Genomic DNA, 72,089 nt, shown 5'->3' on the forward strand with positions numbered 1-72,089 from the left:
CCCATCCTAGTTATCCTTATCAATTGTGATGAGAATTATTTATTGCTCCCACTTAGTTAATCCTTACTAAATAAAGGAAAGTCAAGTGGATTAATCAATTGGATTCCTCAAGTCCTAGTCAACTCCTATGGAAAGACTAGCTTTAGAGGGATCCAAATCAATCAGCAAATTCCAATTTTCAATCAACAAGGAGTTTGATAACTCAAGTGTCACCAATTACTCAACCAAAGCCAAAAGGGGAGAAATCTAAATTAAATTGAAAGCATCAATAATATAAATTGAAGAAAATAATCATAAATCTGAAATACCTCAAATTGTATTAAATAGAAAGTCAAATTAAACATGAGAATTCATAAACCAAATTAGGAAAATAAACAAACTAAAGTCGTAGAATAAATAAAAGTAGAAGAGAAGATAAATTAAAGGAACATTGAACCTGGAATTAAGAAGAAATAGAAATCCTAATCCTAAAACCTAAGAGAGAGGAGAGAGTCTCTCTCCCTCTAGAAAACTACATCTCAAACCTAAAATTGTGAATAATGAGAAGTATGATGAATGGATTGATTCTCCAACTATGTAGCCTCTAATCTGTGTTTTCTGGGTCAAAAACTGGGTCAAAAACAGCCCAGAAATTGCCTCCAGCAATTTCTGATACGTCCAGCACACCGCAAAGTCACGTGTATGCGTCGTCCACGCGTATGCGTGGATTGAACTTTTGCCAGGTCACACGTACGCGTAATCTACGCGTGCGCGTCACCTATCTTCGGGACAAATATAGTAAATTATATATCGTTGCGAAGCCCCAGATGTTAGCTTTCCAACGCAACTGAAACCGTCTCATTTGGACCTCTGTAGCTCAAGTTATGGTCGATTTAGTACCAAGAGGTCAGGCTGGACAGCTTTAGCAGTTCCTTCAGTTTCTTGTATTCCTTCCAGTTTTGCATGCTTCCTTTCCATCCTCTAAGCCATTCCTGCCCTGTAAAGGCTGAAAACACTGAACACATAGATCACGACATCGAATGGTAATAAGAGAGAATTAAACATTGCAAAATTAAGGCCAAAGAAGCATGTTTTCAATCATAGTACAAAGTTAGGAAGGAAAATGTAAAACATGCAATTTCTATGAATAAGTGTGAGAATAGTGGATAAAATCCACTCAATTAAGCACAAGATATACCACGAAATAGTGGTGCATCAAATCTCCTCACACTTAAACATTAGCATGTCCTCATGCTAAGCTCAATAGAAACTATAAGAGTGAAGAGGAATGGTAGGATGTATGAAATGCAACCTATCTATATGAATGCAACTAAATGCAAAATGCTTTTACCTACTTGGTTAAAAGTAAAAAAATATTTAATGAATAAATATGAACTGGATTTCACTAATTCAAATCATAAAAATGAAGTACAAATAGACTTGCAAGAAGAAGATAGCTCATGAAAGCCGGGAACAAGGAATCGAGCATCGAACCCTCACTGGAAGTGTATACACTCTAATCGCTCAGGTGTTTGAGGTTCGATTCTCTCAATTCTCTACTAATCTTGCTTTCTAAGGCTTGCTCTTCTTCTACCAATCAACAAAAATTTAATGCACAAATACACATATCAAGAGGTCTTTTAAGGGTTGTAATGGGGTTAGGGTCAAGGTAGGATTGTATTTGGTTAAGTGGAGTAAAATCTGAATCCTTAATTAACCTAAACTTCTCACCTAACTTAGGATAATCCATGTAATCATAATATAAAGCCTAACTACCCATTAATTATGTTTTTCACATATTCATGCATCCGAATTTGAGTACAACTCATATGCATTTCTTTCACCATTTACTTTGGGGCATTTTGTCCCCTTTTATTATTTGCTCTTTTTCTTTTCTTTTTCTCTCTTTTTTTTTTCTATTTTTAATAGTTTTTTTTCAATGCATATGATTAAGGTATTGAATGCATAAACATGTTCTTAACATTCTTGTTCATATTTTCTCAAGAATACATAACACCCAATTCTCAAACCAAATGTTTTCAATCCCAATTTCCCCACACTTAATTCGTGAGCATTCTCACTAGTCCAAGCTAACCAAGGATTCAAATTAAGGACATTATTATTTTCTGCTTAGAGTTAATGATGTGCTAAAGTAATGAACAAAGGGGTAAAATAGGCTCAAAATTGGTTTGCAAGGGATAATGAAAGGTAAGGCCATATGGGTATGTAAGCTCAGTGAAATAAGGCCTCAATCATATAAGTATATGTATACATTAAACCATGGAAATATAGAATTAAGCAAGACAAAGATCACAATTTTAGAGAGAACAACACACGCCAAAAATAAAATATTGGTTGATAAGATGCAACCAATCAATTAGGCTCAAAATCTCACTGGTTTTGTGTGTTCGAGCTCTAAACCATGTTCCGAAATAAAATTTCTTCAAACAAATTTAACAAAAAATTTTATTCAACTTAGTGAAATACTCTAAAAAGTTTCTTGAAAAAAAGTAAATATTACTTCAACCAAGTAGTTGGTAAAATATGCACAAAATGTAACAAACATGCAATCAAACATGCAAATGCAATAACTAACTACAAAGAAAATTTAAACATTGGTGTTGAGACAGGAAGGTACTAACCCACGGAGATCGGTATCGACCTCCCCACACTTAAAGATTGCACCGTCCTCGGTGCATGCAAAGAAGTGCAAGTGGACGGGCTGCTACAACTGATGCTTTTCTCCTAAGATTGTGCAAATGGACTTGTCTGTTGCTCTATATAGAAGTTCTTCCTTTCCCTTCTTCGGTGGCCATCCTGAAAGAAGGTGAAAGGGAAGAAAAGTAACCCAGAAATAAAGATAAGAAAACAAATAAAGTATGGGTGAGTTAATGCCAAATAATGAGGGTCTCAATTACATGGTAGCTACAACATGCAAGTGAGAAAACAGTAGAAGCAAATGGCATATCAATAGTGCAAAAAGTGCAATAATAGGGGAGAGAGTGTGGGTAGTGAAAGATAATATAGGTGCATGTCAATGCAAATAGAATACAAGTATCATAAAAATTAGTATTTACCTATAAATAATATTACCCAACAATGGAAACAAGTCACGAAGCACCAAAAGAAAGCAAGAGAAATGCAATAGTGGAATAAGGACATTTAACACCAATAAAAAAAATAATAAACATAGAAAAGAAAATAAAAACATGTATATTAAAATGCAATGAATGAAAGAATCTAAATGTAATGAGGAAAAAAAATGAGAACGAAGAGGGAGAAGATGAAAGTAGGAAAGGAGGAGGAAAGAATGAGAAAGGAGAGAGAAAAGGAGAAGAATAGAATCTGCGAAGCGACGCGTAAGCATCGCCCACGTGCACACGTGGGTGTGCAAAAAAAGAGGCGACGCGTAAGCGTCATCCACGCTTACGCGTGGGTGAGCAAAAATCTTGGTGACGTGTAAGCATCGGTCACGCGTACGTGTGGGACTGGTTGTGCTAAATGCACAATACCAGCACCAAGGCAGGACAACTCTCGGCCAAATCACCCATTGACGCTGATCTGGCGATCGACGCATACGCGTCGCTGACACTAACGCGTTGGGTGAATAAAATATCGGTGACGCGCACGCGTCGCCCACGCGTACGCATGGGTTGGCTCGTGCGCAAGGCACCCTTCCTGCACAGATCCCACGTAACTTTCTGTAAGGTTTAGCGGCACATGTGACACGTGCGTGTGGTTCACGCGCATGTGTGGGACACGCTTTTCTTTCTCTCTTTTTTTATATATATATGAAGAATGCAGGATGCAAAATGCAGATGATGATGTAGAATTTACGAATTAACACTGATAAAATTAAAATAAAATAAAACTAAGAATAAAAAGAGAGGATCATACCATGTTGGGTTGTCTCCCACCTAGCACTTTTAGTTAAAGTCCTTGAGTTGGACATTTGGTGAGCTCCTTATCATGGTGGCTTGTGCTTGTACTGATCCTTGAATCCCCACCATTGTTTGTAATTCCAATGGCCTCCGGGATCCCAAACTAGGCGCATACAGCCGTCAAGCAATCTAAAGTAAGTGACAAGGCCCTAAAAGTGTTGATTGTTGGAATGAATTCCGGGGTCCCAAACCTTGCTTTTGCACCCGTCTTCATGGTGATCATCATTGTTCCAACCGAGTGGCAAGCAATCTGAATTCTCACTGAGGCAGCAAAACAACTTCCTAGACCCATTCAATCGAGCTCTACACCAACCTTCGCATTTCAACTTGGAGCATACAACCATATTGAACCATACATGACAATTTCTACCACTAACCATCTCCCGCTTGCTCTTATAGCCACAAAGAGCTCTAAGTTTCCCATCCGTCTCAAGCAAAGCATATTCAAGTGAGCTAATTAGGCTTAGAGATGAAAGATTTACCCACTTGAATGAAGGAATGGATGGTGATGGCTTCGGGGAAGAGGTCTCCAACAACTTGGGCAAGGTGATTTCCAGCTCCATTCTCCTGAGCTCTTCCTTGACAACTTCCACCTCTTTGCAAGCCTCTTCAACTTCAACTGCTTCCTCTTGGTAGCTTTCTCCCAATTCAATCTCTTCTGCATTGCCTACCAAGAGCATGGGAGGCTGTGCTTCTTCTTCTTTAATCTCCATATCTTGATCAACCTCTGCAAAGTCTTCAACCATGATCTGCCTTGGAGGTTGTACGCCCTCCTCAATATCAACATCAAACACCTTGGAAGGAGGCTCTATGACTGGACTTTCCAATGGAGGTTCAGCATCTCCTAAGTCTGCAACCACTTCTTCCTTTTCAATAATTGCTGCCTTGTCCAGTGGTTTTAGTATAAGATCGTACTCCTCCTTAATGATTTCCTTTCTATGACAACTCCTTTCAACTATTCTTTCATCTTCAAGGGTCTCTCCTACCGCTACCCTTAGGGCCTCCTCTAGCTTCTTATGAAGTATGGATTCGCAAAGATGATTCCTTCTTTCTTGTTCCATATCAATAGCATAATTGGGATCATCTTGCTCTTGGATTGATGGATGTGGGTGCTCTTTCATGGAAGGTGGTGATGGGATGGAAAGATCATTATGTGGTTGAAAAGGAAGTGCACTAGAGCTTGAGGGTTGAATATTGGAGGTAGAGGGTTGGTTCATGTGGGATATAAGATTTTGGAGTGTAGAGGTGAGACCAATGATGTTATAGATGAGTGTGTTGTTATCCAATGGAGGTTAGGGTGGATAGGAGGGTTCATTTGTTAGGAGAGAGGGCTCATAATACGGAGGTGGTTCTTCTTGATAAGGATATGGAGATGGTGACTATTGAGGTGGTGGTTCTGGGTGTGGTTCATATGGTGGTTGGTATGGTGGATATGGGTTAGGGTCATATGGGGGTGTTTGGTGGTAAGGGGCTTGTGAGTATGGTGGTCCAAAGTCACGTTGAGGAGGGGGTTCATAGGTATGGTGTGGTGGGTGTTGATTGTCACGAAAAGGTCCACCATAACCGTTGTCTTGGTAGGCATCATAGAATGGTTGTTGATAATACCTTGGAGGTCGTTGTTGCCAAAAGGGTTGATCAAATCCTTGTGGCTCCTTCCATCTGTGATTGTTCCAACCTTGATGCCTGTTCTTATTATAGCTTCCATTTCTTACAACAACATTGGAACCAAACTTGAAACCAGAGGGGTGAGAATTCATAGTAGCTAATGAAAATAAAAACTAATAAAAATTAATGAAAATAAACTCCTAAAACTAGAAACACTAACAAAGAAATGAAAAAGCAAATATTTACAATAACCAATAATAAGGCACATGGTGCACGAAATCGTGATCGTTCATTCCTTGGTAACGGCGCTGAAAACTCAATATGTGCGTTCTTAATTCTTTGTCACAACTTCGCACAACTAACCAGCAAGTGCACTGGGTCGTCCAAGTAATAAACCATACGTGAGTAAGGGTTGATCCCACGGAGATTGTCGGTATGAAGCAAGCTATGGTCATCTTGTAAATCTCAGTCAGGCGGATTCAATTGGTTATGGAGATTTAATAATTAAAATATAAATAAAACGTAAAATAAAGATAGAGATACTTATGTAATTCATTGGTGAGAATTTCAGATAAGCTTTTGGAGATGCTGTGTTCCTTCTGGATCTCTGCTTTCCTACTGTCTTCATCCAATCCTTCTTACTCCTTTCCATGGCAAGCTGTATGTTGGGCATCACCGTTGTCAATGGCTACATCCCGTCCTTTCAGTGAAAATGGTCCAAATGCTCTGTCACAGCACGGCTAATCATCTGTCAGTTCTCGATCATGCTGGAATAGGATTCAGTCATCCTTTTGCGTCTGTCACTACGCCCAGCACTCGCGAGTTTGAAGCTCGTCACAGTCATCCCTTCCCAGATCCTACTCGGAATACCACAGACAAGGTTTAGACTTTCCGAATATCGGGAATGGCCGTCCATGGGTTCTAACTTATACCACGAAGACTCTGATCTTACGGTCAGGAGGCTAAGAGATACACATTCAAGCTTGTTTGCATGTAGAATGGAAGTGGTTGTCAGGCACGCGTTCATAGGTGAGAATGGTGATGAGCGTCACATAATCATCACATTCATCATTTTCTTGGGTGCGAATGAATATCTTAGAATAGGAATAAGCTAAATTGAATGGAAAATAGTAGTAGATGCATTAATACTCGAGGTACAGCAGAGCTCCACACCTTAATCTATGGTGTGTAGAAACTCTACCATTGAAAATACATAAGAATAAGGTCTAGGCATGGCCGAGAGGCCAGCCCCCATGAGGGTCTAAGATAGCATAAAACTAATCAAAGATCGCCTGCTAACATGATAGTAAAAAGTTCTATTTATACTAAACTAGTTACTAGGGTTTACAGGAATGAGGAAATGATGCAGAAATTTACTTCCGGGGCACACTTGGTGTGTTCTTGGGCTGAGTATTGAAGCTTTCACGTGTAGAGGTCTTTCTTGGAGTTGAACGCCAGTTTGTAACGTGTTTCTGGCGTTTAACTCTGCTTTGCAACCTGTTTCTGGCGTTTAACTCCAGAATTGGGCAGAGAGCTGGCGTTCAATGCCAGTTTGCATCATCTAAACTCAGAAAAAGTATGGACTATTATATATTACGGGAAAGCCCTGGATGTCTACTTTCCAACGCATTTGAGATCGTGCCATTTGGAGTTCTGTAGCTCCAGAAAATTCATTTCGAGTGCAGGGAGGTCAGAATCCAACAGCATTAGCAGTCCTTTGTTAGCCTCTGAATTAGATTTTTGCTCAGGTCCCTCAATTTCAGCCAGAAATTACCTGAAATCACAGAAAAACACACAAACTCATAGTAAAGTCCAGAAATGTGATTTTTAATTAAAAACTAATAAAAATATAATAAAAACTAACTAAATCATACTAAAAACAATGCCAAAAAGCGTATAAATTATCCGCTCATCACAACACCAAACTTAAATTGTTGCTTGTCCCCAAGCAACTGAAAATCAAACAGGATAAAAAGAAGAGAATATACTATAAACTCCAAACTATCAATGAAACTTAGCTCCAATCAGATGAGCGGGACTAGTAGCTTTTTGCCTCTTGAATAGTTTTGGCATTTCACTTTATCCTTTGAAGTTCAGAATGATTGGCATCTATAGGAACTTAGAATTTAGATAGTGTTATTGATTCTCCTAGTTCAGTATGTTGATTCTTGAACACAACTACTTTATGAGTCTTGGCCGTGGCCCAAAGCACTCTGTTTTTCAGTATTACCACCGGATACATACATGCCACAGACACATAACTGGGTGAACCTTTTCAGATTGTGACTCAGCTTTGCTAAAGTCTCCAATTAGAGGTGTCCAGGGTTCTTAAGCACACTCTTTTTGCTTTGGATCACGACTTTAACCGCTCAGTCTCAAGCTTTTCACTTGACACCTTCACGCCACAAGCACATGGTTAGGGACAGCTTGGTTTAGCCGCTTAGGCCAGGATTTTATTCCTTTAGGCCCTCCTATCCACTGATGCTCAAAGCCTTGGATCCTTTTTATTACCCTTGCCTTTTGGTTTTAAGGGCTATTGGCTTTTTGCGCTTGCCTTTTGCTTTAAAGAGCTTTTGGCTTTTTCTGCTTGCTTTTTCTTTTTCTTTCATTTTTTTATTTTTTCGCCATTTTTCTTTTCTCTTTTTTTTCGCAAGATTTCGTATTCACTACTTTTTTCTTGCTTCAAGAATCAATTTTATGATTTTTCAGATCATCAAATAACATTTCTCCTTTTTCATCATTCTTCAAGAGCCAACATATTTAACATTCATAAACATCAAATTCAAAAGACATATGCACTGTTCAAGCATTCATTCAGAAAACAAAAGTATTGTCACCACATCAAAATAATTAAACTAATTTCAAGGATGAATTTGAAATTCATGTACTTCTTGTTCTTTTGTAATTAAAAAATTTTTCATTTAAGAAAGGTGATGGATTCATAAGACATTCATAGCTTTAAGACATAGACACTTAGACGCTGATGATCATATAGTAAAGACACAAACATAAATAAAACATAAAGCTCAAAAACCGAAAAATAGGAAAATAAGAACAAGGAGATTAAGGAACGGGTCTACCTTAGTGAGGGTGGTGTCTTCTTCCTCTTGAAGAACCAATGGTGTTCTTGAGCTCCTCTATGTCTCTTCCTTGTCTTTGTTGTTCCTCCCTCATAGCTCTTTGATCTTCTCTAATCTCATGGAGGATGATGGAATGCTCTTGGTGCTCCATCCTTAGTTGTCCCATGTTGGAACTTAATTCTCCTAGGGAGGTCTTGATTTGCTCCCAATAGTTTTGTGGAGGGAAGTGCATCCCTTGAGGCATTAGTGGTTATGAAAAAACAAAAAGCACTGATTTTTACCACACCAAACTTAAAAGGTTTGCTCATCCTCGAGCAAAAGAAGAAGAGAAATAGTAGAAGAAGAAGAAAATGGAGGAGAGGGGTTGTAATGTGTGAAGATGAAGAAGGAGTGAGGGGTTTATATAGTGGAGGGAGAGGGGTTTAGGTTCGGTCATTAGAGTTGGGTGTGGAGGAAAAAGAATTTGAATTTTGGAGGTAGGTGGGGTTTATGGGGAAGAGTGGATGGATTTGAGTGGTTAAAGGTTTTTGGGAAAGAGGTATGGAGGTGATTGGTGAAGGGTATTTGGGGAAGAGGTTTATGAAAAGGTGTGAAAAGGAGAGAAGAAGAGGTAAGGTAGGTGGGGATCCTGTGAGGTCCACAGATCCTGAGGTGATCCTGTGGGGTCACAGATCCTGAGGGGCCAAGGACTTAACATCCCTGCTCCAATTAGGCGTGTAAAATGCCCTTAGCATGCATGTCTGGCGTTAAATGCAAGCTTGCTGCTTGGTTTTAGCGTTAAACGCCCAAAGGTAGCTTGTTTCTGGCGTTTAACGCCAGCTTTTTGCCCATTCTTGGCGTTAAACGCCACTTCCTTGCTTGGTTCTGGCGTTAAACGCCAGTCTGGTGCTTGTTTCTGGCGTTAAACGCCCAGAATGGTGCCAGACTGGGCGTTTAATGCCCATTCTGCTAGCCTTACTGGCGTTTAAACGGCAGTAAGCTCTTCCTCCAGGGTGTGCAGTTTTTCATTCTGTTTTTCATTTAGTTTTTGATTTTTCAGTAATTTTTGTGACTTCACATGATCATCAACCTACAGAAAACATAAAATAGCAATGAAAAATAAATAAACATAATTAAATAACATTGGGTTGCCTCCCAACAAGCACTTCTTTAATGTCAATAGCTTGATAGTGAGCTCTCATGGAGCCTCACAGATGTTCAGAGCATTGTTGGGACCTCCCAACACCAAACTTAGAGTTTGAATGTGGGGGTTCAACACCAAACTTAGATTTTGGTTGTGGCCTCCTAACACCAAACTTAGAGTTTGATTGTGGGGGCTTTGGTTGACTCTGCAGTGAGAGAAGCTTTTCATGCTTCCGCTCCATGGTTACAGAAGGAGATCCTTGAGTCTTAAACACAAGGTTGTCCTCATTCAGTTGAAGGATCAACTCTCCTCTGTCCACATCAATCACAGCTTTTGCTGTGGCTAGGAAGGGTCTTCCAAGGATGATGGATTCATCCTCATCCTTCCCAATGTCTAGGATTATGAAATTAGCAGGGATGTAAAGGCCTTTAACCTTTACTAACACGTCCTCTACTAGTCCATAAGCCTGTTTCATGGATTTGTCTGCCATCTCTAATGAGAATCTGGCAGCCTGTACCTCAAAGATCCCAAGTTTCTCCATTACAGATAGTGGCATTAAGTTTATTCCTGACCCCAGGTCACACAGAGCCTTCTCAAAGGTCATGGTGCCTATGTTACAGGAAATTAGGAATTTACTAGGATCCTGTTTCTTTTGAGGTAGAGTTTGCTGAACCAAGGCATTTAGTTCCTTGATGAGCAATGGAGGTTCATCCTCCCAAGTCTCATTACCAAATAATTTGGCATTCAGCTTCATGATTACTCCTAAATATTGAGCAACTTGCTCTTCAATAATGTCTTCATCTTCTTCAGAAGATGAATATTTATCAGAGCTCTTGAATGGTAAAAAGAGGTTCAATGGAATCTCTATGGTCTCTAGATGAGCCTCAGATTCCTCTGGTTCCTCAAAGGGAAACTCCTTATTGGTCATTGAACGTCTCAGAAGGTCTTCCTCACTAGGATTCACATCCTCCTCCTCCTCTATGGATTCGGCCACACCAAGCAAGGTTATGGCCTTGCACTCTCCTTTTGGATTTTCTTCTGTATTGCTTGGGAGAGTACTAGGAGGAGTTTCAATGACTCTTTTACTCAGCTGGCCCACTTGTGCCTCCAAATTTCTAATGGAGGACCTTGTTTCATTCATGAAACTTAAAGTGGCCTTAGATAGATCAGAGACTATATTTGCTAAGCTAGATGGATTTTGCTCAGAATTCTCTGTCTGTTGCTGAGTGGATGATGAAAAAGGCTTGCTATTGCAAACCTTGTTTCTTCCACCATTATTAAAGCCTTGTTGAGGTTTTTGTTGATCATTCCATGAGAAATTTGGATGATTTCTCCATGAGGAATTATAGGTGTTTCCATAGGGTTCACCCATGTAATTCACCTCTGCTATTGTAGGGTTCTCAGGATCATAAGCTTCTTCTTCAGAAGATGCCTCTTGAGTACTGTTGGATGTAGCTTGCAATCCATTCAGACTCTGAGAAATCATATTGACTTGCTGAGTCAATATTTTGTTCTGAGCCAATATGGCATTCAGAGCATCAATTTCAAGAACTCCCTTCCTTTGAGGCGTCCCATTACTCACAGGATTCCTTTCAGAAGTGTACATAAACTGGTTATTTGTAACCATGTCTATGAGTTCCTGAGCTTCTGCAGGCATTTTTTTTAGGTGAATGGATCCACCTGCAGAGTGGTCCAGTGACATGTTTGATAACTCAGACAGACCATCATAGAATATGTCTAGGATGGTCCTTTCTGAAAGCATGTCAGATGGACACTTTTTGGTCAGTTGCTTATATCTCTCCCAAGCTTCATAGAAGGATTCACCTTCTTTTTGTCTGAAGGGTTGAACATCCACTCTAAGCTTACTAAGCTTTTGAGGAGGAAAGAACTTGGCTAAGAAAGTCGTGACCAGCTTATCCCAAGATTCAGGCTATCCTTAGGTTGAGAGTCCAACCATATTCTAGCTCTGTCTCTTACAGCAAATGGGAAAAGCATGAGCCTGTAGACCTCGGGGTCAACCCCATTGGTCTTAACAGTATCACAGATCTGCAAGAATTCAGTTAAGAACTGAAAAGGATCTTCTGATGGAAGTCCATGAAACTTGCTGTTCTGTTGCATCAGAGAAACCAATTGAGGTTTAAGCTCAAAATTGTTTGCTCCAATGGCAGGGATTGAGATGCTTCTTCCATGTAAGTTGGAATTTGGTGCAGTGAAGTCACCAAGCATCTTCCTTGCATTGTTATTATTTTCGGCCATGTCTCCTTCTTTTTCGAAAAATTCTGTCAGATTTTCTCCAGAGAGTTGTGCTTTAGCTTCCCTTAGCTTCCTCTTCAGAGTTCTTTCAGGTTCAGGATCAGCTTTAACAAGAATGTTCTTATTCTTGTTCCTGCTCATATGAAAAAGAAGAGAACACAAAAGAAAATATGGAATCCTCTATGTCACAGTATAGAGATTCCTTATGTAAGTATAAAAAGAGAAGAATAGAAGAAGAAAAAGAGAAAAATTCGAACATAGAGAAGAAGGGTGGGTTCGAATTTTTGAGTGAAGAGAAGTGTTAGTAGATGAATACTTAAATAGAAGGAGATGAAGAAGAGAAGAATTCGAAAATTAAATAAAATAAAAATAAAAATTTAAACTAAATTCAAAAATTAAAAATGAAATTAAATTAAAATTTAAAATGCTTACTTAATTAAAAAGGGATTTTTAAAAAGAGGTTAGTGATTTTCGAAAATTAGATTGAGAGAAAGTTAGTTAGGTAGTTTTGAAGAAGATAAGAATCAAACAAAAAGATAAGATTAATTGAAAAAGATTTGAAAATCAATTTTTAAAAGATAAGAAGTTAAAAAGATTTTGAAATTGTTTTTGAAAAAGATGTGATTGAAATTTATTTTGAAAAAGATTTGAAAAATTAAAGTTGATTACTTGACTAACAAGAAACAAAAAGATATGATTTTAAAATTTAAAGATTGAATCTTTCTTACTAGGCAAGTAACAAACTTAAAAATTTTGAATCAATCACATTAATTGTTAGTGAAGATTTTGAAAATATGAAATAAAGATAATAAAAAGATTTTGAAAATTAATTTGAAATTTTCGAAAATATGAAAGAAAAATGAACAAGATTTGATTTTTGAAAAAGATTTGAAAAAGATAGAATTTTTTAAATTGAAAATTTGATTTGACTCCTAAGAAACAACTAAATTTTAAAAAGTTTTGAAAAAGTCAACTCAAATTTTCGAAAATTAATGAGAGAAAAAGGGAAAGATATTTTTTTGATTTTTGAATTTTTTATGAAGAAAGAGAAAAACAATAAAAAGACTCAAAACATGAAAATTATGAATCAAAACACAAATTGCATGCAAGAACACTTTGAATGTCAAGATGAACACCAAGAACACTTTGAATGTCAAGATGAACACCAAGACTTATTTTTGAAAATTTTTAAGAAAAGATAAACATGCAAGACACCAAACTTAAAAATTTTTAATGTTTAGACACTATGAATGCAAAAATGCATATGAAAAACAACAAAAGACACAAAACAATAAAATATGGAGATCAAAACAAGAAGACTGGCCAAGAACTACTTGAAGATCATGAAGAATGCAATGCATGAATTTTTCGAAAAATGCACAAATTTTTAAAACATGCAATTGACACCAAACTTAAAAATTGATACTAGACTTAAACAAGAAAACATCAAAATACTTTGGTTTTTATGATTTTATAAAATTTTTTTGTATTTTTCGAAAATTAATTTGTGAAAAACGAAAAAGAAAAAATTTTATTTTTCGAAAATAAAAGTAATAGAAACAAAAAGCTTAAAATTAAAATAAAATTACCTAACTCGAACAATCCCCGGCAACGGCGCCAAAAACTTGGTGCACGAAATCGTGATCGTTCATTCCTTGGTAACGGCGCTGAAAACTCAATATGCGCGTTCATAATCTTAATTCTTTGTCACAACTTCGCACAACTAAGCAGCAAGTGCACTGGGTCGTCCAAGTAATAAACCTTACGTGAGTAAGGGTCGATCCCACGGAGATTGTTGGTATGAAGCAAGCTATGGTGATCTTGTAAATCTCAGTCAGGCGGATTCAATTGGTTATGGAGATTTAATTATTAAAATATAAATAAAACATAAAATAAAGATAGAGGTACTTATGTAATTCATTGGTGAGAATTTCAGATAAGCGTATGGAGATGCTGTGTTCCTTCTGGATCTCTGCTTTCCTACTGTCTTCATCCAATCCTTCTTACTCCTTTCCATGGCATGATGTATGTTGGGCATCACCGTTGTCAATGGCTACATCCCGTCCTCTCAGTAAAAATGGTCCAAATGCTCTGTCACAGCACGGCTAATCATCTGTCGGTTCTCGATCATGCTGGAATAGGATTCAGTAATCCTTTTGCGTCTGTCACTACACCCAGCACTCGCGAGTTTGAAACTCGTCACAGCCATCCCTTCCCAGATCCTACTCGGAATACCACAGACAAGGTTTAGAATTTCCGGATCTCGGGAATGGCCGTCCATGGGTTCTAACTTATACCACGAAGACTCTGATCTTACGATCAGGAGGCTAAGAGATACACATTCAAGCTTGTTTGCATGTAGAACGGAAGTAGTTGTCAGGCACGCGGTCATAGGTGAGAATGATGATGAGCGTCACATAATTATCACATTCATCATGTTCTTGGGTGCGAATGAATATCTTAGAATAGGAATAAGCTGAATTGAATAGAAAATAGTAGTAGATGCATTAATACTCGAGGTACAACAGAGCTCCACACCTTAATCTATGGTGTGTAGAAACTCTACCGTTGAAAATACATAAGAAAAAGGTCTAGGCATGGCCGAGAGGCCAGCCCCCATGAGGGTCTAAGATAGCATAAAACTAATCAAAGATTGCCTGCTAACATGATAGTAAAAAGTTCTATTTATACTAAACTAGTTACTAGGGTTTACAAGAATGAGTAAATGATGCAGAAATCTACTTCCGGGGCCCACTTGGTGTGTGTTTGGGCTGAGCATTGAAGCTTTCACGTGTAGAGGTCTTCTTTGGAGTTGAATGCCAGTTTGTAACGTGTTTCTGGCGTTTAACTCTGCTTTGCAACCTGTTTCTGGCATTTAACTCCAGAATTGGGCAGAGAGCTGGCGTTCAACGCCAGTTTGCGTCATCTAAACTCGGGAAAAGTATGAACTATTATATATTTCTGGAAAGCCCTGGATGTCTACTTTCCAACACAATTGAGAGCGCACCATTTGGAGTTTTGTAGCTCTAAAAAATCCATTTCGAGTGCAGGGAGGTCAGAATCCAACAGCATCAGCAGTCCTTTGTCTGCCTCTGAATCAGATTTTTGCTCAGGTCCCTCAATTTTAGCCAGAAATTACCTGAAATCACAGAAAAAACACAAACTCATAGTAAAGTCCAGAAATGTGATTTTTAATTAAAAACTAATAAAAATATACTAAAAACTAACTAAATCATACTAAAAACAATGCCAAAAAGCGTATAAATTATCCGCTCATCAGCACACGTTTGCAATTTCTCGGCAATGGCACCATTTTTGACGAACGGTTTTCTGTTAGTAAAGAATTTCACAGATAAGTTCTCGTTGCTAGTATAGTTTCTAAACCAACAGAGAATCCTTTCGTACAAAATTTTTGGTTGTCACTAAAGCAAACCCAATAAAATTGATAACCAAAGTATTTAAACCTCGGGTCGTCTCTCAAGGAATTGCAGGGAGATGTATTTATTATTGATTATGAGAAAATATATTTTTGGGTTTTTGAAATAGGGAACAAGGAAATAAATTGGCAAGAAAGTAAATAAGTTATCATGAAAACCCTTGCAAGGTATAAGAACTGGAAATCCCATCCTAGTTATCCTTATTAATTGTGATGAGAATTGTTTATTGCTCCCACTTAGTTAACCCTTACAAAATAAAGGAAAGTCAAGTGGACTAATCAATGAGATTCCTCAAGTCCTAGTCAACTCCTACGGAAAGACTAGCTTTAGAGGGATCCAAATCAATCAGCAAATTTCAATTTTCAATCAACAAGGAATTTGATAACTCAAGTGCCACCAATTACTCAACCAAAGCCAAAAGGGGAGAAATCTAAATTAAATTGAAAGCATCAATAATATAAATTGAAGAAAACAATCATAAATCTGAAATATCTCAAATTGTATTAAATAGAAAGTTAAATTAAACATGAGAATTCATAAATCAAATTGGGAAAATAAACAAACTAAAGTCATAGAATAAATAAAAGTAGAAGAGAAGCTAAATTAAAGGAACATTGAATCTTGAATTGAGAAGAAATAGAAATCCTAATCCTAAAACCTAAGAGAGAGGAGAGAGCCTCTCTCCCTCTAGAAAACTACATCTCAAACCTAAAATTATGAATAATGAGAAGTGTGATGAATGGATTGATTCCTCCACTCTGTAGCCTCTAATCTATGTTTTTTGGGCCAAAAACTGGGTTAAAAATAGCCTAGAAATCGTCCCTAGTGATTTCTGATACGTCCAGCATGCGGCAAAGTCACGCGTAAGCGTCGTCCACGCGTACGCGTGGATTGAACTTTTGCCAGCTCACGCGTATGCGTGATCCACGCGTACGCGTCACCTATATTCGAAACAACTATAGTAAATTATATATCATTGCGAAGCCCCAGATTTTAGCTTTCCAACGCAACTGAAACCGCCTCATTTAGATCTATGTAGCTTAAGTTATGGTCGATTTAGTATCAAGAGGTCAGGCTAGACAGCTTTAGCAGTTCCTTCAGTTTCTTGTATTCCTTCCACTTTTGCATGCTTCCTTTCCATCCTCTAAGCCATTCCTACCCTGTAAAGCCTAAAAACACTGAACACACAGATCACGACATCAAATGGTAATAAGAGAGGATTAAACATAGCAAAATTAAGGCCAAAGAAGCATATTTTCAATCATAGCACAAAGTTAGGAAGGAAAATGTAAAACATGCGATTTCTATGAATAAGTGTGAGAATAGTGGATAAAATCCACTCAATTAAGCACAAGATGTACCACGAAATAGTGGTGCATCAAATCACTACTATTTTCTATTCAATCACACTTGAATCTATTCTAAGATACTCACTCGTACTTCAATATAGAGAATGTGATGATCTGTGACACTCATCATCATTCTCAAATCTATGAACGCGTGCTTGGCAACCACTCCTGTTCTACCTGAGCTCAACGTAGTCATTGGGCGGTAGCTTGAGTGCGTATCTCTTGGTTCTCTGATCCACCGACCGAGTCTGTGAAATCAGAACCTTCGTGGTAGAGGCTAGAACCAATTGGCAGCATTCTTGGGATCCGGAAAGTCTAAACCTTGTCTGTGGTATTTCGAGTAGGATCTGGGAAGGGATGACTGTGACGAGATTCAAACTCACGAATGTTGGGCGCAGTGACAGTGTGCAAAAGGATAGAGAGATCCTATTCCGACACTAGTGAGAACCGACAGATGATTAGCCGTGCGGTAGCTGTACCTGGTATTTTTCATCCGAGACGAGAAATCCGACAGTTGATTAGCTGTGCAGAAATCGTGCCTGGTATTTTTCATCCGAGAGGATCATACAGCTTGCCATTGAAGGAAGCCATGCGTGTTTGGAGAAGAAGACAGTAGGAAAGCAGAGATTCAGACGACAGAGCATCTCCGGAACCTCAACCTGTTCCTCATTACTGAATCACAAGTATCATTTATTTCATGTTATTTACCTTTCATAAACAAAATCATTTTTATCATTAATCTTCTGACTAAGATTTACAAGATAACCATAGCTTGCTTCAAGCCGACAATCTCCGTGGGATCGACCCTTACTCACGTAAGGTATTACTTGGACGACCCAGTACACTTGCTGGTTAGTTGTGCGGAGTTGTGAAAAGTGTGATCACAATTTCGTGCACCACTGACATATTCTCTGAACCAACATGGAAAATTGTTCAATGAGGTATCAGGATTTGCCTCTTAGAATAACCTATATGATATAATAGAATAAAGAAGTTTTGATTAGATTAAGAAGTTAGAATCTTACTGATTGCAATATTTACGAAAACTTAAAAAACTCACATGAGGTAGAGTGAAATCTGGTCACAGTTAAGCAATACATGTAGATGTGCGACACTGATTTCCTTATGCTCTAACCAGTATTCATTGCCCGCACCTATTGCAGCTCTTTCCGAAGAAAAGATTGGGTATATTGTTCCACTTGACAAGAATTCTGTCCTTTCATCGTTCTTTTCAACCCTTGTTCTATGTAACTCAACATGAGGCTGAAAATGAGAGCTGCTACACATCCAAGCATTTTTGGCAACCAAGTCCAACCAAGTTGGCCCAAACCTAACAAAAACTACTTTCATTATACATAGCGTGTACGCACGCGCTTCACTAACATAAACGAAACCCTGCTTCACTTTGCATTTGTTCTTTATGCCCCTCCTGCTCCTTCTTCTATTGGTGGTGTTGTTGCTGCGTTTTATTTTTGTTTCTTCTTCTCCTCCTCTTTTTCATGTTATTGCAGTCATTTATTCTTTTTTTTTTTTTTGATATTTTCTTTTCTTTTTCTTGGTTTTATTCCTCTCAAGATAGTAAATCAAGAAAAATTTTGAGAAAATGAAATAAGGAGAAGATGAAGAAAAAAGATGAAAAAGAAGAAGAAGACGAAGCGGAAGATGATGAGGAGGTAGAAGAAGAGTTTTGAATTGTGCAAGACAACGGGACCAAATACACCAAAATTACAGGAGTTTTTGAGTTTATAGAATGCACAATTTTTAGTTCATTTGTTATTACACAAGGGTGTTGTTATAATAATATTTTGGTTCATTTGCTGTCCAGGTGTGTTGTCGATGAACAATTTATCCTAAATATTTCGATGATTTCAAGACAAATTGAATAGAATGGAATAGAATCTAATGCAATTGAATAAGTGATAATGAATAATTTCATTATTCTTTGCTAAAAAATTGGTCAATACTTATCATCAGCATAAAGTGAACCTTAATTAGCACACAAATGAACCGAAATTAGTTCAAATTTGAACAAGCAGTCAGAAAGCTCAATCATCAACGAAAACACATCGAATTCATTTTTGGATCCAAATGAACCTTAATTAAATTAAGAGATAACCTGAAATTAATTAAGGAATAAAAAATTTGGTCAATACTTATCAGCAACATCAAGTAAATCTCAATTAACACACAAATGAATCGAAATTAGTTCAGATTTGAATAAGCAGTCAAAAAGACTCAATCAACAACAAAAACATATCCAATTCATTTCTGGATCCAAATGAACCTCAATTAAACTAAGAAATAAACCAAAATTACTTAAGGAAAAAAATTTGGTCAATACTAATTAGTAGCATCAAGTGATCTTCAATTAACACACAAACTCAGTCATAAACAAAAACACATCCAATTTATTTCTGAATTCAAATGAACCCCAATTAAACTAAGAAATGAACCGAAATTACTTAAAAAAAATTTGGTCAAATACTTATCAGTAATATCAAGTGAACTTTAATTAACACACAAATGAACCGAAATTAGTTTAGATTTGAACAAGCAGTCAAAAAGACTAAATTATCTACAAAAACACATCCAATTCATTTCTAGATCCAAATAAACCTCAATTAAACTAAGAAATGAACCAAAATTACTTAAGGAATAAAAAATTTGGTCAATACTTATCAGCAGCATAAAGTGTACCTCAATTAATACACAAATAAACCGAAATTAACTCATATTTGAACAAGCAGTAAAAAAGGTTCAATCATCAATAAAAACACATTGAATTCATTCTTGGATCCAAATTAACCTCAATAAAACTAAGAAGTAAATTGAAATTACTTAAGAAATAAAAAATTTGGTCAATACTTATCAGCAATATAAAGTGAACCTCAATTAACACATAAATGAACCGAAATTAGTTTAAATTTGAACAAGCAGTAAAAAAGACTCAGTCATCAACAAAAATACATCGAATCATTTCTGGATCCAAATGAACCTCAATCAAACTAAGAAATGAACCGAAACTACTTAAGGAATAAAAGATTTGGTCAATACTTATCGGCAGTATCAAATGAACCTCAATTAATACACAAATGAACCGAAATTAGTTCAAATTTGAAGAAGCAGTAAAAAAGACTCAATCATCAATAAAAACACATCCAATTCATTTCTGAATCTAAGTGAACCTCAATTAAACTAAGAAACGAACCAAAATTACTTAAGAAATAAAAAATTTAGTCATTACTTATAAGCAGCATCAAGTGAACCTTAATTAATACACAAATAAACTGAAATTAGTTCAGATTTGAACAAGTAGTCAAAAAGACTCAATCATCAACAAAAACACATCTAATTCATTTTTGGATCCAAATAAACCTCAATTAATCTAAGAAATGAACTGAAATTATTTAATGATGACACCAGAGAAAATCAGAACTAATAAAGAAGTTAGCAAAACGTTGATATTGTTAGTAATGATGATAACGAAAGAGAAAGATATCAAAAAAGGAAAAGAAGAAGAAGAAGAAAAAGTGATGACTGTGAAATATGCGCATGTGAATTTAGAATACTTGTTTGGACTTGGTTAGGGTTATGACTTGGATTTAGAGCTTTACTCTAAAAATAGAATGAACAAAATGTGGATGTTTCCTTAGCTAGGAATGCTTTGCAGATGCTGCCCTCAATCTGAGCTCTGTTCTTCACGATGCGCTTGAAAGAACCAATCATTCTCTCAAATGGATACATCCACCAAAAAATTGGACTAGTCCACATAGTATTGCTTCATAAAGTAAGTGGATTGTTAAATGTTCCATGACGTCAAAAAAGAATGGAGGGAATATCCTCTCTAGCTTACAAAGTATGATAGGAATGTTCTTGTCCATAACTGTGAGATCATTAATGCTAAGTTTCGTAGCACATAACTCCCTAAAGAACTCACTTATTTCTGTGAGGGGTTTCCAGATATTGGATGGAAGTTCTTTGAATGTGACAGGAAGCAAAGAGTCTTTGAAGATGTGACAATTATGACTCTTCAACCCAGCAAGCCTACCCTATGATACGTTTGCACACCTGCTCAAGTTAGAGGCATAACCATCAGAAAACCTTAATCCTCTAATCCACTTACAAAAATTTTATCTCTAATCCTTCATTAGAGAGAACACTGCCTTTGGTTTAGCCCACCACCCGTTATCAAGTCTCTTTAAGTTTAAATCTGGCACATGCAAATGTCCACCAAGTCTAACTATGCCTTATCGTTATCCTTTGTTCGCTCATCGTCCATCATTGTGTGCATGATATTATCAAACACATTTTTTCAATGTGCATTACAACAAGAAAATGTCAAACTAAGTTGTCTTTCCAATAAGGCAACTCATAAAACATACTCTGTTTAGTCCAATTATGCTCCCTACCATATCCCGAAGGTCTCATAGTTGCACCATTATCCACAATCCTTGGGATTCTATTAACACGATACCAAACCTACCTAGCACCTAACCTCACGGGTGCCTCTTGTTGTTCAGTCGTATTTTTTTTTAACAAGTCCATGTTGCGCCAAAAAGGATGATCCATGTCGAGAAATCTTCAATGGAAATTAAGCCACAAATTCTTACCACCATTCTTCAACCAAAATGCCCTTGTATCCTCCATACAAATGGGACATGTCATTCTATCCTGAGTGGACTGATGAGCGGATAATTTATACGCTTTTTGGCATTATTTTTAGTATATTTTTAGTAGGATCTGGTTACTTTTAGGGATATTTTTATTAGTTTTTATGCTAAATTCACATTTCTGGACTTTACTATGAGTTTGTGTATTTTTCTGTGATTTCAGGTAAATTCTGGCTGAAATTGAGGGATCTGAGCAAAACTTTGATAAAAGGCTGACAAAGGATTGCTGATGCTGTTGGATTCTGACCTCCCTGCACTCAAAATAAATTTTCTGGAGCTACAGAACTCCAAATGGCGTGCTCTCAACGGCGTTGCAAAGTATACATCCAGGGCTTTCCAGCATTATATAATAGTCCATACTTTGGTCGAGATTAGACGATGCAAACTGGCGCTCAACGCCAGTTCTACGCTGCATTCTGGAGTTAAACGCCAGAAACACGTCACGAACCAGAGTTGAATGCCAAAAACACATTACAACTTGGCGTTCAACTCCAAAAGGAGCCTCTGAACGTGGAAAGCTAAAGCTCAGCCCAAGCACACACCAAAGTGGGCCACGAAAGTAAATTTCTGTATCAATTACTTACTTCTGTAACCCTAGTAACTAGTTTAGTATAAATAGAACTTTTTACTATTGTATTTTTATCTTCGGATCATCTTTGGTCTCAGTTTTATTCAATTATTCATCTTAGGAGACTATTGATCACGTTTAGGGGGGGCTGGCCTCTCGGCCATGCCTAAACCTTGTTCTTATGTATTTTCAACGGTAGAGTTTCTACACTCCATAGATTAAGGGTGTGGAGCTCTGTTGTACCTCGAGTATCAATGCAATTACTACTATTTTCTATTCAATTCAACTTATTCTTATTCCAAGATATTCGTTGCACTTCAACATGATGAATGTGATGATCCGTGACACTCATTATCATTCTCACCTATGAACGCGTGACTGACAACCACTTCCGTTCTACCTTAGACCGGGCGTATATCTCTTGGATTCTTGACCCACGATGCATGGTTGCCTCGCCTGACAACCGAGCCTCCCATTACGTGGAATCAAAGTCTTCGTGGTATAAGCTAGAATTGATGGCGGCATTCATGAGAATCCGGAAAGTCTAAACTTTGCCTATGGTATTCTGAGTAGGATTCAGGGATTGAATGACTGTAACGAGCTTCAAACTCGCGAGTACTGGGCATGATGACAAACGCAAAAGGATAGAAGATCCTATTCCGGTATGATCGAGAACCGATAGATGATTAGCCGTGCTGTGACAGAGCATTTTGGACCATTTTCACTGAGAGGACGGGATGTAGCCATTGACAATGGTGATGCCCAACATACAGCTTGCCATGGAAAGGAGTAAAAAGGATTGAAGGAAGGCAGTAGTGCAGCAAAGATCCAACAGGGACAAAGCATCTCCATTCACTTATCTGAAATTCTCACCAATGATTTACATAAGTATCTTTATCTTTATTTTCTGTTTATTTATTATTATTATTCGAAAACTCAATAACCATTTATCATCCGCCTAACTGAGATTTACAAGATGACCATAGCTTGCTTCATACCAACAATCTTCGTGGGATCGACCCTTACTCATGTAAGGTATTACTTGGACGACCCAGTGCACTTGCTGGTTAGTTGTGCGGAGTTGTGACTAAGTGTGATTCACGTTTGAGAGCGCTACCAAGTTTTTGGCGCCATTGTTGATGATCACAATTTCGTGCACCATGGACCAACCTGATAACATCTCATATTCAGGAAAGTCATTAGTGGTCCACATCAATGCAGCATGCAGTTGAAAGTTTGTCTTCGTCAAAATATCATACGTTTCTACACCATGGATCTACAACTCCTTTAACTCATCCATGAAAAGTTGTAAGAAGACATCTATTTTGGCTTTTAGATTGATAAAACCAGGTATGATGCAAGTTAGGAACATGTCTGGGTCCTTCTGGTACATTTCAGGACTCAGGTTATAAGGTGTCACGACTACAGACCAACAAGAGTACGCTTTATCGAAATTAAAATTCGATGCGAACCCATCAGAGCACAAAACTAGTCTAACGTTTCTCGACTCACTCGAAAATATAAGATGGACCCGATTAAAATATTTTTTGGATTCTCCGTGTGACGAATGTGTCATGATTCCATTATCTCTGTTGTTGTTACTATGCCAGGTCATGTGAGGGGCCAAACTCATCGAAGCATACAATTGTTTCAGCCTAGTGATTAATGGCAAGTAGTACATCCATTTCATTAAAACTCTCTTTAACCGGCGTTTACCAATCTGTTCTCTTTTGGCTTGGAACCTCGGTGATCTATAGAATCTTCATTTAGTTAGGTCTGCATCCCTCTTGTAATATAGCATATAACCATTCAAACAACAATTAATTTTCACTGAATTTAGACCCAATTTCGAAACTAGCTTCTTTGCTTTGTAGTGATTTCGGAGGATGCTAGTGGTCCCAACAGGTACCAATTCATTGCAAAGGGTGGCCTAATTATCAAAAGACTCGGGTATGATTTGACTCTGACTTAATACTCATTATTCTAACAAATGCAAATAACTCCGAATGAACATACCCCTCGAACAACAGTCTCGCAGTAGATTTTAACAGATGTTAAAATCTCTTTGCCTCTGAGTTAGGCTCTTGTTCAGACTCTTCCAATTCTGTAACTCCTGTTGCATCAAACACCATCTTGTTGTATCTCTCTTGGTTACTCTCCCAAGTCACTTCTTTCATATTTAGTTCTCTCACCACCCAAACCCTCGTTGATCGACAATCAGACCTATTCAAATTCGAGGCAGCCTGGTTAATTCCCTACTCATCCACTTCTCCATGTTTCGTCCACATCCAATACTCATTCTTAAACCCATTATAATAGAGGTGAAGCGTTATATCCGCAAGTCCTAACCACTTAATCAGCTGATATTTTTCACACGGATACCTAGAAACCCCTTCAGACCTAAACGGTTTTATGCTGAAGACATGCGCATCAAACGCGTCAACACCCTCATAGAATTTAGGTTTTAATCCCTCTGTCCACTGTTATCCCTATCATATATCCATAGACGATGACTTGGAATCATATTAAAACACATACCCTAGAATTCAACGAACAACACAAATAATTAAATTTTTTAGAAAATTTGGTAGAGTTTACCCTATAATTAGAATTTTTCGCCAAATATAATTATCATTTTCTGACAAACCAAATATGTTTTAAAACAAATTAAACGAAATTTTGGCAGAATGTTTTCTTAATTTAGAGACATCCATCAAATAAATATAACAATTTTCACTGAGAAAACAACTGTAGACATAAATTAGAACAAACATGAATTCAATAACACATCAAGTCCTAGACGTTCTAGTGCGCAACCCCTTATAACTCTAAATTTTTCAACAAACAAGGGTTTCGAGAAGGCACCTCTACACGACCTTCTCCCACTTCTGTCCTAAAATGCTATCCTTGGAAAAGTTAGTCCAACATAAAACTTAAATAATTGATTATAGTTAGAGATAGAAAACCTACCTGAAACACAAATGCACAGAATACAGAATAAGCGAAATCCAATTGATCTCAGAAAAATAGCACCGTCCTAATAAAAAAATTTATTAAACTCACAAGTGAAACTAATTAATTCAACGAACTATACAAAGTCTTCCAATAATATCGAGCACTCTTAATCTCACCCTACTTAACCTACTTTAACTTAATTTAATTTCTATTTACATTAATTTAACATAAAACATCCTAATCATCATTACCCTAATTTTATTAATAATTTGATAATAAAATACATAACAAAACTCTAAAATCATAAAAAAATCTAAAAAACCTAAAAGTCCTAAACCAAACCCTAGTCACAAACTTCATTATCCTAATTTAATCAATAATTTGGTAAAGTACCTAACAAAACTCTAAACTCACAAAAAATTAAAAAAAAATTCTAAAAAAGAAAAATCAAATCCTAATCACAAATTTCATTACACTAATTTAATCAATAATTTCATAAACTGCTTAACAAAAAAAGGCTAAACTCACATAAAAATCTTAAAAAATAAAAAAATATGCCAAAATTATTTCTGATGGTGGCTGCAAGATGGTTGAGGCATGGTGGTAACAGGAGATGGTAGTGATGGCGACAACATCACTATCATCGACGGTAGTGACCACGAACGCGAACAGCGATGGAATTCTCGACGGTTCCAGCAGTGACCGATAGCTTTAGCTGTGAGGATGTCCAGTAGTGACAGCAGCGGAGGCTCTAGTGGGTGGCAGTGACGTCGGCAGCTTTAGGGCCAACGAGAGAACACGAGAGGAGAGAGAGAGAGAAGAGAGAGCGAGTTCGCAGAAGTGAGGGGGAGGGGGTTTGTATTTGAATTTTACCCCATTCTTACCTTCGAATTTACTGACAGAACATTCCGACAGTAAATTACGTAAATGCAGCATTTCACTAAAGCGAATTACCGTTGACACAACCCGACAGTAGATCCGTCTGTAAAATTAGCCCCACTAAAATGATATTTCATGCTACTTATCACAATTGGATTTAGAGTTGGAGCATAAAATCTGACGATAAACAATTTAAGGAACTAAATTTAACTTGTATTCAACGCAAAAATCAACTCTAAATCCGACAATATTGGATGCCACTAAATCTGACAATAATTCTGACGATATTCAATATGTTTTTTTGTAGTGTTTGATCATTCAAGAATTTATTCGATATGAGAAATATTAGATGATTAATGTTTTTTCTTCCATTTATTTTGCATTTGGGTTGACATTAGGCAATTTTTTATTTTATTTTTTACTAAATATTTCTCCCTAACATTTCTCAACACTTAAAACAAAGTGTTTATTTGTTTTGATGTTTTATCTAAAAAGTCTAGAACTAATTTCATCAATTAAAGAAGCTAACTAAGGATAAAGTTCTAAAGTTATTAGAGAGACCAATGAAAATAAAAACGGCTTGCACAAAAAATTACCCTTGTTATTCACTTGTACATCCATTCTCCAATTGACTATTGTTCTTTCTTTAGTCTTCATCATGAAAAACATATATTTCTACTTTAGTCCAATATCAAGCCACATATATGTTTGTAATCATTATCATTATCATCATAAACACTTCACTAATATCTAACACGAACTACTTTAATTTATTTATGGTATGAGTTAATTTTGCATTAATAATGTGGTGTGGGACTTGTATATCTTCCACTTCTCTTATCTTCTTCATACACTTTTTATGTGGATATGATTAATGCCATGCGTGCCACCAATTATATATCATATTAGAAAAGTAGGCAGATATATAGAGACATGCCTAATCCAATCGTTTTAATCACAAGAACAATATTTCTTTGGTGTTACAATTTTTAAGCTTTATTATTTATTATAAAGCACACAATGAAAGTTGAGGTAACAGTAGGTCTGGCCTACACCAGTGGATTATATCCTGATTTCAATTCCTAATATCACTTGGTTTATTCATGCTGCTGATGATGACTAATCAAAGAACCCACTAATAATGATGAGTAGTAATAATGAGCCCTTGTTTATGAGAAAAAAAAACGTTATACATACATGCATGCAAGTCTAAATCTCTAAGATCCATGTTAAGAGATAGATAATATTTTCGATATGAAAAAATATAGAAACTGATTTTTTAGTTAGATAATATTAGGTAAAATTTTTTTCAAATTCTAGAATAATGTTCATTTTTTAAGAAAATTTAAGATTTAAAATTTATAATGTAAAATTTAGAATTAAGGATTTATGATTTATGGTCTAAAATTTTAGATAAATAAAATAATTTTTAAAAAGACTAATTGATATTAGTTAAAAAATTAGTTTCCTAACACTATTCTTTTGGTATTTATGTTAAAACCGAATAGGTTAAGAGAGGTTAATCCATGTTAGACAAGCAAAAAAGTTAATATAATTTAGATAATTTAAAGAGATAAATATCAAATCAGTCCCTGAAAGATTTTGACACTGACAAAATGGTGTCTAACTTTTGATATTGACAAAATAGTCTCTAAATAATTTTAAAATTTGACAAGCGTGTCCCCGAGTTCGTCGGAGCAAATCTGTGGCAAACGCAATGCTGACATGGCCACCGTGTGTTCGGTGACTTGGCAAACCACCCCAAACCCTAATCCCTCCTCCCTCCTGAACGCACACACCTCCTCCCTCTCCCTTCCCATCTCAACCCCCCTTCCCTTCCTCTACCCAACGGACACTCCCCCTTCCCTCTCCCTCCCCAACGCACTATCCCCTCTCTCTTCCCAACGGTTTTCCCTGTCGCTGGCGCTATCGCCGCTAGCACAGAACATGAAAAGCTGAAGATGTAGGCTCGTCAACACCGTTAAGTTAAGCATTTTCGAGAACAATGTATTTCTATAGATATGATCCCTAGGGCAAACAGAGAGCTTCAAAGATGTCAACATCTTGTACGAGAAAATCGCCTAAGGAATGTGAATGATATTGCATTTCACCGAGATACCTAAGTTGCGAACCTTGTGCGAGATCGCATAATTGGCAATTCTTTTGAGGATGTGAGGCTCGATGCAACAATGACGCTCAAAATCGAGGTTGAGGACGGCGTGTTTGGCATTCACGAAGAAGAGCACGTGGAGGAGGACGCAATCGGGTAAGTCGCTGAGTCTGTCTTTGGGATTGTGTTTCAGTGTGGGTTGATTTTTTGCTATTGGGCGAAAATGACGTATCGTATTCTGAAGAAGACATTGGTGTCAGTTTCTTAGGTGGAGGGAGATTGAGGACGGGGTGGGGACTATTATACTACTATGGCGGGCTATTATTATTATAGCAAATCACCAATAAATCAAGAACTGAAACAACAAATCAGTAAAGAGAGGGGGAAACGTTCTCGGCGTGTGAGAGATTAAGGGGGAACTGTTGGGGAGGGAGACGAAGGGAGTGCGTTAAAGAGGGAAGGGCGGGGATTGCTGATAAACCCATATTTTATGATATATTTTGTGCTCAATTTAAGTGATTTATTCAATCCTTCACCCACTTATTCATGTAAAATTGCATGGTTTTACTTTCCCTTCCTTATTATGTGATATATGTGAAAAACATGTTTCCTATGATTTAAAAATATTATTTATTTTAATTACCTTTTATTACCATTCGATGCCATGATTTGTGTGTTAAGTATTTTCAGATCTCCTAAGGCAGGAATGATTTCAAGGATGGAAAGGAAACATACAAAAATGGAAGGAAAGCACAAAATGGAGTTTTTGAAGAAACTGGCAGCGACGCGAACGCATGGACGACGCGGCCGCATGCCTAGCGCGAAAAGGCAGCGACGCGAACGCGTGACTGACGCGGACGCACGCCTTGAGCAGAACGCTAATGACGCGTATGCGTGACCGAAGCGAACGCGCGGCAAGGAAAACTCCCAGATGACGCGACCGCGTGACCCACGCGGACACGTGACAGACGCCACGTGCAGCAACTGCAGAAAACGCTCCCAGCAATTTCTGAAACCCTTTTTGGCCCAGATCCATCCAGAAAGCACATATTAGAGGTTATAAAGTGGGGGAATGTATCCATTCAAGAGGAAGCCTTCAATTATTCACTTTTCATAATTTAGATGTAGTTTTTAGAGAGAGAGGTTCTCTCCTCTCTCTTAGGTTTTAGGATTAGGATTCCTCTTAAAGGATTTAGGATTTCAACTCTTCATCAGGTTCAATATTCCTTTTACTTTATATTTTTCTTTTACTTTCAGATACTTTAATGCTTTTATTTAATTACTTATGTTGCCAAATTGGCTTATGAACCATTCATGTTACAATTTTCTTTATTTGATATAAATTGAGGTATTTCAGATTTATGATTCTTATTTAGCTTTTTATATTCTTGGCTTTAATTGATTAACTGGAGGCTCTTGAGTTATCAAACTTATCGTGATTGTTAATTGTTCTTTTCGCTAATTGACTTGAATTCTACTAACTCTAGTCTTTCCTTAGGAGTTGACTAGGACTTGGGGATCTAACTAATTAGTCCACTTGACTTTCCTTGCTTTAGAAAAGGTTAACTAAGTAGGATCAAACTCAATTCTCATAAGGATAACTAGGATAGGACTTCCGAATTTTCATACCTTGCCGAGAGTTTATTTTATAATCATTTATTTATTTTTCTTGTCATTTAAATTACCTGTTCCTTACTTTCAAAATCCCCAATTTACAAAACTCATAACCAATAATAAGAACACCTCCCTGCAATTCCTTGAGAGACGACCCAAGGTTTAAATACTTCGGTTATCAATTTATTTAGGGGTTTGTTACTTGTGACAACCAAAACGTTTGTATGAAAGGACTTTTGTTGGTTTAGAAACTATACTTGCAACGAGGATTTATTTGCGAATTTTTAGACCACGCAAAAGTTCTCTCATCAAAATGGCGCCGTTGCCGGGGAATTGCAAACGTGTGCCTTATTATTGATTATTGTAAATATTTTTTCTTTTACTTGTTTATTTGTTTTTGTTTTCTTTTATTTCTATTAGCTACTATGAATTCTCACTCCTCTCGCTTTGAGTTTGGTTCTAAGTTTGTTGAAGGGAATGAAAGCTATAACAGGAATATGCATCAAGGTCTAAGCAATCAAAGATGGATGGAGCCAAGAGGATCTGATCAACCCTTTAGGCAACAACACCCTCCAAGATATCATGGGCAAGGACCACTCTACAATGCATACCAAGCTGATAGACATGGTGGACACCCTTGTAATTACCAATGAGCCCCACCCTGTGCTTATAGACCATCCTCTCAACGTAGCTTTGAACTACCACACTCACAAGTTCCTTTTCACCATTCACCACCGTATGACCCTTATCCACCATAATTCCAATCCAATTACTCCCAAGAACCACTACATTCTTATTATGAACCCTCTCTCCCAACCAATGAATCCTCATATCTACCCGAATCCCCAATAAATGACAAACTTCGTGTTCTTCTTCAAGGGCAAGCGAAGATGCAAAGGGACATACTGAAACTCACTACTGCCTTAACCGAGGTAGTAAATATAATAGCTTCCCGACATCTGAGCACTCAAAGTACTCCCATGGCTGCATGTGGAGAATCAAAAGAAGAGCGTAGCATGAAGGAGACCCTAGAAATTTCGGTGGACAATGAGGAGCATGGCTTTGTATTGGAACAAGTGGAGGAAGCCATGATAATTGTAGAAGAAGAAGTGGTTGAAGATTTAGGAGATGCTGAACCTCCATGGGAATCGAGAACCATAAAGGATTCCGCTGAGAAGTTCGAATTTGATGCCAGGGAGGATAGTGCACAACCTCCAATGCATATACCTTGTGAAAAATTGGACGGAACAGACCAAGAAGTTGATTCCATGGGCAGTGATGATCATGAATCAAGCTCTCCTAGTCACAAACTCACATCCGCAACTGAATTCCTTGAGCCTGAAGAACCTTATCCAAGTGAATACAAAGATGACATCGAGGTAGATTTCTCTCAACCTCCAACGTATGACTTGAGTGACGAGGAAGACATAGAAGACTTTGATCAGGACGCAGTTGCAGTTGAAGAATTTTGCAAAGAAGTGGAGGAATTCACAGAAGAATACAAGGTAGTAGAGCTTACAGAACCATTGGAAACACCTATCCCAAGGCCATTACCATGTAATACAAGCTTCAAGTGGGTACAATCCTTAACCTTTATCTTTACTTTTCCACTTGAATATGGTTTGCTTAAAACTGATGGCCAGCTTAGAGCTCTCTACGGCTTTAAGAGTAAGAGGAAAATGGCTCGTACTCAGAGCTGGTGTGCAAGATTCAATGAGGTTCCACGCTTCAATTCGAAGTGTACGGATTGGTACCAAGTTCAATTGAATGGGTCTTGGAAGGCGTTTGGTCACCTTGGTGAGAATACAATTTCTGAACCGCCTGGATGGAAGAATATAGATCAAGACAAAGGCAGATTCAAAAGCAAAGTTTGGGATCCTAGAATCTGTTCTGACATTCGTTACCCCAGGAGCCTGAGAATCTGTTTGAAGCTGCTCAAAAGCTTTACATGCCTAGTTTGGGACCCCAGAGGCTGTTGGCATTCCAAACATTGATGGAGATTTCTGGATGAATTTAAGCACAAGCCACCATAACAGGAAACTCATCAAATGTCCAACTTAAGGACTTTAACTAAAAGTGCTAGGTGGGAGACAACCCACCATGGTATGATCGTTCCTGTTTCAATTTTATTTAATTTTGTTTGTTTTTATTGTTTTATTTTCATTGAACCTGGATAGTATTCATAGCATCTACATTAGCACTGCATATTGCATACTGCATAATCGCATAATTGCATCTAAAAAAAAATCACACGCGACGCGACAGCGTTGCTGACGCGTCCGCGTCACAAGTGCATTAGGAAGAAAAGGAAAGTGAACAGAAAGTCACGCGAAAGCGTGGCTGGAGGCGTGCCTTTGGCACAAATTGATCAAGCGACTGCGTCGCTGACGCGTTCGTGTGATTTGCGAAAAATACCTCCCACGCGTCCGCGTCGCCCACGCGAACGCTTGACCTGGAAATCGGCGTAAAGATCCAACGCCCAGAAAGTTGGGCTGGAATCGTGCGGCTGGTGTGCGTTTAGCACAATTGGGCCCACGCGTCCGCGTCGTTGACGCGAACGCATCACTTGCAAAACACTCATCCCACGCGAAAGCGTGAGCGACGCATCCGCGTGGCGTGGATATTATGGCCTAAAATGGAGACAGAGAGTTGCACTGAAACGACGCTGGAAGTGTGCGTCTAGCACAATTTTCAGCGACGCGGTCGCGTGCCTCACGCGTCCGCGTCACCCAACTTTTACTCAACCCACGCGATTGCGTCAATCACGCGACCGCGTCGAACCCATTTCACCCTATCCACGCGATCGCGCGCCCTATGCGTTCGCGTGGATTTGAATCCACTAACCCCAAGTAATGCGAACCCTAACCCCATCGCGCCCCCATACCCCTCCTTCTTCTTCTCTTCTCTGCAAACCTCTCCCTCCTCTGCACCCACCACCACCGGGCCCAACCACCGCGCCGCCGTGCTCCCTCCACACCGCCGACACCCTCTATCTTCTTTCTTTTCTTCCTCCACCACTCCCAACCTTCCCTCTCACCCACCGCCGCGCTCTTCCGCCATTGCCCCCCACCGCGGCCAACCTCCGACCGCTATAACCCACCACCACAGTCCCCACAACCGTCACCCCCTTCCTCCTTCCTTTACCACTTCACCCAACCCAAACCCCAACCCCCAATCTGCCCCTGCTCTACCACCGCGCCGCCGTGCTCCTCCCAGCGCTGCCACGTCAACACCACCATCCCTCTGCTCTCTTTGTTCTTCTACACACCAGGTTCCGCCATATTGCGTTTCCTCTTCTCAATTCCTTAGTTAGTTTTTCAATTTTTTTCAGAATTGGATAGTTAGAGATGCATGTTTGTAGTGGATTCTAGGTGGTTAAGTAGCTAGGATGTGGTTAGTGGATTTAGGCCTGATAATTGCACCATTCTTGTTGCTTGTTTTACCTATTCTGCAATTTTGTTCTGCCTGTGATGTTCATACTGTTCATATGCTATTCTTTACTGTTTCATGCTGCTGTTACACTGCTCTTTCATGTTCATATTATCTGTATCTATTTGCAGCTTTATTTTAATTTATATGAACTACTTTTTCATGCTGTTTATTTCCGGGAACATCCAATTTTAGCCGGAATGCTACCCAATTTTCTGCAACTTGCTTTCATGTATTGAGTTTGGAAACTTCATATTTTTCCTTACTTGGCTACAACCAAACCGATTCATGACTGCCCGGGCTAGCATTCTTACTCCTTGTGGAACCCTTAGTTAATAACTTGCACTATTGATGATTTCATATTAGTTTTGCAACTTTTCTGTCCTTCTGAATTATCATCAATATACTGCAATTTTTGCTTGAATATGAGTTGATTATTCTTTAAATTTGTGAATTTATTGTTACCTAGGACACATTTCTCATGCCACGTACTTCAACTTTCTTTCTCCTAACTCACTGCTCCACCTTCTAACCTCTTTTTCAATCCTAACCGATCTAACTTTCAAACTTCTCTTTTCGCTTTTTAACTAACTCCTTCAACTTTCTAACTCATGGCCTGATTATTGTTTTTCCTAATTAACATGAATTCTACTTATATTATATTTTGGATTGTGATTTTTCATCTCAGATTTTTCACTCAAATTCAGTCCAAAATGTACATATATTTAACTCATTCCATAATTCTATTGCTCGTTTGTCTTTATGCTTACATTGATAAATCCTATTTTCCTACTTGTTTTCCTGCTTTTGTTCTTCAAATTATATCCAGGAATTTCTACTTTTCAGGATGTCTGACCCTCAGCGTAAAGGAAAAGGCAAAGCAAGCACTGGCAAACGGAAAAGAGGCAAATCCTCTATGTCCATCCTGGACATTTTGCATGATAACTCCTGGCGGGAAAAGCACTTTACCCCACAGAAGAAGGCTGACCAGCTTCTCTCCGCCACTGATCAAGTCAAATTTTCAAACAGATACTGTGAGCTGAAGTATCCCGTGTTTGCCACCTCCAGGAACCTGTACCTGGAGAGAACTCTGAAAATTCCAGAAGAACTATAGCAGTACACCTCCGATCAGATCAAACAGAGAGGCTGGTTCTTCTTGGAAAGGAACTTAATTTTACTGCAACTATTTCAAGACTTCCCTGGATGCAGTGCACCTCAGAGGGAAACAGATATTGGTCACTGAGGAAGCCATTGAGGACATTCTACAGCTTCAGCCTAAGTCAGATCAGCCTGATGATTACCAAAAGGCTGAGGAGGATATGCGATTTTTGAGATTTGACTGGGATGCTGTCAAGCAGAGGATAGCCCTTGATCCTACTGTCCCCTGGGTCATGGGAAAGAATACAGGAATGCCTAAGGGAATCAAGCTGATGTATCTGAATGATGAGGCTCGGCTCTGGCACTAGATCCTGAGCAACTATGTTATGCCAAGCACTCATGAGACGGAGCTGCCCGCTGCTATGATCACCCTCATATGGTGTGTGATGGAGGGTAAGGACCTGTATCTTCCACGATTCATCCGGTACTACATGGCCAGGGTCCATGTCAGAGGCACTCTCCCCTTCCCTTATCTGATCACCCAGCTCAGCCGTCGAGCTGACGTGCCTTGGGAGCCTGCTGATGAGAAGCCACCTACTGCTGACTGCAAGAAGATTATCCCGCACAGCAGGAAGTTTCAGGCTTTAGGCTACAGATCCCCATTCCTCACCGCTTCTGCTGAGGCAGCCACATCTTTAGCTGCCCCTTTTGCATCCACTGCCCCATCCCCTCCCACTGCACCTCCACCTGCTCCTGAGCCCATTTATCATTTGGTGCATCGACTCTTCGCCTGCCTGGATCGCATGGAGCATCGCAACAAGCGGCGCTATGAGCACCTTAAGTTGATGATCCGATCCAGCAGCGACATTCCCTCCGAGCCTGACACCCTTTCTGATACATCTGAGGTGGAGAAGGATGATCATGAGGAGGAGGCACCTACCCAGGTTGAGCAGGCAGGACCAGAGCAGGCTGCGCCACACCCTGAGGAGCCACATCAGATCCAGGCCGTAGATCCAGAGATTCCTCTACAGTCAGCGCGTCCACTACATCAGACCCTCATAGAGACTGCAGACCCTTCGGCCACCACAGATACACCAGCAGCCCATCCTTTCGGTGATGACACTTCTTCACACCCAGCTTGAGTGAGCATCGAGGACGATGCTATATTTTAAGTGTGGGGAGATCGCCATCTCTGTCTATCTTTTTTTGGTGAACCACTACAGACTCTTCTATCTTATTTTGTTTATTTTTCTGTATTTTTATCTTTATTTTTATTTTTATTTTTCAGTGCTTATACATTTTTCCTTTGCTGTATTTTTACTTTATTTTCATATTCTGCACTTTAGTTTATATCTTAGACATTTAGTTTAGTTTGCAATTCTGAACTTATTAGTTGCAAGCTCATCTGCAAGGTTATATTATTTACATTTTCTTATCTCTTGATTTGATTATGTAAATCTTGTAGATAGTTAAGTAGTAATGACTAATGAGTGTTCTTTTTTTTTGTTATCTTCAGGACATTTGTGGAAAAGAATTATAAGGAACTGAAGACATTGAACCCAAAATTGCCAATACTGATCCGCGAATGCAGTGGAGCTGAACCCCAATTATGGGCGAGATTTGGTATCATCATTCTAATGTCTCATTCTTTTTCTTCTTATTTTTATTTGAATTTAATTTTGATAGTGTAGAGTAGTTTTACACATGCATCCAATCACATAACCACGGCAGTAATAATAACTACTTTTTATATTGACCGCAAGAATGGTCTTCCAAAAGAACAGATATGTGAACGACTCACTGTTAGTGCATCAAAATTAAACTCTCTCTATATTTGAATTTATCACCCTTTGATATGCTTTTCTGTTCTATATCATCATCAATGAGCCCTTCTATCCCCGTTTGTTCATTGGCACAATATACATAACTAAATATTAATATACAATACTTTTCGCTTTTATCCTGAGTCAAGAATTCTCAACTTTCTTGCTTACACACTTAATGTATAGTGAGGCTAAAAGTTTTAGTTGTACTGGTCTTGCACAAAGATCAATCCACACCAACTAGTCCAATTACAATCACAATTAGCAATGATATTCACCGTCAATGAATTGTTCATTTAATGATCATCTTTTACAAACCTTGTACTCATGGGCATAATAGGACTAGATCACAGAAAATATGCTCGAATTTAGACTGAAATTGCAAGAATAGTAAAATGTGCATGTCTCTTCTGGAGGCCAAATCTCTTCTATAGTTGCATATTCAAGAAACTTAATACTCTCCTAAGTCTGGTTCATTTCTAACTTCTGAGATATTCCCCTCAATACCCCTCCCCTTACCACTTCTAAAATATTCAACCTCCTCTGTTTAGTTGTTAGAGTTAGTTTCTATTTTCTAAATCTATCCCCATAGAGCCTTGTCCACAATTCACTCTTCATCCTACACACTTGACAATTAAAATTGAATCCCAATAGTCTATGGCTAGGTATCTATAACTTCACTTGATACACAAATGGAAGATTTTAATAACTTGGTACATAGATAGTATCAGAATAGGTAATTGCAGAAATAAGAAAGAAGTCTCACCATCCTCATACCTTCACTTTAATGAAGTGCCTCTTTTTAGTTGGAAATGCTCATGTGGTCACTTCTCCTTGCACCGCTATATTCCGTATCATGTGGCATGCTTGGTTAATATTTAACTAGCTCTTTGATTTACTCTTCCATTTTGGTGAGTTACCTCATTCTTACCGACTTGTTTCCCTTGCAACTCAATTTGGATGGTTGATGCTGTCATTTGTGACATAAATATATACCACATTTGAGAGAATAATTTTGTGGGGTTGGGTTTTACGACTTTTGAAACCCCTGGGATGCTCAATTTGTGGGTAAACAAACTGTTGTTACAAAACATAGTTTACATCTTCCTAATGACAAAAACTACCCCTTATTGTTCAATTTTAGATTATTTATTGAAAGAAAATATTATATTATATTCTTTTCTTAAATATCAGTTGACATCCTTCAACCTTCATCATGTAATGTGAACAAAATAGGTTTTTATAACAAATTTGATACAAGTCAAGAACCTAATGTAGGGAGCGATTTTTGCTCTTGCTAAGGCGCTGCTTATGTTCATTTTTTTCTTAATTAATAATTTGATATTGATATAATTGCTATGTAAAATGACTTGGTTAACTACCCACATTCCACCAAATGTGCACCAGATATTAAAATTTATGAAGAGACCTGCAATTCCATGCAAAGGCATCACCATACCTTTGGGGAAAAATTGGTGACATGGAAATAGAGATAACAAATTCCCAGTTTCCTACCCTTTTCTTCTCTAGATTTTGAGGGCATTAAAGAGTGCTTAAAGAATCCACTGAGATAGAGAATGTGTATAAGAAATGAATCCCCATATTTCAGCGTATCTATTGTTCATCTATCTATGTCTATCGAACATCTTGATTATTTCTTGCATTATTTTGAAATAAGTACCTCTTTATGGCGAGCTCTCACTTTGTTCAATTTGTTAATGCTAGACTTTGGTGTTGAGAAAGGCATCAAATTGGAAGGCTTGTCTGAGGCACAGATCTCCAAGGCACTTGAAGATCTGGTGAAAGCCGGAGAGATTTTGAAAGCTTGATATTGCTGCTTCTGAACTGTTTGGAATGGAATAATGCTCTCATGCTATACTTCTAATTACATTTGCTTATGGTTTATAATAAACCAGAGTTTTACCATTATTTCTAATTGTAATTTATCTGGTTTCATTCGATCTCTATGTGCATCTTATAGTCACTTCAAGTATGATCATGTCAAGTTGAAAGTCTGGTTCTGTATGACTCTGCTGAGGGATTCATTCAGAACACAGATTTATTCTATTCCCTTTGACTTTGGTTCTTATCAATAGTATTTCTTGGTGAAAGATTGCGTTGCCAGAGATGTTTTGTATTTACTGTAACAAGGGCAGAAACCGATTTATGTATTGCTTTTCCCTTTGAGTTTTTTTTTGCCATAAAGTTTCCAAAATTGATCGTTGTACACCATTAGCCATCACTCCCATCAGTCCCCAGCTACTATTCATTAAATATACATTTTAAGTTGAAAAAATACTTACATTTAGTAAATGTTTTTAAGACTTTTTTTTAAAAGAAATTTATTTAGTTTAGAGTTTAGATACATATTTGTATTAAAAGCAAATATTAAATTATGAGAAGTAATTAAGCATTATATACTCGTTAGATTTTTTTAAATAAATAAAATAAATATTATAATTACTGATAAATGTAGTTTTGATAGTATTAACGGTTTTTCATATTTAATCTTATCTCGTTTACAGTGTAAACGAGATAAGTATGATTGTATCTCGTTTACAAGATATGGTACGCACATGTCTCTCATTATCATGTTTATAAACATGATGTCATACATGCCTTATCTCGTTTACAGTGTAAACGAGATATGGCCAGTGTAAATCAGATAAGACTGAGTTTAGGTCGTTGACACAATAAACGAGATATAATAGGACAGACAAACATCTAGCTTCCATAAAAGGACCAACAAACTATTGGTATTCTTCACAAAATTATCAAATCTTCCTTCTCTTCCGTTTTCCTTCCTAGAGCTTTGGAAAAAATGTCTAATAGTAGTGGTTTTTTTGTTACGATGGTTTATCCCAACTGTTAGATGAGACATAGTGACAGCAGGATGATATTTGAGTGCGAGAGTCTGACGCTTTTTCGAAGTAGAAGAGTGGATTCGTTGTTAGAACTAAAGAGTATGATATTATCGCACGTTGGTGGTACGAAGCCAAAAGAGGTTGGTCGAGTTGGGTATAGGATGCTAGCATCGATGGAGAATGAGGTGTTTCGATTTCGTCTGTTTTGCCTCGATGGCGACGAGCATGTGCGCCTTATGTTTGATGTGCACGGGAGAATTATGGTTGAACAAGTGATGGAGCTTTCAGCGGAGGTTCGTAACATTGGTGGGGGCGGTAGTGGTACCTCAGACTTTACCGAATGACCCTCCTCTCGCACCACGTCCGTTGCACTGTGCGAGTCCGGTGCAGGACATGGAAGTTAAGGGTAAGGATCGGATGATGACTACGTTGCCGATAGTGACGGAAGTGGTTCATCTGTGGGTGATGATGAAGATGAGTTCATACCAAAGACTCCCGTTGGGGGATCACGACGATACTTGTTTCCAACTCCCAAACCAATCCCGGAGTTATCATCTGTGCCCAGCTACTACCACACATTGGACTTGGATGCGATGTATGAGAAAACTCCGTACTCGAACACGGGGGCTGAGGATTACAACACGGATGGTAGTGTGGAGTTTAGGGTTGGTCATAGATTCAGGAGTAGAGAGGCAGTGCTGCAAGGTGTGAAGAATTACAGCATTCGGCGAAGCACAAAGTATCGGGTAGTTGAGTCGGACCGGATGAAGTACCACGTACGATGCAGGCATTTCACGTACGGTTGTCCTTGGACCCTCCGGGTCACCTTCCGACAGAATCTCAGATATTGGTGAGTGTTTCAGGATTTTAGCTCGTCTTTAAAATCGCTGTTGTCATTTTGGTTAGATTTTAATTTGATGATACTTAAAAACTTTAGTGAGGTGCATAAATTTGGCAGACTGCATACGTGTCTAGCCCCCCACCATGTCGCTGGATTATTAGCAGTTGGACAGTCATCTCATATGCAGCCTCATCTTACCACTCATACAGTCAAGTCCATCAGTTTTTATCCTTGTTCTACAAAGTACAATGAGACAAAGCTATCACTTCAAGCCGCCGTACAGGAAGGTATGGATGGCAAAACAAAGACAATTACACAGATATATATGGTGATTGGGAGGAGTCATACAATAGGGTGCCACGGTTGCTCCAAGCATTGCAGAGTTGTTGTCTAGGCATGTTATGTGACTTGAGTGCTGTGCTATACTATGATGGACACGTGATGGTTCCGGACTGCAGTTAGTTTGACAAGGTTTTCTGGTCGTACCCTTCATGCATTGAAGCGTTCAAGCATTGCGATTCCTTTATCTCAGTAGACGGCACGTATTTGTACGGTAAGTATGGAGCGATGTTGCTAATTGCAGTTGTCCAAGACGGTAATAGCAATATCCTACCTGTGGCTTTCGCCATTGTTGAGTCTGAGAGTATGGAGTCATGGTCGTTATTTCTATCCAATCTGAGGCGCCATGTCATACCGCAGGAAGGGCTTCTTATTATATCTGATAGATTCCAAGCAATCAAGGCTGCGCTTAGAGCGGATGATAGCCTATGGAAGCCTCCTAGGGCGTTTCATGCATATTGTGTTAGGCATATGGCTGCAAAATTCATGTCCCAGTTCAAGTTAGCTGAGGGCAAGCGATATCTCATTAATGATGCCTATAATCCTAGCAGTGCTGGCTACAAGTGGTACATGGATGCTCTGAGGACCTTATCGCGTGAGATGGCTGACTGGGTCGGGAGATTTAAGAAGGAAATATGGCTGCAACATTGTGATGGTGGACGTCGGTGTGGTCACATGACAACGAGCCTTTCCAAGTACATCAATGCAATGCTGAAGGGAACAATGTATCTACCCATTTCAGCTATAGTGAGATGCACCTACGAGAGGTTGCAGCAGTTGTTCGTCCATAAGAAGCGGTGTACAACCGGCGATGTCCGTCGTATCACGATGTGCTGCATGGCACAAGGAATGGTACGTCTATGCAAGCACAGCGGAACCCCACGAAAGACCGCTGCACCTCCTAAAGTCCGCCAACAATGGCAACCACCTGATGTGCACCTGATTGTTGGACTTGTCGGTCATCAAGTATCTACCGATCAGTAGCATGATATAGCACTTGGTGAACTGTTGAAGGGTGGCCGGATCGGTGATGGCTGGCATCTACTAGACCCGGTCTCTAAACTAGGTCTTTTTGATGCTGAACGACTCCTTCCTTTGCGCACCCTGCTGCGCTGGAAGGGGCGGTCTGACTCCTAGGAGCTCCTCCACGTACTCCCATGTCGGCCGTTGTGTCAAGTCTGGAAGTCACGCTGGCACCCATCCACTGGCTCTCTGTCTGTGCGTAACCCAAGGTGGTACGTAACATCCTGCAGGGTGATGGTGCACTCACCCCATGGTAGGTGGAAAGTGTGGGTCTCCGGACACCACCGCTCTAAAAATGCAGTGATCAGGGAGTTGTCAAAGACAAAGTCGCAGAGCTGCACCGTATCACCAAACCCGACTTCCCTCAGGTAAGGAACGATGGCATCCGGGAGTGCAAGTGTATGACAGACTAACTCGCCTAGGCAATAAAAGGCGATGCCTTTGTTTAAAAGTAAAAAAGTTACAAATACAATACTTCAAACTAATTTCTCTAGCATGTTTAGATCTATTATAAAAAATATAATATGCAACTCAGATAACCATCAGATAAACATCAGAAAAAATAGTACTTATAATTCCTATTTGCCAACTAACATACTTATCAAATTTTCACTACGAATAAACTTGACTTCTGCAAAATAAGTTGTCAACAAGTCTTCCCTATGAATAAAAAGTTCATTATGAATTAACTTAATTACTTATAAATATCTTAATCCATATTTGCCAACTAACATACTCTGTGTTACCTAAATATCATTCAATCTATCATGTCTATTCACTAATTAAAAGACAATCAATTATTAATTTGAACCATAAAAGATAGCACCAACCTCAAAGTCGATGACTCCCGTAATGAGTCAGTATGCGTTCAGCCAATTTATGTCAGGGTTGCGTGCCATAACGTATCGGGAACTCAAAAATATCAATAAACTAGCCTAAGGATGGAGAGAAATGTGAGAAATATTGATCAGGAGTGGGGTCAGGTGATCTGTTAACGAGTTACATTTATAGGTGCCAGCTTTCCTTATCTCATTTATAATATAAACGAAATATGTAAACGAAATAAGTATGGCCGTATCTCGTTTACACGGTAAACGAAATAAGGATTGTATCACATCGCATTCATAAACGTGATACGTAGAGACGTGTGCATACCTTATTGTAAACGAGATAAGGTTAAATATAAAAAATCGTTGATACTCTCAAAATTACATATATCAGTAATTATAATATTTATTTTATTTATTTAAAAAAAATCCTATACTCGTTAGTAAATTATATAAAATATTTTTATGAGTATATTATGCGAAGAGTATGTGATGTTTGTTACAATCTCATATTCTTTTAAATAAAATGGTACAATATTAAAGTGAATTCTAAAAAAATATGTGTTAAAATCATTTTTAATATATTTTTATTTACAATATATTTTAACAAACGATAAATACATTTTTCACTCCCAACATTTATATTTGATTTTAATTTTGTTTATAATCTTTGATTTTTATTTTACTCCTAATTTTTCAAACAGGGGCATATAATATAAATATATAACATTTGATAATATATCTCCTAAGTACAACATTTATATTTACTTTTTTTGTGTCAAATTCACACACACACTTAAAATTAAAAATTCCATGTATAAAATTCAACTAACTTAAATTTTATAATTTTAAATAATTTAAAAAATAAAACAAAAACCCATTTAGTACACTTCTCAATTCTCATACTGACGGACTCAAACTCTCTCTTCTCTCTCACTGTTACTAGAGACTCTCTCGGTCTCACTCGAGTCTCGTCTCCTTCACACTCGTCGATGTCTCGTCGTTTGTCTCATTTTGTCGTCGACATTTTAATGTCTCGTGGCCTTTCCTGGACTCCTCGTCGCCGGCGACAGAGGCGTTGCTCGTCGTCTTCTGGTTTCGGGTCCTCGCCGTCGCCGAGTCACCATGGACCGTCGTGGAGTCGTCGCGTGCTTCGTCCCTCGTTGTATTCTGGTTTCGAGTCCTCGCCGTCGCTGAGTCACCGTAGACCATTAGTGAGTCCCTGCATCATCGCTTCCCCTGTTCTGTCTTTTGCAAATTTCCCTTGTCCCTCTATTTTGAGATGATGTTGAATTGCTAATCAATTAGTTTGCCTTGTTGCTGATCTAAATATTGCTATAAATCATGAATGAAGTAGGATTTGCTGAATTTGTTGCTGTAAGCTAAATTTGTTGCTAAAAATATCACTAAGATCATTTTTTTGTTGATAAAAAATCATCAATGAGTTGAATTTGTTGCTAATTATCATCGCTGTACCTTGAATTTGTTACTGTCTTACTGAAATAATCACCTAGCTAAATTTTTTGTTCATGAAAATTATCATAGTTGAATTTGTTGTAAAAAATTATCAGTAAGTTGAATTTGTTGCTGTAAGAATAAATTTTATTCTTAGGGCCAGTTTGGCTAAACTTCTTAAATAAGTTCTTTTGAAAAAAGAGCTTAAAATATAAGGACTTTTATTAATAACTTTTAAATAAGTTATTTGTGTTTGGAAAGTTATTATAGAAGTCCTGATTTTAAAGTTGTCAAGTTAAAAATATATACGAGTCCTTCATGCACATTTCAAGAGGTAGGTTATAAGGAGTCACCACAACAGGCCAACAAGAGAACGTGTTATCGAAGTTAGCGTTTGGTGCAAACCTGTCAGAACACAAAGCTAATCTAACATTTCTACCCTCACTCGCAAATATAGGGTGTACCCGATCAAAGTACTTCCAAGCATCTCCGTGTGACAGGTGGGTCATAAAACTATCATCTCTCTTGTTTTTACTATGCCAAGTCATGTGAGGGATGAAATTCATTGATGCATACAATCATTTTAGCCTAGGGATTAGGGATAAGTACTGTATCCATTTGTTTGGAATTCTCTTTTCCCGCCGTTTACCAATCCATTCTCTTTCGACCTAAAATCTTGGTGCATCACAAAATCTACAAGCAGTTAGGTCGTTGTCCGCCTTGTCCTCATCTGGATACGAAGAGATTTCTAGGAGATCCTTCCTTCCATCATGCTGAGTTAGGTAGCATCCGACCTCTTTTTTTTCTGGTAGTTTTCTTCTATTGTCTGTGAATTTATCTTTTTCCTTCTGTGTAATTGTTAGGATTACAAGAATCTTAGGGAGTTGGTAATTGTAATTTCTCTGAAATTATAAAAAAAATTCTATCATTGTTATGGTGGAGACTGGATATAGACCACATTATATTAAGTGGTTGAACTAGGATATATAGTGATGCAAGCTCTTCTTCTATGCTCTAACTTTTATATCGTCGTTATGAGATAAAAATAATTGTCTTTTACAAAATTATTTTAATAAATACTGTAGTAACAAATCCTCGAATCTGTTTTAGTATTTCTTTTAAAAGATGTCATAAATTTAACTCCCTTCTTTAGGTTATTAAAAAATTTCAATTTGTATTAAGAGACAAAGTCTCAAGTATCCAGTGTAACAACTTGGATGAAAGATCAAAATGGCCAACATGAAATCAAATGTGGTAACTTACACATTTATCGAAGAGCAATCCAATAAAAAACCTCCATCTTTAATAGCAAAAACCGCACCTATTAAAAGAAAAGAATAAAGATATTTGTATAGTTCGTGAATTATGACAATTAGAAGATAATCATGAATGTTTCAGACATTTCAAAGAAGACAAACAACGAAGGAGATATGGTTCATAAAAAAGAGAATAAGTGGGCTGATAAGAACAAGAAAAAAAGTGGAGCTCAATGCAAAGACAATCAACATACTATTCTGTGCTATTAATTTTGAGAAATTTCAAAAAGTTTCAAAATGTGAAAAAAAAATTTGGAATAAATTTCAAATTACACCTAAAGGCACAATACAATTGAAGAAAATAAGGATTAATATATTAAGAAAAGAGTATGAAATGTTTTTTTACGAAAAAAGGAGAAAGCGCTAATGAAATGTTTGAGAAATTCTTAATCATTTTTAATAACTTAAATGCTATGAAAATAACATATTTTAGACTAGTAATAGAGAAAAAAAAATTCTTAGAAGGCTTACAAAAAAATGAAAAATGAAAAGCAATGTCATAGACGAGAATAACAACTTTGACAAAATAATATATGAATACGATCAGTTGAAAGAAAATTTTTTAGTTTATGAAACCACACTTCACCTAAAATAGAAAAAAAAAAAGAAAGAGTGATTATAAAATCCAAAATAGAATTGTTGAAAAATGGTGCTGGTTATGTAATGACGAACTTGTGTTTTTCTTTTTGCCATTGTTTGCCCAATTAGTTGAAGAAAGATAGGTCTTTTTAATATTAAAAAATTTTAATATGTGGCTGTACAAATAAAACACTTATCAAATAGTATATAAACTTTTAAATCTAACTAAATATATTTTTATAAATTATAAAGTTCAAATTTTAAATTCTAAACCATTTATATAAAAAATATAATAAACAGAGAATTATTTTTTTAATTAATAAAAAATACAATATTTTCTATTTAATAAAAAATATTTAAGAATAATTTTTCTCATATTTTTAAAAAAAAACATTAGTTGATTTTTTTTCCTTTATCCCCCTCCCCACCTTTTTATTTTTTTGGAAGGAGTTTAGGGGAATTAGTTAATAAAAATAACCAAGTCAAAAAGTCCCAACAGAGAAAAATGAAAAATCCAAGAAAACAAAATATAAAGCAGTTTACACGAACCATTAAGAAAATGACTTAAGGCAATACTAAAATTTTGCACAAAAAGTTACGAATATTTAGAATGTTTTTCCCAAAAATATAAATTGGTCCATGCCTTGTTACACCAGATTATTTGATTTGATCAATACCAAAATTCTTTGGCAATGCAGTCCAAAATGAATACATGAAATTTAAATCTGAGTTCTTAATAAATCTCTCATCACAGGTGTGCTCAACATGCAGAACCCAGGACTATCAACCTAACAGGATGATACCTTTTTTTTTTTTTCTTTTTTTCCCTGACAAGAACAGGATCATACTTGAAATGACTATAAGATACAGAGAGAAAGACTGAGTCAGATAACATTACACTTTTAAAGGGGGAATACATCTAGCTTATTAAAAAACAAATGCAATCATCAATTTGAAGTGCAGCATGAGAGCATTATTCAATTTCAGATGGCTGAGAAGGTGCAATATCAGGCTTTCAAGGATTCTCCAGCTTTCACCAAATCTTCAAGTGCCTTGGAGATCTGTGCCTCCGACAAGCCTTCCAGTTTGATTCCTTTCTCAACACCAAAATCTAATATAAAGCAACAAATTACAAAAGAAACGAGGACTCAACTACGCAGATAATTATTTCAAAATAAAAAAAATTAAAAAAATCATATTAGAAGAAAGTATCAAAGGCTCACTAATGATAGATATCATGACAGTAAATATGCAGTGTAATTAACGTGAAATATGTGGATTTATTTCTTATACACATTTTATGTCAGTGAAATCCTTAAGCACTCTTCAAGGTCCTCCAAAATCTGTAAATAATGGTAGGAATTTGTTATCTTTATCCCGTTTCTGAGTTATTATTATTATTATTATTATTATTATTATTATTATTATTCACACAAGGTATTAAGATGTCTTTGTATTGAATTGTCAGACTCTTCATTAGTTCTTATTTGTGGTGCACAATTTGGTGGAATGCGAGGAGACAATGTATGGTAATTATATCAACTAGGATGTTATTGTCAAGATCCCCTTTTAGTACAACAACAACAACAACAACAACAACAACAACAACAACAAAGTCTTATCCACTAGGTGGGGTCAATTAGATGGATCAAATGATGTCATTGTGCCTTATATCACAGTTATAGTGAGACTTTTTACACATCAATCTCCTTTAACCACCTTGTGTATGGTCTTCTTTTAGTACGATTAAACATTTTCAAGAATTTAGTATGCAATAGCAAGAAAGAAGAAGAAATAATGAGAGGTGAGAATAAAAGGCAGTAAGCAACTAAAGAAAGATGGAGTAGTTAATGGGAAAGTGGGAACATTAGTAGGGAAAACATGGAACATGAGTGGCTAAGGCAGTGAAAGTAAACTGCAAATGAGTAATCTTAAATTTTTTACCCCAGCAAAAATTTGTTAATCAAATTGCTGAAAGGATGCAAAGGGAATCAATATTTGGAGGCCTTTCAATGTTACTAATTTTTTAAGATTATCAATTTTATTTTGGAACAAGTATCTACGAGCCACTAGAATGTGTTCCAACATCACAGAGCGCTAGAGGTTGAAGATCAACAAGGCAAATACTAAAGAAAGAGAAAAGAAATCATAACCTGCATAAGATTCTTGACTCCTACCAAATATAAACCTTGTTCACTTAAGGCTTTTCCAAGTGTATAAATATAAAGACTAGAAAAGCATCCCATCAAAAGGATAGACAAGATGAGAGATAGCTACCTTAGTTAGGGACAGAGAAAGACCTAAAGAGACTATGAATAAGGTGATCGGAAAAAATCTGAGCAAAAATAAGCTGATTCCGTATATGATTCATGACAGGGTGTAACTGCACTGTCTGATCCATGCAGTTGACACCCACATAGTGGATAAGGATTTATAGTTGTTGATCAATATTTAAGAAAAGAAAACAATATTGTATTTTCTTTCAGCAATTGTTTATATGGTATTTTTCTTTGAGCAAAAATGTATAATTTCATAACAGGGATAGATTTTGCAACTAGGAAGATGCAAATTTATTTTGTTTTATATCAACAGTTTGCCAAAAATTAGAGCATCTCAGTTTTTAAAAGATGTAAAACTCACCCCATAAAATTATTCTCTCTCAAATGTAGTTATACATTATGTCCAAATGATAGGAAGGAGGGCACTTTGCAACTTGGGAACCAGTTTGCAGGAATGAGCTTACTCAGCTAGAGTGCTGAGTAAACCAACAGCTAGTTAATCAAGTAGGCCACGCATCATAAGATACGTAAATTGGGACGCAAGGAGAAATGACCACATGAGTGCCAACTAAATGGAGGCAGTTCATTCACCGGAATGTTCTGCTGCTATCCAATCCATCTGATCTATCAAATTCTTAAAAATTGTGTCTCCCATGATATGGAAGGAAGAAATCAGCAACAATGAAGATCATTGCTAATTGTAATAGGCTGTTCAGTGTGGATTCTACTGTTTCATTTGTTTTCATTCATTTCATCCTAGATATGCTTGCTACGTTACATATTATTCTAAAAGTCAAAATTAATTTTTATTAATAATATGGTGACAAATTCAGATTAAACAGATAAGAACGGGACTTAGATGGTGATACCATATCTTGCCCATAGTTGGGGTTCCGCTCCACTGCATTCACGGATCAGTATTGGCAATTTCGGGTTCAAAGTCTTGAGTTCCTTATAGTTCTTTTCCACAAATGTCCTAAGATAATGAAAAAAACAACATTAATTGATACTCACCTATCTATAAGATGTAAGTAATCAAATCACACTAAGATATGTAAATAATAAAGCGGTGATATTTTCCCCCAAAAAAAAAGTGAATATAAATATAACCTTGCAGGTGAGCTTGCAGGCGACGACTGGCACATCAAAAACCTAAGCTCCCTTATGTTCTTTGAAAGATGTCCTCTCCATGCCATTGCTTCCCTAGCTCAATTTAATAATTTATTTCAGATTTTTCCTCATCACGAGGCAATAAAGAAGGGAGGTAAAACTAAAACCCAACAAACACAATGTAAGATAAACTAATACAGGCAGAACTGCCCAAAGTTGCAATGCTAAGCTACAAATAATTGACAATCAATTAAAAGGCCCCAAAAGTATACACAAAATTCTACTACTTGGAAGTTGGAAACATACTTGCAATGTTCTTTCATTGCACATAGATATAAAAGTCTACATGCCAATATTATGAAGACTGATCTCAAAAACAAAAGTTCCAAAAGCAAGAGAATTTTAAATTGTCTGAACCCCCAAGCATTCACCCAGACAACAACTAACTAAACTCGGGTTAAGATTTCATGATTATTATCATTTTCAGCTCAACTACTATTGAGTTTTCTTCCAATAAACAAGCAATACTGAGCAATATGATCTAGCAGAAGTTCTACTGCCCAAAATTTGGCCACTTATTTACTAGAATTTAAAAAACTTGAAAGAAGAAAATAGAAACTGCATATTCCAATCATATTACAAAAGTACAACCCTATACCTACACCCTGATTGCAGAATATCCTTGAAATTCAATAAAATCATAAATAAGAACCATGATAAAAATTTCATAAAAAATACATAAATACTTGGGAAGACTTACAACAACAGATCCAAGGTAAAATTGGATACTTCTACACAATACTAATTTTTGAAGAACAATTACAGCGAAAAATTGGAATGTACTGATCCAGGGAAGAAAAAATAAAATGAAGCAGCATCTCCACAAACTATAATGAGAAAAAATTATAGACAAAAAAAATTACAGATAAAGAAATTATAGCTAAGAAATCTTTGAAAATCAGTATGAAAATGACATTAATTCTTATCATATTGCAAAACCCTGTATCAAATCCTCTAGGTTCCGAAAATGTCTACCTTGTGACTTGATATCAGTATCAAGAAGGAGGGTTTTAGATTAGACATGTATGTATACAATAAGAAAATCAAACCAAAATTTTGAACAGTTAATGTGTAATTAGTTTACCTGAATGTAATCACAAAGTTTGAATGGCGTTGTTGCGTAAGAAGCCACGAAGTGATGGATACTGTTCAAGTGTTCGGTTCACTTTTGGGTGAAGAACCAAAGCTAACAGGAGGGTAGACTTGTCATTTCCATGACATTTATATTTGGTATTATAACTTTGCAAATTTAATAAATAAAAGCATAGAATAAAATATTAGTATAAAATAAAATAAACAGCATTTTTATGTGATTTTTCTAAAACGAAATTGATTATATTTGTATTTTTATTGAGTATTTTGACTTTTCTACAAACAAATACTGTCTCGATTTAAATGGTGTAATATGTTATTTATTGAAATATGATAATCAGAATTTGTTATTGATGCATTGTATTTTTTAAAATTAAAAATAATAAAGAATATTCACTTTTGAGCCTTAAACACAAATTTATATATCCGAATTTCTATTTCAATGTCCTGTCCCTAAAAACAAACAGAAAAGTATAGGTAACGAACAATATTTTTGAATAATGTGTGAATAATGTGAATTAATAGGGTTAAAAGAGTAAATTAATCTTAACTTTAATTAGTAGCATTAAATTAGGGTATAGTGTATTTTTATTTGATTGGTGATTGTTTATGTTGTTCAAGATAGTTATTGTTTACCTAGCACCAAGGTTGCGAGAATCGAACCGGTCATTGAACCGGTCAAGTGACCGGTTTAATGGTTCAATAGTTCAACCGGGGTTGAACCGTGGTTAAACCGTTTTAAGTAAATATATAATAAAATTATTAAAATTTAATATACATGTAAATATTATAGAAACTAAAGCAACTTATTATAAATATTTGTCCATTTCAGTGTAAAAGAAACCTACAGATCATAATTAAATCAATTTCTTTCTTCATTCTCAAATTCTCTCTCACTCTCTCTGTGACTTTTTGCACAACAATAAACTGGTGCTACATAATTCTTCTATCCAAGTTCATCATCTCAGAGAAATTCCCTTTTACCTCTAATCACATTTTTGGCAACAACATACACTTCTTGCTTTTGGAGGCCAGAACCCAAAAGATCATGTTCAAGAATCACAAAACAGAAATCAGAATAACAAACTTACATGGAAAGTCAAGCCACCAGCAACAAAAAATTCAGAATCACAAAAATTTTAACAAAAACTTCTAATCAAATATTCAACAATAAAAACTCGAATCCAAACACAGAGAACTCAGCATCCAAAGTTAGAAAATCCAAAAACAGAATAAATAAACAAAGAATTTATACTCAGCAATCAGCACCCAAATTAAATTCAGAATTATATCACCAACAACCCCCAACTCAGAACACAAAATTAACAAAATTAACAACCACTGTTAAAATCAACCATCAACCCCAACTCAGAATTCCATCAACAAAATTAACTCTGCAAAAAAAATTTCAACAGAATCATTCAAAATAAACCATTATTTCAGAAAATCAGCAACATCATAAATTGAAGTAGCACGCTTACCGACAACGAGGGAGGAAGGGAAGTGATGGCTAGGAGGAAAGAAATTCTGCTCAGACAGAAAGAGAAGGAGAGAGAGGGCTCGAGGACAACGACGACAGAGATTACAACGCCAGCAGCTCCAAACGAATCTTTGAGAGGCGACGACGGCAAGGAGAAGCAACGTCTGCAACGACGACGAGACACGGTGCGGAGCAAAGAGGCAGCAACGGGAAGATTGACGGGAAGCAGAGAAGAGGTGACAAGCAGAAACGATGAGGAGTAGGGCGAGGAGGGCAGAAGCACCAACGACCCACGATGAGGGTGGATAGCGGTGATGGTGGCGGCTGCTCTTCGTTGGGGTTGGAGGAAGATTGGAAGGAAATTAGGGTTGAGGTGTGGTGAGGTGAGGGACTGAACAAAAGGGGCTAGGGGCTTTGTGGGTACTGATTAGGATTTAGGGCTTTAATCTTAGGCGTTTTTTTTTTTTTAAAGAGCCAAGACGACACCGTTTAGTTTTTTAACTTTCAAACCAAAAACCATTAAAAAACTAAACGGTTCTCCCGGTTCACCGGTTAACTGCCGGTTCGACTGGTTTTTCACTGGTTTTTTGCCAGACGGTTTTTGACCTTACCCGGACCAGTTAGGTGACTGGTTTCTGGTTAATCCGGTTGAACCGGCCGGTCCAGTTCGGTTTTCAGAACCATGCCTAGCACTCTCCAAAACAAACACAACCTTATCGAGTTTACCTTCAACTTTTTTAGATCCAGCTCTAACAAAATCAAAAATAACAAAGAAAAATACATATGCAAACAATGGATTTGTTTGTGTGAGTTTTTAAAAAAAGACTTTTTTTAATTATCTTTTTTAAAAGATTTTATAAAAAAATAAAAATAATTTTATGTTTAAATATTTCATGCAAAAAGATCTTTTTATCTATAAATTATGTTTGGGTATAACAATATAAAAATATTTTTTTGTTTATTTATTACATAAAAAAATATTTTTTTAAAAAAAAATCTTTTAAAAAATATAAATTACAGCTTTTCAAAAAAGAGATTTTTTATTTTTTTAGTACTTTTATTTTTCACTACTAAAAATTTATCAAACATGCTAAAAAATAAAAAAAAATTATTTCATTAAATTTTTTTTTATCAAAATAATGATGTGAATCACAATATCTACCGCTTTTGTCATTTTTTGTCTGTTTGCCGTGGTTTTGGTTGGTTTTTGAAATTGCAAAATGACAACACTACCCTCACTTTGGTTCTCACTTCTTAACCCCAAAAGGCCAAAACCGAAGCCAGTCCCGAATCAGCGCATGGTTTCCGTGTCCATCACCTAGCGGCTTCTTACGCAAATACCTTGTTCGACTTTGGCATCATATTCAGGTAATACATCTGAAACTAACTACTCAGAAATTCATGAAAATTGTGGATTGTATTTGTGCAGTTACTTCTACCTGTGTTAGTTTTAACTTAACAATTGGACTATTCATTTTGGAGAGGAAAAACATCTACATAATTTTTATTTTTATATGAGCATTTGAACTGTTTATATTTGAAGCTTGTAAAACAGAAGGAATGCTTTCTATAAAAACCACGAGTAAGTTTAATATTTTTCTCACAGTTAGTTTTGCTTTGATTTCATTGAATACATGCATACATGTATGGGGTTTTACTTTTACCTTCTTTTGTTGATGCCTGCTGATGAGGAAATATCTAAAAATAAAGTATTAAATTGAGGTAGGGAATCAATGGCGTGGAGAGGAAATCTTTCAAAGAACATAAGGGAGCTTCGATTTCTAATGTGCCAGTCATCACCTGCAAGCTCATCTGCAAGGTTATATTATTTACATTTTCTTATCTCTTGATTTGATTATGTAAATCTTGTAGATAGTTAAGTAGTAATGACTAATGAGTGTTCTTTTTTTTTTGTTATCTTCAGGACATTTGTGGAAAAGAATTATAAGGAACTGAAGACATTGAACCCAAAATTGCCAATACTGATCCGCGAATGCAGTGGAGCTGAACCCCAATTATGGGCGAGATTTGGTATCATCATTCTAATGTCTCATTCTTTTTCTTCTTATTTTTATTTGAATTTAATTTTGATAGTGTAGAGTAATTTTACACATGCATCCAATCACATAACCACATCAGTAATAATAACTACTTTTTATATTGACCGCAAGAATGGTCTTCCAAAAGAACAGATATGTGAACGACTCACTGTCAGTGCATCAAAACTCTATATTTGAATTTATCACCCTTTGATATGCTTTTCTGTTCTATATCATCATCAATGAGCCCTTCTATCCCCGTTTGTTCATTGGCACAATATACATAACTAAATATTAATATACAATACTTTTCGCTTTTATCCTGAGTCAAGAATTCTCAACTTTCTTACTTATACACTTAATGTATAGTGAGGCTAAAAGTTTTAGTTGTACTGGTCTTGCACAAAGATCAATCCACACCAACTAGTCCAATTACAATCACAATTAGCAATGATATTCACCGTCAATGAATTGTTCCTTTAATGATAATCTTTTACTAACCTTGTACTCATGGGTATAATAGGACTAGATCACAGAAAATATGCTCGAATTTAGACTGAAATTGCAAGAATAGTAAAATGTGCATGCTTCTTCTGGAGGACAAATCTCTTCTATAGTTGCGTATTCAAGAAACTTAATACTCTCCTAAGTCTGGTTCATTTCTAACTTCTGAGATATTCCCCTCAATACCCCTCCCCTTACCACTTCTAAAATATTCAACCTCCTCTGTCTAGTTGGTAGAGTTAGTTTCTATTTTCTAAATCTATCCCCATAGAGCCTTGCCCACAATTCACTCTTCATCCTACACACTTGACAATTAAAATTGAATCCCAATAGTCTATGGCTAGGTATCTATAACTTCACCTGATACACAAATGGAAGATTTTAATAACTTGGTACATAGATAGTATCAGAATAGGTAATTGCAGAAATAAGAAAGAAGTCTCACCATCCTCATACCTTCACTTTAATGAAGTGCCTCTTTTTAGTTGGAAATGCTCATGTGGTCACTTCTCCTTGCACTGCTATATTCCGTATCATGTGGCATGCTTGGTTAATATTTAACAAGCTCTTTGATTTACTCTTCCATTTTGGTGAGTTACCTCATTCCTACCGACCTGTTTCCCTTGCAACTCAATTTCGATGGTTGATGCTGTCATTTGTGACATAAATATATACCACATTTGAAAGAATAATTTTGTGGGGTTGGGTTTTACGACTTTTGAAATCCCTGGGATGCTCAATTTGTGGGTAAACAAACTGTTGTTACAAAACATAGTTTACATCTTCCTAATGACAAAAACTACCCCTTATTATTCAATTTTAGATTATTTATTGAAAGAAAACATCATATTATATTCTTTTCTTAAATATCGGTTGACATCCTTCAACCTTCATCATGTAATGTGAACAAAATAGGTTTTTATAACAAATTTGATACAAGTCAAGAACCTAATGTAGGGAGCTATTTTTGCTCTTGCTAAGGCCCTGCTTATGTTCATTTTTTTTCTTAATTAATAATTTGATATTGATATAATTGCTATGTAAAATGACTTGGTTAACTACCCACATTCTACCAAATGTGCACCAGATATTAGAATTTATGAAGAGACCTGCAATTCCATGCAAAGGCATCACCATACCTTTGGGGAGAAATTGGTGACATGGAAATAGAGATAACAAATTCCCAGTTTCCTACCCTTTTCTTCTCTAGATTTTGAGGGCATTAAAGAGTGCTTAAAGAATCCACTGACATAGAGAATGTGTATAAGAAATAAATCCCCATATTTCAGCGTATCTATTGTTCATCTATCTATGTCTATCGAACATCTTGATTATTTCTTGCATTATTTTGAAATAAGCACCTCTTTATGGCGAGCTCTCACTTTGTTCAATTTGTTAATGCTAGACTTTGGTGTTGAGAAAGGCATCAAATTGGAAGGCTTGTCTGAGGCACAGATCTCCAAGGCACTTGAAGATCTGGTGAAAGCCGGAGAGATTTTGAAAGCTTGATATTGCTGCTTCTGAACTGTTTGGAGTGGAATAATGCTCTCATGCTATACTTCTAATTACATTTGCTTATGGTTTATAATAAACCAGAGTTTTACCATTATTTCTAATTGTAATTTATCTGGTTTCATTCGGTCTCTATGTGTATCTTATAGTCACTTCAAGTATGATCATGTCAAGTTGAAAGTCTGGTTCTGCATGACTCTGCTGAGGGATTCATTCAGAACTCAGATTTATTCTATTCACTTTGACTTTGGTTCTTATCAATAGTATTTCTTCGTGAAAGATTGCGTTGCCAGAGATGTTTTGTATTTACTGTAACAAGGGCAGAAACCGATTTATATATTGTTTTCCCCTTTGAGTTTTTTCTGCCATAAAGTTTCCAAAATTGATCGTTGTACACCATTAGCCATCACTCCCATCAGTCCCCAGCTACTATTCATTAAATATACATTTTAAGTTGAAAAAATACTTACATTTAGTAAATGTTTTTAAGACTTTTTTTTAAAAGAAATTTATTTAGTTTAGAGTTTAGATACATATTTGTATTAAAAGCAAATATTAAATTATGAGAAGTAATTAAGCATTATATACTCGTTAGATTTTTTTAAATAAATAAAATAAATATTATAATTACTGATAAATGTAGTTTTGATAGTATTAACGGTTTTTCATATTTAATCTTATCTCGTTTACAGTGTAAACGAGATAAGTATGATTGTATCTCATTTACAAGATATGGTACGCACATGTCTCTCATTATCATGTTTATAAACATGATGTCATACATGCCTTATCTCGTTTACAGTGTAAACGAGATATGGCCAGTTTAAATCAGATAAGACTGAGTTTAGGTCGTTGACACAATAAACGAGATATAATAGGACAGACAAACATCTAGCTTCCATAAAAGGACCAGCAAACTATTGGTATTCTTCACAAAATTATCAAATCTTCCTTCTCTTCCATTTTCCTTCCTAGAGCTTTGGAAAAAATGTCTAATAGTAGTGGTTTTTTGTTACGATGGTTTATCCCAACTGTTAGATGAGACATAGTGATAGCAGGGTGATATTTGAGTGCAATAGTCTGACGCCTTTTTGAAGTAGAAGAGTGGATTCGTTGTTAGAACTAAAGAGTATGATATTGTCGCACGTTGGTGGTACGAAGCCAAAAGAGGTTGGTCGAGTTGGGTATAGGATGCTAGCATCGATGGGGAATGAGGTGTTTCGATTTCTTCTGTTTTGCCTCGATGGCGACGAGCATGTGCGCCTTATGTTTGATGTGCACGGGAGAATTATGGTTGAATAAGTGATGGAGCTTTCAGCGGAGGTTCGTAACATTGGTGGGGGCGGTAGTGGTACCTCAGACTTTACCGAATGACCCTCCTCTCGCACCACGTCCGTTGCACTGTGCGAGTCCGGTGCAGGACAAGGAAGTTAAGGGTGAGGATCGGATGATGACTACGTTGCCGATAGTGACGGAAGTGGTTCATCTATGGGTGATGATGAAGATGAGTTCATACCAAAGACTCCCGTTGGGGGATCACGTCGATACTTGTTGCCAACTCCCAAACCAATCCCGGAGTTATCATCTGTGCCCAGCTACTACCACACATTGGACTTGGATGCGATGTATGAGAAAACTCTGTACTCAAACACGGGGACTGAGGATTACAACACGGATGGTAGTGTGGAGTTTAGGGTTGGTCATAGATTCAGGAGTAGAGAGGCAGTGCTGCAAGGTGTGAAGAATTACAGCATTCGGCGAAGCACAAAGTATCGGGTAGTTGAGTCGGACCGGATGAAGTACCACGTACGATGCAGGCATTTCACGTACGGTTGTCCTTGGACCCTCCGGGTCACCTTCCGACAGAATCTCGGATATTGGTGAGTGTTTCAGGATTTTAGCTCGTCTTTAAAATCGCTGTTGTCATTTTGGTTAGATTTTAATTTAATGATACTTAAAAACTTTAGGGAGGTGCATAAATTTGGCAGACTGCATACGTGTCTAGCCCCCCCACCATGTCGCAGGATTATCAGCAGTTGGACAGTCATCTCATATGCAGACTCATCTTGCCGCTCATACAGTCAAGTCCATCAGTTTTTATCCTTGTTCTACAAAGTAAACTGAGACAAAGCTATCACTTCAAGCCATCGTACAGGAAGGTATGGATGGCAAAACAAAGACAATTACACAGATATATGGTGATTGGGAGGAGTCATACAATAGGGTGCTACAGTTGCTCCAAGCATTGCAGATTTGTTGTCTAGGCACGTTATGTGACTTGAGTGCTGTGCCATACTATGATGGACACGTGATGGTTTCGGACTGCAGTTAGTTTGACAAGGTTTTCTGGTCGTACCCTCCATGTGTAACACCCTAACTACCAAAGCTCACGCTTCCGGCTGCGCGACTCTGATAGCTCGGACATTACGACGACTTTTATACTATTTAATACTAAAATATGAGCCTGTTTAAAACTTTAAATCGCAATACCGATCCAAAAATACTTTCATCCGATATCATACATCCATAAATACCATACAACTTACAAAACTCACAAAGAGTACATCCATATATATACATACATATATATAAGTAATATTACAACCATAATCCAATACAATTCCTATCCCTCTTACAGATTATATCAAGATAAAGGCGAGGGTACAATAAACCATAGCTAAAACAATACAGAGCATCTCAACAATAACTAAATGAACTCTTCGTAACTTCTGCGCCCATATCCTGAAAGGGGAAAAATGTAGGGGGGTGAGAACATCATCCTCGAAAGGGTTCTCAGTAGAGGGTTTTTGGGAATTACTGTAATAGGATACGTGAAGATAACCGCACCAGTGATTCGTAACCGTCTTATGCCTCTTTTCAAAAACAACGGTTTACAATAGAAGTAAAGTCGGAAATCTTTTCTGAAAGAAGAACCATTCAATTCTCAAAAACTCAAAAGCCTTTCAAAACGGTTTATCTATACTGAAACAAAATAGGCTTTCATATTTTATTCCAAATCAGAAACATAAAACCGAAATCAACCATCGGTTCATCTCATTCCAACCACGGCCCTAGGCCCAAACAATCCAACAATCAACCAATCACCACAGTCCAACAGAATCCCAGTAGCAAACACAAATAGGAAGTTCAAGCACAAACAAACAGTTATTACAAGTAGAACAGTTAGCAATTAATCACATAGGCAAACCAAGTATAATATGCACACCCAACCAATGTCACACAAATGCATATGATGCATGCCTGTCCCTAGTGGCTGATGATATCATCTGTCGGTTACCAAGCCAACCCGACGTGTCCGGTAGCTAACCCGGACACAGTCTCTCTGTTGCGCTTTATTATCATTAGAGGGTATCTGCGCCCTGTCGCCATTAGAGGGTATCTGCGCCCTGTCGCCATTAGAGGGTATCGGTGCCCTGTCACCCTTACAACCAGAGAGAAAACACAAGCATACTCGCATACAACATTCATCTCAGCCATCCGGCTTAAGTTCACAATTCATTCAATTGCATACATGCATTTATACTCAACCATGGATCACCATCCATCTCAGTCATCCGGCTCACGGTTCAATTCAGAACCAGCCAATTTATCAATAAATACAGCCCTTCGGCTTAAGTTCATAATTCATAATCAGTCATACGGCTCACAACTCATTCGGCAATCAGCCATAGTTCAATAGCATACACGGCCATTCCGGCTCACAACAAAACAACACTCCCACCATTCAACATCATCAAATTCATAAAACCGGCATTTAAGCCATAAATCACTTTTCTCAAGCCATTTCACTTTGAAACCAAATTTCAACTCTTTTTAGCCTTGGCTTTAAAGATCTCATTTCTCAAATCATCTCAGGCTCATAAGCCAAATTTACTCAAATTGAGTTCCCTTTATAAAACAAAGCCACTCTCGGCATTCTCTTTCCAAAACTTCCAAAACCATGGAAAGTTAAAGATTCTTTTTGGGAACATTCAAAATCACCCATCCAACAATGGGATTTTATAACAAAAGTTTCTTGCCAGAGTCCCAAGTCTTTAGGGAAGGTCAACTTATATAAATTCCTTAAAATTCATTGAAACTTTTAAAATCATAGATTCTCGGTTCAAGTAAATAGAACTGAATTTATTATGAAACCGATCATACAAAATCACAAGTTCCAACCCGGTCCAAAAATCAACTCATTTGAAACGGAACCGGTTCATTTGAATCAAACCACTTTCAGGTTTCTTTTTGGAACCCATTTTTCTAGCTCTTCCAAAATGCCTCAAACTTGATTACTCAATCAAAAGTCTAAATTCCTTTAAAATCACTAAAAGCTCCTTTTTATATTGAAATCAATATTAGAGCATCATTCTTTCCTTCAGTGATTCAAACTGTACAAATAGTTCGTTTCTAAATAAGCCGAACTCAACGCATAAAGTTCATTAAATAAATTAAGCTTGAAAACATAAATATTCTCTTAATAAATCAATTAATACAATTTCTCAAATCCAACCCTTTTTAAATAACTTTATAAACAAGAGTAGAATTTTGTAGAAATTTCGGCAGCACCTCCCCTAAAACTTGGACTTTTTCCACCCGGTTCGGGTCCCAACTAAACCGATTCTCATTCCTTTTTAACAGCCCAAAACCAGAAATCAATTCAAAAGCAAACTAAATCCAACAGTCACCTCAGTGGCATATCTCAAGGAAACTATTTCAGAAATCAGCTCAATATCAATCAATTTAACTCATTTCCAAAGCTTTAAAGAATCGGTTCAGCAACAAATCATTTATCAAAACCAAATCAGTGGAAGCAAACCAGGCTGAATTCCAAAGAGTATTCTATCTTTCACATCATCAGAACAATTGACTCAATTCAAACCAATCCTCAACGGAATAAACTCATATTTCAAATCTTTAAAGAATCAACTTTAAAACATTACATTTCACAAAGCTGCACAACAATTCAGCCAAACAAACATTCATAAGCTTTCGAGACAATCAAATAATACATAAGGCCGATACAATCACCAAATACACATTTTCTCACATCAGTATCCATATGTAATAATTCCAATACATAAAGTATAGTTTTGGAAAGCGCCCCTACCTCAAAACACAAATCCATAAACCCAAAAGTCTCACAGAGTCCTTTCCGGCTCCACCCGAACTGACGGCAACCAAAACCTCAGCTCCCAGCCACTCTCACAATAACCAAAGCAACACTATTCGCAACATACAACAATCGAAACTCAATCTTATAGCAATTGACGCCACAAACCTCAGCGTGAGATAACGAAACAGTAACAAAGGGCTTTCAAATTAAAACGCTTACCGAACCGAAGGAACGGCTGAACCGAAATAGCCGCGGTCTCCGAACCGGTTCGGTGGCAGCCCCATAAGCCAACCTGGCGGCAACGGTGATCAGACTCCGGTGATTGAAATCAATATACAGTGATTGTAACGTTTCCAGAAACTCAGGAGAAACGAAACCCAATACTTAAAACCTTACCGGCAGGATTTTCCGGTGACGGCAGAAACAGCCAGAGGCTTCGACGGTGGTCTCAGAAGTCACGGAACCACTCCCGGCTGCCAGGAACACAGAGGCGCAGCTCCCTTCTCCAGCGGCGACACCTGCGGCGGTGGTTGGTGCAGCAGCTCACAACGCAAGTAGCAGCGGTGGCTTGGACCTCTTTCTTCCCTTCGGATCAGATCGGACGGACCTCCAGCAGTGGTGGCGGCGGACCAGAGCAGCAGGATGGAGGGGATGATGACTGCTCAGACAGCAGTGACGGCACACGACAGAGCGCGACGGCAGCGGCAAGGGTCTCCCTGCGCGACGCCGACTCCACGTCCCTCTCATGGTCTCTCTCTCTCCTCTGGTCGCAACTCACGGCGGCGCGAAACGCGAAGGGCTGTAGCACAGGCGGCGATAGCGGGGCGCGACGCGACGGTGTGGCGCGGTGCTCTTCTTCCTCCTCGGCCAGACGACGGCGCGATGGCGGTGGTGAAGCCCAGCGCGCGGCGCAGTCTCTTCCCTGTGTTCTCTCCTCCGCGACAGCAAGGGCGGCGAGGCGCGGCGGGGCACGCAGTGGGCTGAACATGGCGACGAAGACCCCTTCGCTCTCCTCCGATCAACAGTCAGAGATCCTCCCCTCTCTACTTCTTCCCGTTTCCTCCTAACCCCTTCTTTCTTTTGTTCTTCGTTTTGCTTGTAGCTGCTGCTGCCATAGCGTTAGGTGCGGCTGTGTGTGTTGGGTTTAGGGGAACCGGGTTACCGGGTAGGGTTTTTCAGGGTTAGGGTTCATTTTTAAAAATTAGGGTTAAGGGCATTTTAGTAATTTTACTTAAAAATAGGGTAATATAGTAATTGAAACCCAATTTAAATCCAACACTAATTATATATAGAAAATACTATTTGCTCACTAATTTCACAAATTATTTTCAATAAAATATCCAAATCAAATAATTAGGAGTAATATAATTAAATCCCTTATTTTCCAAAGTAGCAGTATTAATATTGAAAATATTACTTATTTAATTCAAATCATATAGAAATCCTTATTATTTCACAACTACCAACTTTATACTCTGAATATAGAAAATAATCCAGTAATTGTGAAATTGGATAATAACCATAACTTATCTCAAATTCAATAAATCAAAACTTGCCTTAATTATCTTTAATAAAATAATTTCTGAAATTAAGGCTATAAATAACTATATGATTTGAGACTTGATCATAAAAAGACTTTTCAGAGATTCTGGGTCTTACATTCTACCCACCTTATAAAAATTTTCGCCCTCGAAAATTGATACAAAATGAAAGAAATTCCATAACAGTTCACCTTTGAACACATTTAAGGAAGAAGCAAAAATATCTCAACATATAATCATATATACGATTTTCAAATACTTTGATTATCATAAGCATAAGGATACAAAGGTAGGGGTGTAACTGCCAAGCAAACGTTACAAGATCGGCTCAATGCGAAAGATAGCATGGGTCAATCATGTGATAGTAGGGCAAGGCATCAAAGGCTATAAAACAGGATGAAGTTAAAACGATGTGCTCAATATCCGCACACTAATCTCATATCGACCTCAAGGTTTCAACTTTCCAACTCCATCAGGCACTTTACAATCCCATACTCGATCACAAGCCTTACAACCGCAAACCCGTCCGGAAGGAACAAAACACCCACAACTCATAACGTTGCACACCTACCGCTTCAACTTCCGTATACACATATCACGCCTTAAAGAACTAACGCATCGTGTTACTATGTCTACAAATCGCACGTGATATCAAAACAATTCTCGAGTCTACTCAGAAGGATACAAGATTCTAGAAGGAGAGTCAAATGTCAAAGATAGTACTCCTAGATTTTGAGAGAATGTATCCAATTCCAGATAAACAAGGGTGCTCAAGCAAAGAAGTTCGCCAGAAATAAATCGATTAACAACTCCAAAAATAACCCTTAGATCAAGGAAATTCAATTGGATCAATAAGAAGAAAACTAGCGCATCAGTTTGAAACAAACTCAAACTGAGTTGAAGAAGTATGAGGTTTACAGAAGAGAATATCTCAAACCCAAGACAAGGCTCACAGAACTCAAGAGCACGATTAAAATACTTCCGAATACTCTGTTTGTTAAAAGAGTCGAAAATTTTGCGAAAAAATCACTTCGCAGGCTAACAGAAAAGTTAAGCAACAACCATTCTTCAAGAGAGTATCAAAAACATAAACGTGGCTTTGCTTTAATACAAGTTCATGTTGAAGTATATTATATAGAGTTTTAAAACAACATGTACACAGGTTTGGTTAAGCGCTAAAATATTTCCTCAAATATTTTAGAAAGACAGTTACGTGCATAGCTTAACCAAAAGCAGTTCATGAAAACTTGGAAGTAGTCAAATGCTTATTCAAAAATTCTAAAAATTCATATTCAAACAAGCGTGTATAACATTTATAGCATGGACGCAAGAGGAAGTTAAACTCTCTTTAGAAAAGAAATTCTGAGGTAGAAATTTGCTTACAATTTAGTAAGGAAAATAAGTGGTGCATTACAAACGAACCGATTTCCACTAAACAAGGAAGCTCTCCAAAACCTTATTTAAAATAGCGCATGCCAACTTTAAGAACAATTTTGTCAAAATCGAATAATGGTTTCACTCTCAATCAAGCAACAGAAAGTAAATTCCGTTTAAAACTTCTTACAAGAGAATTCGAAACTTCTTTAAAAGGTTCAAAACAAGACTCCAAAAGTATACTTGAAATCACCATCTCAGAAGAATATTCAAGAAAATTAGCATTATACTTAAAAGGAGTCAAGCCATGCAAGAAATAATCTTAAATCAATGTAGTTCAAGCAAGATCCAATAGGTATGAGAAATCAAACAAGCTTTCAATTGATCCAAAAGAATACAAAAGTTATAGGAAAAGGCAACTCAATCATTAGTAGTTTTTCAAGAATAAATCTTTGACTAAACTCTTGTAGAGATAATGGGAGAATAAACAATGTACTAACTTGAAACGAACCAAACTGACTCATATACGAATGAGTTTCACAAAAAGGAAAAACCAAGATCAATGGCAATATTCACAAGATGTAAAAGATTAGTCAAAAACAGAATCACGTATGACACCCATAGAGGTGAAAAGCTTAAGAAAGCTATGAGTCCAACATTTTCAAAGAACAACAATGGCATAAACCATGTAGTATGCTAAGTCAAACTCAAATCAAAATGAATTAAGTAAAGTTTATCAAACGAAACTCAACCGGGATAAAAGCGAAGAATTCCCTTTCTTTCCCAAAATTTTGAAAAATATCCAAATACATAATCAAATGAAGATGTGCGTTGGAACTATAGTAAAATTACTAGAAAGTCAACTTGTATTTTAAGTAGGTGCAGTTCTATAAACCAGTAAAAGTACGGTCGAGGTATTAGGAGTAAATAATTGTTAAACTGTATAAGAAATCTTCAAAGTTCATATATAGATAAGTATGTATCTAATCAACAGCAATTTTTATAAAAATCTCAAAACTAGCTGTAATCACTGTCAAATAAGAGAAAAACTGAATCAACAAGTTCTCTAAGAGTGAACACGGAACCCGGAGTTAAAAGTCACAGCACATTAAGACAAGTTCAAGGCTATATCACAGAATACTTGAATCAAGAAGAACTCAAATAGAGAAAGATAGATACAACAAGGATTTCAAACAAGCATATGCACTTAAGGTCAAACAAGAATGCGTATGGATAGAGGAATAGAGTTGAAAAAAATCAAACTACTTTCCAAAGGATTAGAAAACAAGGACTTCAAGTTAGGATACAAAAGAACAGGTCAACTCGAACAGAATTCAAGACACACAACTGAATAGCCTCGAGAAATAGTTTCTAACATTCCCAAAACCCGCGATTCGCTTTACTCAAAACTCGTATTTCATCTATGATAACCCATCAGTGCTTTCATATACATAATTCACTAGTATTAAGCCGGCCAAACTTAATATCAGGAATTATGCAATGCAAGACTAACAGTGTTAATCAATAGACCGTCATGTGCATAAAGCTCTAATTCTCGTCATTCAACAAGACCTAATACATGACAAACGCTCAGAGTATGCAATTGAAGCATAGTCAGTCCATTCCTCAGGCTCTACAGGAAGAACTGCTCTGATACCATAATGTAACACCCTAACTACCAAAGCTCACGCTTCCGGCTGCGCGACTCTGATAGCTCGGACATTACGACGACTTTTATACTATTTAATACTAAAATATGAGCCTGTTTAAAACTTTAAATCGCAATACCGATCCAAAAATACTTTCATCCGATATCATACATCCATAAATACCATACAACTTACAAAACTCACAAAGAGTACATCCATATATATACATACATATATATAAGTAATATTACAACCATAATCCAATACAATTCCTATCCCTCTTACAGATTATATCAAGATAAAGGCGAGGGTACAATAAACCATAGCTAAAACAATACAGAGCATCTCAACAACAACTAAATGAACTCTTCGTAACTTCTGCGCCCATATCCTGAAAGTGGAAAAATGTAGGGGGGGTGAGAACATCATCCTCGAAAGGGTTCTCAGTAGAGGGTTTTTGGGAATTACTGTAATAGGATACGTGAAGATAACCGCACCAGTGATTCATAACCGTCTTATGCCTCTTTTCAAAAACAACGGTTTACAATAGAAGTAAAGTCGGAAATCTTTTCTGAAAGAGGAACCATTCAATTCTCAAAAACTCAAAAGCCTTTCAAAACGGTTTATCTATACTGAAACAAAATAGGCTTTCATATTTTATTCCAAAACAGAAACATAAAACCGAAATCAACCATCGATTCATCTCATTCCAACCACGGCCCTAGGCCCAAACAATCCAACAATCAACCAATCACCACAGTCCAACAGAATCCCAGTAGCAAACACAAATAGGAAGTTCAAGCACAAACAAACAGTTATTACAAGTAGAACAGTTTGCAATTAATCACATAGGCAAACCAAGTATAATATGCACACCCAACCAATGTCACACAAATGCATATGATGCATGCCTGTCCCTAGTGGCTGATGATATCATCTGTCGGTTACCAAGCCAACCCGACGTGTCCGGTAGCTAACTCGGACACAGTCTCTCTGTTGCGCTTTATTATCATTAGAGGGTATCTGCGCCCTGTCGCCATTAGAGGGTATCTACGCCCTGTCGCCATTAGAGGGTATCTGCACCCTGTCGCCATTAGAGGGTATCGGTGCCCTGTCACCCTTACAACCAGAGAGAAAACACAAGCATACTCGCATACAACATTCATCTCAGCCGTCCGGCTTAAGTTCATAATTCATTCAATTGCATACATGCATTTATACTCAACCATGGATCACCATCCATCTCAGTCATCCGGCTCACGGTTCAATTCAGAACCAGCCAATTTATCAATAAATACAGCCCTTTGGCTTAAGTTCATAATTCATAATCAGTCATACGGCTCACAACTCATTCGGCAATCAGCCATAGTTCAATAGCATACACGGCCATTCCGGCTCACAACAAAACAACACTCCCACCATTCAACATCATCAAATTCATAAAACCGGCATTTAAGCCATAAATCACTTTTCTCAAGCCATTTCACTTTGAAACCAAATTTCAACTCTTTTTAGCCTTGGCTTTAAAGATCTCATTTCTCAAATCATCTCAGGCTCATAAGCCAAATTTACTCAAAGTGAGTTCCCTTTTTAAAACAAAGCCACTCTCGGCATTCTCTTTCCAAAACTTCCAAAACCATGGAAAGTTAAATATTCTTTTTGGGAACATTCAAAATCACCCATCCAACAATGGGATTTTATAACAAAAGTTTCTTGCCAGAGTCCCAAGTCTTTAGGGAAGGTCAACTTATATAAATTCCTTAAAATTCATTGAAACTTTTAAAATCATAGATTCTCGGTTCAAGTAAATAGAACTGAATTTATTATAAAACCGATCATACAAAATCACAAGTTCCAACCCGGTCCAAAAATCAACTCATTTGAAACGGAACCGGTTCATTTGAATCAAACCACTTTCAGGTTTCTTTTTGGAACCCATTTTTCTAGCTCTTCCAAAATGCCTCAAACTTGATTACTCAATCAAAAGTCTAAATTCCTTTAAAATCACTAAAAGCTCCTTTTTATATTGAAATCAATATTAGAGCATCATTCTTTCCTTCAGTGATTCAAACTGTACAAATAGTTCGTTTCTAAATAAGCCGAACTCAACGCATAAAGTTCATTAAATAAATTAAGCTTGAAAACATAAATATTCTCTTAATAAATCAATTAATACAATTTCTCAAATCCAACCCTTTTTAAATAACTTTACAAACAAGAGTAGAATTTTGTAGAAATTTCGGCAGCACCTCCCCTAAAACTTGGACTTTTGCCACCCGGTTCGGGTCCCAACTAAACCGATTCTCATTCCTTTTTAACAGCCCAAAACCAGAAATCAATTCAAAAGCAAACTAAATCCAACAGTCGCCTCAGTGGCATATCTCAAGGAAACTATTTCAGAAATCAGCTCAATATCAATCAATTTAACTCATTTCCAAAGCTTTAAAGAATCGGTTCAGCAACAAATCATTTATCAAAACCAAATCAGTGGAAGCAAACCAGGCTGAATTCCAAAGAGTATTCTATCTTTCACATCATCAGAACAATTGACTCAATTCAAACCAATCCTCAACGGAATAAACTCATATTTCAAATCTTTAAAGAATCAACTTTAAAACATTACATTTCACAAAGCTGCACAACAATTCAGCCAAACAAACATTCATAAGCTTTCGAGACAATCAAATAATACATAAGGCCGATACAATCACCAAATACACATTTTCTCACATCAGTATCCATATGTAATAATTCCAATACATAAAGTATAGTTTTGGAAAGCGCCCTACCTCAAAACGCAAATCCATAAACCCAAAAGTCTCACAGAGTCCTTTCCGGCTCAACCCGAACTGACGGCAACCAAAACCTCAGCTCCCAGCCACTCTCGCAATAACCAAAGCAACACTATTCGCAACATACAACAATCGAAACTCAATCTTATAGCAATTGACGCCACAAACCTCAGCGTGAGATAACAAAACAGTAACAAAGGGCTTTCAAATTAAAACGCTTACCGAACCGAAGGAACGGCTGAACCGAAATAGCGGCGGTCTCCGAACCGGTTCGGCGGCAGCCCCATAAGCCATCCTAGGCGGCAACGGTGATCAGACTCCGGTGATTGAAATCAATATACAGTGATTGTAACGTTTCCAGAAACTCAGGAGAAACGAAACCTAATACTTAAAACCTTACCGGCAGGATTTTCCGGTGACGGCAGAAACAGCCAGAGGCTTCGGCAATGGTCCCAGAAGTCACGGAACCACTCCCGGCTGCCAGGAACACAGAGGCGCAGCTCCCTTCTCCAGCGGCGACACCTGCGGCGGTGGCTGGTGCAGCAGCTCACAACGCAAGTAGCAGCGGTGGCTTGGACCTCTTTCTTCCCTTCGGATCAGATCGGACGGACCTCCAGCAGTGGCGGCGGCGGACCAGAGCAGCAGGATGGAGGGGATGATGACTGCTCAGACAGCAGTGACGGCACACGACAGAGCGCGACGGCAGCGGCAAGGGTCTCCCTGCGCGACGCCGACTCCACGTCCCTCTCATGGTCTCTCTCTCTCCTCTGGTCGTGACTAACGGCGGCGCGAAATGCGAAGGGCTGCAGCACAGGCGGCGATAGCGGGGCGCGACGCGACGGTGTGGCGCGGTGCTCTTCTTCCTCCTCGGCCAGACGACGGCGCGATGGCGGTGGTGAAGCCCAGCGCTCGGCGCAGTCTCTTCCCTGTGTTCTCTCCTCCGCGACAGCAAGGGCGGCGAGGCGCGGCGGGGCACGCAGTGGGCTGAACATGGCGGCGAGGTCCCCTTCGCTCTCCTCCGATCAACAGTCAGAGATCCTCCCCTCTCTACTTCTTCCCGTTTCCTCCTAACCCCTTCTTTCTTTTGTTCTTCGTTTTGCTTGTAGCTGCTGCTGCCATAGCGTTAGGTGCGGCTGTGTGTGTTGGGTTTAGGGGAACCGGGTTACCGGGTAGGGTTTTTCAGGGTTAGGGTTCATTTTTAAAAATTAGGGTTAAGGGCATTTTAGTAATTTTACTTAAAAATAGGGTAATATAGTAATTGAAACCCAATTTAAATCCAACACTAATTATATATAGAAAATACTATTTGCTCACTAATTTCACAAATTATTTTCAATAAAATATCCAAATCAAATAATTAGGAGTAATATAATTAAATCCCTTATTTTCCAAAGTAGCAGTATTAATATTGAAAATATTACTTATTTAATTCAAATCATATAGAAATCCTTATTATTTCACAACTACCAACTTTATACTCTGAATATAGAAAATAATCCAGTAATTGTGAAATTGGATAATAACCATAACTTATCTCAAATTCAATAAATCAAAACTTGCCTTAATTATCTTTAATAAAATAATTTCTGAAATTAAGGCTATAAATAACTATATGATTTGAGACTTGATCATAAAAAGACTTTTCAGAGATTCTGAGGCGATGTTGCTAATTGCAGTTGTCCAAGACGGTAACAGCAATATCCTACCTGTGGCTTTCGCCATTGTTGAGTCTGAGAGTATGGAGTCATGGTCATTATTTCTATCCAATCTGAGGCGCCATGTCATACCGCAGGAAGGGCTTCTTATTATATCTGATAGATTCCAAGCAATCAAGGTTGCGCTTAGAGCGGATGATAGCCTATGGAAGCCTCCTAGGGCGTTTCATGCATATTGTGTTAGGCATATGGCTGCAAACTTCATGTCCTAGTTCAAGTCAGCTGAGGGCAAGCGATATCTCATTAATGATGCCTATAATCCTAGCAGTGCTGGCTACAAGTGGTACATAGATGCTCTGAGGACCTTATCGCGTGAAATGGCTGACTGGGTCGGGAGATTTAAGAAGGAAATATGGCTGCAACATTGTGATGGTGGACATCGGTGTGGTCACATGACAACGAGCCTTTCCAAGTGCATCAATGCAGTGCTGAAGGGAACAATGTATCTACCCATTTCAGCTATAGTGAGATGCACCTACGAGAGGTTACAGCAGTTGTTCGTCCGTAAGAAGCGATGTACAGCCGGCGATGTCCGTCTTATCACGATGTGCTGCATGGCACAAGGAATGGTACGTCTATGCAAGCACAGCAGACCCCCACGAAAGACCGCTGCACCTCCTAAGGTCCACCAACAATGGCAACCACCTGATGTGCACCTGATTGTTGGACTTGTCGGTCATTAAGTATCTACCGATCAGCAGCATGATATAGCACTTAGTGTACTGTTGAAGGGTGGCCGGATCGGTGATGGCTGGCATCTACCAGACCCGGTCTCTAAACTAGGTCTTTTTGATGCTGAACGACTCCTTCCTTTGCGCACCCTGCTGCGTTGGAAGGGGCGGTCTGACTCCTAGGAGCTCCTCCATGTACTCCCATGTCGGCCGTTGTGTCAAGTCTGGAAGTCACGCTGGCACCCATCCACTGGCTCTCTGTCTGTGCGTAACCCAAGGTGCTACGTAACATCCTGCAGGGTGATGGTGCACTCACCCCATGGTAGGTGGAAAGTGTGGGTCTCCGGACACCACCGCTCCAAAAATGCAGTGATCAGGGAGTTGTCAAAGACAAAGTCGCAGAGCTGCACCGTATCACCAAACCCGACTTCCCTCAGGTAAGGAACGATGGCATCCGGGAGTGCAAGTGTATGACAGACTAACTCACCTAGGCAATAAAAGGCGATGGCTTTGTTTAAAAGTAAAAAAGTTACAAATACAATACTTCAAACTAATTTCTCTAGCATGTTTAGATCTATTCTAAAAAATATAATATGCAACTCAGATAACCATCAGATAAACATCAGAAAAAATAGTACTTATAATTCCTATTTGCCAACTAACATACTTATCAAATTTTCACTACGAATAAACTTGACTTCTGCAAAATAAGTTGTCAACAAGTCTTCTCTATGAATAAAAAGTTCATTATGAATTAACTTAATTACTTATAAATATCTTAATCCATATTTGCCAACTAACATACTCTGTGTTACCTAAATATCATTCAATATATCCTGTCTATTCACTAATTAAAAGACAATCAATTATTCATTTGAACCATAAAAGATAGCACCAACCTCAAAGTCGATGACTCCCGCAATGAGTCAGTACGCGTTCAGCCAATTTATGTCAGGGTTGCATGCCATAACGTATCGGGAACTCAAAAATATCAATAAACTAGCCTAAGGATGGAGAGAAATGTGAGAAATATTGATCAGGAGTGGGTCAGGCGATCTGTTAACGAGTTACATTTATAGGCGCCAGCTTTCCTTATCTCATTTATAATATAAACGAAATATGTAAACGAAATAAGTATGGCCGTATCTCGTTTACACGGTAAACGAAATAAAGTATGTATCACATCGCGTTCATAAACGTGATATGTAGAGACGTGTGCATACCTTATTGTAAACGAGATAAGGTTAAATATAAAAAATCGTTAATACTCTCAAAATTACATATATCAGTAATTATAATATTTATTTTATTTATTTAAAAAAAATCCTATACTCGTTAGTAAATTATATAAAATATTTTTATGAGTATATTATGCGAAGAGTATGTGATGTTTGTTACAATCTCATATTCTTTTAAATAAAATGGTATTATATTAAAATGAATTCTAAATAAATATGTGTTAAATCATTTTTAATATATTTTTATTTACAATATATTTTAACAAATGATAAATACGTTTTTCACTCCCAACATTTATATTTGATTTTAATTTTGTTTATAATCTTTGATTTTTATTTTACTCCTAATTTTTCAAACGGGGGCATATAATATAAATATATAACATTTGATAATATATCTCCTAAGTACAACATTTATATTTATTTTTTTTGTGTCAAATTCACACACACACTTAAAATTAAAAATTCCATGTATAAAATTCAACTAACTTAAATTTTATAATTTTAAATAATTTAAAAAATAAAACAAAAACCCATTTAGTACACTTCTCAATTCTCATACTGACGGACTTAAACTCTCTCTTCTCTCTCACTGTTACTAGAGACTCTCTCGGTCTCACTCGAGTCTCGTCTCCTTCACACTCGTCGGTGTCTCGTCATTTGTCTCGTTTTATCGCCGACATTTTAATGTCTCGTGGCCTTTCCTGGACTCCTCGTCGCCGGCGACAGAGGCGTTTCTTGTCGTCTTCTGGTTTCG

General features: G+C 37.5%; 1 protein-coding gene, 1 non-coding gene and 1 pseudogene across 5 annotated transcripts; 2 read left to right on the top strand and 1 right to left on the bottom strand.

The window, feature by feature from the left end:
* The first annotated feature begins 11,488 nt into the window (after window positions 1-11,488).
* On the top strand, window positions 11,489-11,592 carry LOC148547927 (small nucleolar RNA R71). Its single transcript, XR_015898300.1, has one exon. It is a non-coding gene; the product is annotated as a small nucleolar RNA R71 (small nucleolar RNA).
* A 16,436-nt stretch (window positions 11,593-28,028) lies between these two features.
* LOC148547928 (NADH dehydrogenase [ubiquinone] 1 alpha subcomplex subunit 2 pseudogene) lies at window positions 28,029-37,855 on the top strand (annotated as a pseudogene).
* A 7,900-nt stretch (window positions 37,856-45,755) lies between these two features.
* Window positions 45,756-49,765, bottom strand: LOC107613148 (NADH dehydrogenase [ubiquinone] 1 alpha subcomplex subunit 2). 4 transcript variants are annotated; one of them, XM_088496730.1, is made up of 4 exons: window positions 49,691-49,765; window positions 48,547-48,639; window positions 48,306-48,412; window positions 45,756-46,268 (listed from the first exon to the last, which is right to left on the bottom strand). In XM_088496730.1, the coding sequence occupies exons 2-4, from the start codon at window positions 48,630-48,632 to the stop codon at window positions 46,165-46,167; spliced, it is 297 nt and encodes a 98-aa protein (XP_088352856.1). In that variant the 5' UTR covers window positions 48,633-48,639; window positions 49,691-49,765; the 3' UTR covers window positions 45,756-46,164. The 4 variants fall into 4 exon arrangements, with proteins under 4 accessions (XP_088352856.1, XP_088352858.1, XP_088352859.1 ...); XM_088496732.1 differs by having other exon boundaries at window positions 49,582-49,698; XM_088496733.1 differs by lacking the exon at window positions 49,691-49,765 and adding an exon at window positions 49,521-49,651.
* Between the last annotated feature and the right edge of the window lie 22,324 nt (window positions 49,766-72,089).

This window comes from Arachis ipaensis, chromosome B8, assembly GCF_059453495.1.
Source record: "Arachis ipaensis isolate K30076 ecotype BB chromosome B8, ASM5945349v1, whole genome shotgun sequence".
Lineage (NCBI taxonomy): Eukaryota > Viridiplantae > Streptophyta > Magnoliopsida > Fabales > Fabaceae > Arachis > Arachis ipaensis.

Excerpts from the sequence above, each read along its gene's own strand:
- LOC107613148 (XM_088496733.1), bottom strand. Across the intron at positions 48,413-48,546 it reads CCTGCAAGCTCACCTGCAAG|GACATTTGTGGAAAAGAACT; the intron begins GTTATATTTATA and ends TCATTATCTTAG. Across the intron at positions 46,269-48,305 it reads CCAACTATGGGCAAGATATG|ATTTTGGTGTTGAGAAAGGA; the intron begins GTATCACCATCT and ends GCTTTATATTAG.